This window comes from Lithobates pipiens, unplaced genomic scaffold (genome assembly GCF_037356315.1).
Source record: "Lithobates pipiens isolate NorthernLeopardFrog02 unplaced genomic scaffold, aLitPip1_a1.2 Scaffold_19, whole genome shotgun sequence".
Taxonomy (NCBI): Eukaryota; Metazoa; Chordata; class Amphibia; order Anura; family Ranidae; genus Lithobates; species Lithobates pipiens.
In genome coordinates, this window is record NW_027507764.1 from 597,436,790 (window position 1) to 597,508,878 (window position 72,089).

The window sequence follows — 72,089 nt, forward strand, 5'->3', positions numbered from 1 at the left end:
TACCACAGAGCGGACATTAGATGACAGCAGAGGACAGGAGGGGGTGATCACATTCCATATATAATAGAGGGGTGCAGTACCACAGAGCGGACATTAGATGACAGCAGAGGACAGGAGGGGTGATCACATTCCATATATAATAGAGGGGTGCAGTACCACAGAGCGGACATTAGATGACAGCAGAGGACAGGAGGGGTGATCACATTCCATTTATAATGGAGGGGATGCAGTACCACAGAGCGGACATTAGATGACAGCAGAGGACAGGAGGAGGTGATCACATTCCATATATAATAGAGGGGTGCAGTACCACAGAGCGGACATTAGATGACAACAGAGGACAGGAGGGGTGATCACATCCCATATGTAATATAGAGGGGTGCAGTACCACAGAGCGGACATTAGGTGACAGCAGAGGACAGGAGGGGTGATCACATCCCATATGTAATATAGAGGTGCAGTACCACAGAGAGGACATTAGATGACAGCAGAGGACAGGAGGGGTGATCACATCCCATATGTAATATAGAGGTGCAGTACCACAGAGCGGACATTAGATGACAGCAGAGGACAGGAGGAGGTGATCACATTCCATATATAATAGAGGGTTGCAGTACCACAGAGCGGACATTAGATGACAGCAGAGGACAGGAGGGGTGATCACATTCCATATATAATAGAGGGGTGCAGTGCCACAGAGCAGACATTAGATGGCAGCAGAGGACAGGAGGAGGTGATCACATTCCATATATAATAGAGGGGTGCAGTACCACAGAGCGGACATTAGATGACAGCAGAGGACAGGAGGGGGTGATCACATTCCATATATAATAGAGGGGTGCAGTACCACAGAGCGGACATTAGGTGACAGCAGAGGACAGGAGGGGAGATCACATTCCATATATAATAGAGGGGTGCAGTACCACAGAGCGGACATTAGATGGCAGCAGAGGACAGGAGGGGGTGATCACATTCCATATATAATAGAGGGGTGCAGTACCACAGAGCGGACATTAGGTGACAGCAGAGGACAGGAGGGGTGATCACATTCCATATATAATAAAGGGGTGCAGTACCACAGAGCGGACATTAGATGGCAGCAGAGGACAGGAGGGGGTGATCACATTCCATATATAATAGAGGGGTGCAGTACCACAGAGCGGACATTAGGTGACAGCAGAGGACAGGAGGGGTGATCACATTCCATATATAAAAGAGGGGTGCAGTACCACAGAGCGGACATTAGATGACAGCAGAGGACAGGAGGGGTGATCCCATTCCATATATAATAGAGGGGTGCAGTACCACAGAGCGGACATTAGATGACAGCAGAGGACAGGAGGGGTGATCACATTCCATATATAATAGAGGGGTGCAGTACCACAGAGCGGACACTAGAGGACAGGAGGGGTGATCACATTCCATATATAATAGAGGGGTGCAGTACCACAGAGCGGACATTAGATGACAGCAGAGGACAGGAGGGGGTGATCACATTCCATATATAATAGAGGGGTGCAGTACCACAGAGCGGACATTAGATGACAGCAGAGGACAGGAGGGGTGATCACATTCCATATATAATAGAGGGGTGCAGTACCACAGAGCGGACATTAGGTGACAGCAGAGGACAGGAAGGGTGATCACATTCCATATATAATAGAGGGGTGCAGTACCACAGAGCGGACATTAGATCACAGCAGAGGACAGGAAGGGTGATCACATTCCATATATAATAGAGGGGTGCAGTACCACAGAGCGGACATTAGGTGACAGCAGAGGACAGGAGGGGTGATCACATTCCATATATAATAGAGGGGTGCAGTACCACAGAGCGGACATTAGATGACAGCAGAGGACAGGAAGGGTGATCACATTCCATATATAATAGAGGGGTGCAGTACCACAGAGCGGACATTAGGTGACAGCAGAGGACAGGAGGGGTGATCACATTCCATATATAATAGAGGGGTGCAGTACCACAGAGCGGACATTAGATGACAGCAGAGGACAGGAGGGGGTGATCACATTCCATATATAATAGAGAGGTGCAGTACCACAGAGCGGACATTAGATGAAAGCAGAGGACAGGAGGGGTGATCACATTCCATATGTAATATAGAGGTGCAGTACCACAGAGCGGACATTAGGTGACAGCAGAGGACAGTAGGGGTGATCACATTCCATATATAATAGAGGGGTGCAGTACCACAGAGCGGACATTAGATGACAGCAGAGGACAGGAGGGGGTGATCACATTCCATATATAATAGAGGGGTGCAGTACCACAGAGCGGACATTAGATGACAGCAGAGGACAGGAAGGGTGATCACATTCCATATATAATAGAGGGGTGCAGTACCACAGAGCGGACATTAGGTGACAGCAGAGGACAGGAGGGGTGATCACATTCCATATATAATAGAGGGGTGCAGTACCACAGAGCGGACATTAGATGACAGCAGAGGACAGGAAGGGTGATCACATTCCATATATAATAGAGGGGTGCAGTACCACAGAGCGGACATTAGGTGACAGCAGAGGACAGGAGGGGTGATCACATTCCATATATAATAGAGGGGTGCAGTACCACAGAGCGGACATTAGATGACAGCAGAGGACAGGAGGGGGTGATCACATTCCATATATAATAGAGAGGTGCAGTACCACAGAGCGGACATTAGATGACAGCAGAGGACAGGAGGGGTGATCACATTCCATATGTAATATAGAGGTGCAGTACCACAGAGCGGACATTAGGTGACAGCAGAGGACAGGAGGGGTGATCACATTCCATATATAATAGAGGGGTGCAGTACCACAGAGCGGACATTAGGTGACAGCAGAGGACAGGAGGGGTGATCACATTCCATATGTAATATAGAGGTGCAGTACCACAGAGCGGACATTAGGTGACAGCAGAGGACAGGAGGGGGTGATCACATTCCATATATAATAGAGGGGTGCAGTACCACAGAGCGGACATTAAGTGACAGCAGAGGATGGGAGGAGGTGATCACATTCCATATATAATAGAGGGGTGCAGTACCACAGAGCGGACATTAGATGACAGCAGAGGACAGGAGGAGGAGGTGATCACATTCCATATATAATAGAGGGGTGCAGTACCACAGAGCGGACATTAGGTGACAGCAGAGGACAGGAGGGGTGATCACATTCCATATATAATAGAGGGGTGCAGTACCACAGAGCGGACATTAGATGACAGCAGAGGACAGGAGGGGGTGATCACATTCCATATATAATAGAGAGGTGCAGTACCACAGAGCGGACATTAGATGACAGCAGAGGACAGGAGGGGTGATCACATTCCATATGTAATATAGAGGTGCAGTACCACAGAGCGGACATTAGGTGACAGCAGAGGACAGTAGGGGTGATCACATTCCATATATAATAGAGGGGTGCAGTACCACAGAGCGGACATTAGGTGACAGCAGAGGACAGGAGGGGGTGATCACATTCCATATATAATAGAGGGGTGCAGTACCACAGAGCGGACATTAGGTGACAGCAGAGGATGGGAGGAGGTGATCACATTCCATATATAATAGAGGGGTGCAGTACCACAGAGCGGACATTAGATGACAGCAGAGGACAGGAGGAGGAGGTGATCACATTCCATATATAATGGAGGGGTGCAGTACCACAGAGCGGACATTAGATGACAGCAGAGGACAGGAAGGGGTGATCACATTCCATATATAATAGAGGGGTGCAGTACCAAAGAGCGGACATTAGATGGCAGCAGAGGACAGGAGGAGGTGATCACATTCCATATATAATAGAGGGGTGCAGTACCAAAGAGCGGACATTAGATGGCAGCAGAGGACAGGAGGAGGTGATCACATTCCATATATAATAGAGGGGTGCAGTACCACAGAGCGGACATTAGATGACAGCAGAGGACAGGAGGGGTGATCACATTCCATATATAATAGAGGGGTGCAGTACCACAGAGCGGACATTAGATGACAGCAGAGGACAGGAGGGGTGATCACATTCCATATATAATAGAGGGGTGCAGTACCACAGAGCGGACATTAGATGACAGCAGAGGACAGGAGGGGTGATCACATTCCATATATAATAGAGGGGTGCAGTACCACAGAGCGGACATTAGATGGCAGCAGAGGACAGGAACGGGTGATCGCATTCCATATATAATAGAGGGGTGCAGTACCACAGAGCGGACATTAGATGGCAGCAGAGGACAGGAACGGGTGATCACATTCCATATATAATAGAGGGGTGCAGTACCACAGAGCGGACATTAGGTGACAGCAGAGGACAGGAGGGGTGATCACATTCCATATGTAATATAGAGGTGCAGTACCACAGAGCGGACATTAGGTGACAGCAGAGGACAGGAGGGGTGATCACATTCCATATATAATAGAGGGGTGCAGTACCACAGAGCGGACATTAGATGGCAGCAGAGGACAGGAGGAGGTGATCACATTCCATATATAATGGAGGGGATGCAGTACCACAGAGCGGACATTAGGTGACAGCAGAGGACAGGAGGGGGTGATCACATTCCATATATAATAGAGGGGTGCAGTACCACAGAGCGGACATTAGGTGACAGCAGAGGACGGGAGGAGGTGATCACATTCCATATATAATAGAGGGGTGCAGTACCACAGAGCGGACATTAGATGACAGCAGAGGACAGGAGGGGTGATCACATTCCATATATAATAGAGGGGTGCAGTACCACAGAGTGGACATTAGATGGCAGCAGAGGACAGGAGGAGGTGATCACATTCCATATATAATAGAGGGGTGCAGTACCACAGAGCGGACATTAGATGACAGCAGAGGACAGGAGAGGTGATCACATTCCATATATAATAGAGGGGTGCAGTACCACAGAGCGGACATTAGGTGACAGGAGGGGTGATCACATTCCATATGTAATAGAGGTGCAGTACCACAGAGCGGACATTAGGTGACAGCAGAGGACAGGAGGGGTGATCACATTCCATATATAATAGAGAGGTGCAGTACCACAGAGCGGACATTAGATGACAGCAGAGGACAGGAGGGGGTGATCACATTCCATATATAATAGAGGGGTGCAGTACCACAGAGCGGACATTAGATGACAGCAGAGGACAGGAGGAGGTGATCACATTCCATATATAATAGAGGGGTGCAGTACCACAGAGCGGACATTAGATGACAGCAGAGGACAGGAGGGGGTGATCACATTCCATATATAATAGAGGGGTGCAGTACCACAGAGCGGACATTAGATGACAGCAGAGGACAGGAGGAGGTGATCACATTCCATATATAATAGAGGGGTGCAGTACCACAGAGCGGACATTAGATGACAGCAGAGGACAGGAGGAGGTGATCACATTCCATATATAATAGAGGGGTGCAGTACCACAGAGCGGACATTAGATGACAGCAGAGGACAGGAGGGGGTGATCACATTCCATATGTAATAGAGGGGTGCAGTACCACAGAGAGGACATTAGGTGACAGCAGAGGACAGGAGGGGTGATCACATTCCATATATAATAGAGGGGTGCAGTACCACAGAGCGGACATTAGATGGCAGCAGAGGACAGGAGGAGGTGATCACATTCCATATATAATAGAGGGGTGCAGTACCACAAAGCGGACATTAGATGGCAGCAGAGGACAGGAGGGGGTGATCACATTCCATATATAATAGAGGGGTGCAGTACCACAGAGCGGACATTAGATGACAGCAGAGGACAGGAGGAGGTGATCACATTCCATATATAATAGAGGGGTGCAGAACCACAGAGCGGACATTAGGTGACAGCAGAGGACAGGAGGGGTGATCACATTCCATATATAATAGAGGGGTGCAGTACCACAGAGCGGACATTAGATGACAGCAGAGGACAGGAGGGGGTGATCACATTCCATATATAATAGAGAGGTGCAGTACCACAGAGCGGACATTAGATGACAGCAGAGGACAGGAGGGGTGATCACATTCCATATGTAATATAGAGGTGCAGTACCACAGAGCGGACATTAGGTGACAGCAGAGGACAGTAGGGGTGATCACATTCCATATATAATAGAGGAGTGCAGTACCACAGAGCGGACATTAGATGGCAGCAGAGGACAGGAGGAGGTGATCACATTCCATATATAATAGAGGGGTGCAGTACCACAGAGCGGACATTAGATGACAGCAGAGGACAGGAGGGGTGATCACATTCCATATATAATAGAGGGGTGCAGTACCACAGAGCGGACATTAGATGACAGCAGAGGACAGGAGGGGTGATCACATTCCATATATAATAGAGGGGTGCAGTACCACAGAGCGGACATTAGATGACAGCAGAGGACAGGAGGGGTGATCACATTCCATATATAATAGAGGGGTGCAGTACCACAGAGCGGACATTAGATGGCAGCAGAGGACAGGAACGGGTGATCACATTCCATATATAATAGAGGGGTGCAGTACCACAGAGCGGACATTAGATGGCAGCAGAGGACAGGAACGGGTGATCACATTCCATATATAATAGAGGGGTGCAGTACCACAGAGCGGACATTAGATGGCAGCAGAGGACAGTAGGGGTGATCACATTCCATATATAATAGAGGGGTGCAGTACCACAGAGCGGACATTAGATGGCAGCAGAGGACAGGAGGAGGTGATCACATTCCATATATAATAGAGGGGTGCAGTACCACAGAGCGGACATTAGATGACAGCAGAGGACAGGAGGGGTGATCACATTCCATATATAATAGAGGGGTGCAGTACCACAGAGCGGACATTAGATGACAGCAGAGGACAGGAGGGGTGATCACATTCCATATATAATAGAGGGGTGCAGTACCACAGAGCGGACATTAGATGGCAGCAGAGGACAGGAACGGGTGATCACATTCCATATATAATAGAGGGGTGCAGTACCACAGAGCGGACATTAGGTGACAGCAGAGGACAGGAGGGGTGATCACATTCCATATGTAATATAGAGGTGCAGTACCACAGAGCGGACATTAGGTGACAGCAGAGGACAGTAGGGGTGATCACATTCCATATATAATAGAGGGGTGCAGTACCACAGAGCGGACATTAGATGGCAGCAGAGGACAGGAGGAGGTGATCACATTCCATATATAATGGAGGGGATGCAGTACCACAGAGCGGACATTAGGTGACAGCAGAGGACAGGAGGGGGTGATCACATTCCATATATAATAGAGGGGTGCAGTACCACAGAGCGGACATTAGGTGACAGCAGAGGACGGGAGGAGGTGATCACATTCCATATATAATAGAGGGGTGCAGTACCATAGAGCAGGCATTAGATGACAGCAGAGGACAGGAGAGGTGATCACATTCCATATATAATAGAGGGGTGCAGTACCACAGAGCGGACATTAGGTGACAGCAGAGGTCAGCAGGGGGTGATCACATTCCATATATAATAGAGGGGTGCAGTACCACAGAGCGGACATTAGGTGACAGCAGAGGACGGGAGGAGGTGATCACATTCCATATATAATAGAGGGGTGCAGTACCATAGAGCGGACATTAGATGACAGCAGAGGACAGGAGAGGTGATCACATTCCATATATAATAGAGGGGTGCAGTACCACAGAGCGGACATTAGGTGACAGCAGAGGTCAGCAGGGGGTGATCACATTCCATATATAATAGAGGGGTGCAGTACCACAGAGCGGACATTAGGTGACAGCAGAGGACAGGAGAGGTGATCACATTCCATATATAATAGAGGGGTGCAGTACCACAGAGCGGACATTAGGTGACAGCAGAGGTCAGCAGGGGGTGATCACATTCCATATATAATAGAGGGGTGCAGTACCACAGAGCGGACATTAGATGACAGCAGAGGACAGGAGGGGGTGATCACATTCCATATATAATAGAGAGGTGCAGTACCACAGAGCGGACATTAGATGACAGCAGAGGACAGGAGGGGTGATCACATTCCATATGTAATATAGAGGTGCAGTACCACAGAGCGGACATTAGGTGACAGCAGAGGACAGTAGGGGTGATCACATTCCATATATAATAGAGGGGTGCAGTACCACAGAGCGGACATTAGGTGACAGCAGAGGACAGGAGGGGTGATCACATTCCATATGTAATATAGAGGTGCAGTACCACAGAGCGGACATTAGGTGACAGCAGAGGACAGGAGGGGGTGATCACATTCCATATATAATAGAGGGGTGCAGTACCACAGAGCGGACATTAGGTGACAGCAGAGGATGGGAGGAGGTGATCACATTCCATATATAATAGAGGGGTGCAGTACCACAGAGCGGACATTAGATGACAGCAGAGGACAGGAGGAGGAGGTGATCACATTCCATATATAATAGAGGGGTGCAGTACCACAGAGCGGACATTAGATGACAGCAGAGGACAGGAGGGGTGATCACATTCCATATATAATAGAGGGGTGCAGTACCACAGAGCGGACATTAGATGACAGCAGAGGACAGGAGGGGTGATCACATTCCATATATAATAGAGGGGTGCAGTACCACAGAGCGGACATTAGATGACAGCAGAGGACAGGAGGGGTGATCACATTCCATATATAATAGAGGGGTGCAGTACCACAGAGCGGACATTAGATGACAGCAGAGGACAGGAAGGGTGATCACATTCCATATATAATAGAGGGGTGCAGTACCACAGAGCGGACATTAGATGGCAGCAGAGGACAGGAACGGGTGATCACATTCCATATATAATAGAGGGGTGCAGTACCACAGAGCGGAAATTAGATGGCAGCAGAGGACAGGAACGGGTGATCACATTCCATATATAATAGAGGGGTGCAGTACCACAGAGCGGACATTAGGTGACAGCAGAGGACAGGAGGGGTGATCACATTCCATATGTAATATAGAGGTGCAGTGCCACAGAGCGGACATTAGGTGACAGCAGAGGACAGTAGGGCTGATCACATTCCATATATAATAGAGGGGTGCAGTACCACAGAGCGGACATTAGATGGCAGCAGAGGACAGGAGGAGGTGATCACATTCCATATATAATGGAGGGGATGCAGTACCACAGAGCGGACATTAGGTGACAGCAGAGGACAGGAGGGGGTGATCACATTCCATATATAATAGAGGGGTGCAGTACCACAGAGCGGACATTAGGTGACAGCAGAGGACGGGAGGAGGTGATCACATTCCATATATAATAGAGGGGTGCAGTACCATAGAGCGGACATTAGATGACAGCAGAGGACAGGAGAGGTGATCACATTCCATATATAATAGAGGGGTGCAGTACCACAGAGCGGACATTAGGTGACAGCAGAGGTCAGCAGGGGGTGATCACATTCCATATATAATAGAGGGGTGCAGTACCACAGAGCGGACATTAGGTGACAGCAGAGGTCAGCAGGGGGTGATCACATTCCATATATAATAGAGGGGTGCAGTACCACAGAGCGGACATTAGGTGACAGCAGAGGACAGGAGGAGGAGATCACATTCCATATATAATAGAGGGGTGCAGTACCACAGAGCGGACATTAGATGACAGCAGAGGACAGGAGGAGGTGATCACATTCCATATATAATAGAGGGGTGCAGTACCACAGAGCAGACATTAGATGACAGCAGAGGACAGGAGGGGGTGATCACATTCCATATATAATAGAGGGGTGCAATACCACAGAGCGGACATTAGATGGCAGCAGAGGACAGGAGGGGGTGATCACATTCCATATATAATAGAGGGGTGCAGTACCACAGAGCGGACATTAGATGACAGCAGAGGACAGGAGGGGGTGATCACATTCCATATATAATAGAGGGGTGCAGTACCACAGAGCGGACATTAGGTGACAGCAGAGGACAGGAGGGGGTGATCACATTCCATATATAATAGAGGGGTGCAGTACCACAGAGCGGACATTAGGTGACAGCAGAGGACAGGAGGGGTGATCACATTCCATATATAATAGAGGGGTGCAGTACCACAGAGCGGACATTAGGTGACAGCAGAGGACAGGAGGAGGAGATCACATTCCATATATAATAGAGGGGTGCAGTACCACAGAGCGGACATTAGGTGACAGCAGAGGACAGGAGGGGGTGATCACATTCCATATATAATAGAGGGGTGCAGTACCACAGAGCGGACATTAGATGACAGCAGAGGACAGGAGGGGTGATCACATTCCATATATAATAGAGGGGTGCAGTACCACAGAGCGGACATTAGATGACAGCAGAGGACAGGAGGGGGTGATCACATTCCATATATAATAGAGGGGTGCAGTACCACAGAGCGGACATTAGGTGACAGCAGAGGACAGGAGGGGGTGATCACATTCCATATATAATAGAGGGGTGCAGTACCACAGAGCGGACATTAGATGACAGCAGAGGACAGGAGGAGGTGATCACATTCCATATATAATAGAGGGGTGCAGTACAACAGAGCGGACATTAGGTGACAGCAGAGGACAGGAGGAGGTGATCACATTCCATATATAATAGAGGGGTGCAGTACCACAGAGCGGACATTAGGTGACAGCAGAGGACAGGAGGGGGTGATCACATTCCATATATAATAGAGGGGTGCAGTACAACAGAGCGGACATTAGATGGCAGCAGAGGACAGGAGGGGGTGATCACATTCCATATATAATAGAGGGGTGCAGTACCACAGAGCGGACATTAGATGACAGCAGAGGACAGGAGGAGGTGATCACATTCCATATATAATAGAGGGGTGCAGTACAACAGAGCGGACATTAGATGGCAGCAGAGGACAGGAGGGGGTGATCACATTCCATATATAATAGAGGGGTGCAGTACCACAGAGCGGACATTAGATGACAGCAGAGGACAGGAGGGGGTGATCACATTCCATATATAATAGAGAGGTGCAGTACCACAGAACGGACATTAGATGGCAGCAGAGGACAGGAGGGGTGATCACATTCCATATATAATAGAGGGGTGCAGTACCACAGAGCGGACATTAGGTGACAGCAGAGGACAGGAGGGAGTGATCACATTCCATATATAATAGAGGGGTGCAGTACCACAGAGCGGACATTAGGTGACAGCAGAGGACAGGAGGGGTGATCACATTCCATATATAATAGAGGGGTGCAGTACCACAGAGCGGACATTAGATGACAGCAGAGGACAGGAGGGGGTGATCACATTCCATATATAATAGAGGGGTGCAGTACCACAGAGCGGACATTAGGTGACAGCAGAGGACAGGAGGGGGTGATCACATTCCATATATAATAGAGGGGTGCAGTACCACAGAGCGGACATTAGGTGACAGCAGAGGACAGGAGGGGTGATCACATTCCATATATAATAGAGGGGTGCAGTACCACAGAGCGGACATTAGGTGACAGCAGAGGACAGGAGGAGGAGATCACATTCCATATATAATAGAGGGGTGCAGTACCACAGAGCGGACATTAGGTGACAGCAGAGGACAGGAGGGGGTGATCACATTCCATATATAATAGAGGGGTGCAGTACCACAGAGCGGACATTAGATGACAGCAGAGGACAGGAGGGGTGATCACATTCCATATATAATAGAGGGGTGCAGTACCACAGAGCGGACATTAGATGACAGCAGAGGACAGGAGGGATGATCACATTCCATATATAATAGAGGGGTGCAGTACCACAGAGCGGACATTAGATGACAGCAGAGGACAGGAGGGGGTGATCACATTCCATATATAATAGAGGGGTGCAGTACCACAGAGCGGACATTAGATGACAGCAGAGGACAGGAGGGGGTGATCACATTCCATATATAATAGAGAGGTGCAGTACCACAGAGCGGACATTAGATGACAGCAGAGGACAGGAGGGGTGATCACATTCCATATATAATAGAGGGGTGCAGTACCACAGAGCGGACATTAGGTGACAGCAGAGGACAGGAGGAGGAGATCACATTCCATATATAATAGAGGGGTGCAGTACCACAGAGCGGACATTAGGTGACAGCAGAGGACAGGAGGGGGTGATCACATTCCATATATAATAGAGGGGTGCAGTACCACAGAGCGGACATTAGATGACAGCAGAGGACAGGAGGGGTGATCACATTCCATATATAATAGAGGGGTGCAGTACCACAGAGCGGACATTAGATGACAGCAGAGGACAGGAGGAGGTGATCACATTCCATATATAATAGAGGGGTGCAGTACCACAGAGCGGACATTAGATGACAGCAGAGGACAGGAGGAGGTGATCACATTCCATATATAATAGAGGGGTGCAGTACCACAGAGCGGACATTAGATGACAGCAGAGGACAGGAGGGGGTGATCACATTCCATATATAATAGAGGGGTGCAGTACCACAGAGCGGACATTAGATGACAGCAGAGGACAGGAGGAGGTGATCACATTCCATATATAATAGAGGGGTGCAGTACCACAGAGCGGACATTAGGTGGCAGCAGAGGACAGGAGGGGTGATCACATTCCATATATAATAGAGGGGTGCAGTACCACAGAGCGGACATTAGATGACAGCAGAGGACAGGAGGAGGTGATCACATTCCATATATAATAGAGGGGTGCAGTACAACAGAGCGGACATTAGATGGCAGCAGAGGACAGGAGAGGTGATCACATTCCATATATAATGGAGGGGTGCAGTACCACAGAGCGGACATTAGATGGCAGCAGAGGACAGGAGGAGGAGATCACATTCCATATATAATAGAGGGGTGCAGTACCACAGAGCGGACATTAGATGACAGCAGAGGACAGGAGGAGGAGATCACATTCCATATATAATAGAGGGGTGCAGTACCACAGAGCGGACATTAGATGACAGCAGAGGACAGGGGGGTGATCACATTCCATATATAATAGAGGGGTGCAGTACAACAGAGCGGACATTAGATGGCAGCAGAGGACAGGAGGGGGTGATCACATTCCATATATAATAGAGAGGTGCAGTACCACAGAGCGGACATTAGATGGCAGCAGAGGACAGGAGGAGGAGATCACATTCCATATATAATAGAGGGGTGCAGTACCACAGAGCGGACATTAGATGACAGCAGAGGACAGGAGGGGGTGATCACATTCCATATATAATAGAGGGGTGCAGTACCACAGAGCGGACATTAGATGACAGCAGAGGACAGGAGGAGGTGATCACATTCCATATATAATAGAGGGGTGCAGTACAACAGAGCGGACATTAGATGGCAGCAGAGGACAGGAGAGGTGATCACATTCCATATATAATGGAGGGGTGCAGTACCACAGAGCGGACATTAGATGACAGCAGAGGACAGGAGGGGTGATCACATTCTATATATAATAGAGGGGTGCAGTACCACAGAGCGGACATTAGATGGCAGCAGAGGACAGGAGGAGGAGATCACATTCCATATATAATAGAGGGGTGCAGTACCACAGAGCGGACATTAGATGACAGCAGAGGACAGGAGGAGGAGATCACATTCCATATATAATAGAGGGGTGCAGTACCACAGAGCGGACATTAGATGACAGCAGAGGACAGGAGGGGTGATCACATTCCATATATAATAGAGGGGTGCAGTACAACAGAGCGGACATTAGATGACAGCAGAGGACAGGAGGAGGAGATCACATTCCATATATAATAGAGGGGTGCAGTACCACAGAGCGGACATTAGGTGACAGCAGAGGACAGGAGGGAGTGATCACATTCCATATATAATAGAGAGGTGCAGTACCACAGAGCGGACATTAGATGACAGCAGAGGACAGTAGGGGTGATCACATTCCATATATAATAGAGGGGTGCAGTACCACAGAGCAGACATTAGATGACAGCAGAGGACAGTAGGGGTGATCACATTCCATATATAATAGAGGGGTGCAGTACCACAGAGCAGACATTAGATGGCAGCAGAGGACAGGAGGGGATGATCACATTCCATATATAATAGAGAGGTGCAGTACCACAGAGCGGACATTAGATGGCAGCAGAGGACAGGAGGAGGAGATCACATTCCATATATAATAGAGGGGTGCAGTACCACAGAGCGGACATTAGATGACAGCAGAGGACAGGAGGGGGTGATCACATTCCATATATAATAGAGGGGTGCAGTACCACAGAGCGGACATTAGATGGCAGCAGAGGACAGGAGGAGGAGATCACATTCCATATATAATAGAGGGGTGCAGTACCACAGAGCGGACATTAGATGGCAGCAGAGGACAGGAGGAGGTGATCACATTCCATATATAATGGAGGGGTGCAGTACCACAGAGCGGACATTAGATGGCAGCAGAGGACAGGAGGAGGAGATCACATTCCATATATAATAGAGGGGTGCAGTACCACAGAGCGGACATTAGATGACAGCAGAGGACAGGAGGAGGAGATCACATTCCATATATAATAGAGGGGTGCAGTACCACAGAGCGGACATTAGATGACAGCAGAGGACAGGAGGAGGTGATCACATTCCATATATAATAGAGGGGTGCAGTACCACAGAGCGGACATTAGATGACAGCAGAGGACAGGAGGGAGTGATCACATTCCATATATAATAGAGGGGTGCAGTACCACAGAGCGGACATTAGATGGCAGCAGAGGACAGGAGGGAGTGATCACATTCCATATATAATAGAGGGGTGCAGTACCACAGAGCGGACATTAGATGACAGCAGAGGACAGGAGGGGGTGATCACATTCCATATATAATAGAGGGGTGCAGTACCACAGAGCGGACATTAGATGACAGCAGAGGACAGGAGGGGTGATCACATTCCATATATAATAGAGGGGTGCAGTACCACAGAGCGGACATTAGATGACAGCAGAGGACAGGAGGGGATGATCACATTCCATATATAATAGAGGGGTGCAGTACCACAGAGCGGACATTAGATGACAGCAGAGGACAGGAGGAGGAGATCACATTCCATATATAATAGAGGGGTGCAGTACCACAGAGCGGACATTAGATGACAGCAGAGGACAGGAGGGGTGATCACATTCCATATATAATAGAGGGGTGCAGTACCACAGAGCGGACATTAGGTGACAGCAGAGGACAGGAGGAGGAGATCACATTCCATATATAATAGAGGGGTGCAGTACCACAGAGCGGACATTAGATGGCAGCAGAGGACAGGAGGGGGTGATCACATTCCATATATAATAGAGGGGTGCAGTACCACAGAGCGGACATTAGGTGACAGCAGAGGACAGGAGGAGGAGATCACATTCCATATATAATAGAGGGGTGCAGTACCACAGAGCGGACATTAGATGACAGCAGAGGACAGGAGGGGAGATCACATTCCATATATAATAGAGGGGTGCAGTACCACAGAGCGGACATTAGGTGACAGCAGAGGACAGGAGGGGTGATCACATTCCATATATAATAGAGGGGTGCAGTACCACAGAGCGGACATTAGATGACAGCAGAGGACAGGAGGGAGTGATCACATTCCATATATAATAGAGGGGTGCAGTACCACAGAGCGGACATTAGATGACAGCAGAGGACAGGAGGGGATGATCACATTCCATATATAATAGAGGGGTGCAGTACCACAGAGCGGACATTAGATGACAGCAGAGGACAGGAGGAGGAGATCACATTCCATATATAATAGAGGGGTGCAGTACCACAGAGCGGACATTAGATGACAGCAGAGGACAGGAGGGGTGATCACATTCCATATATAATAGAGGGGTGCAGTACCACAGAGCGGACATTAGATGAAAGCAGAGGACAGGAGGGATGATCACATTCCATATATAATAGAGGGGTGCAGTACCACAGAGCGGACATTAGATGACAGCAGAGGACAGGAGGGGTGATCACATTCCATATATAATAGAGGGGTGCAGTACCACAGAGCGGACATTAGATGACAGCAGAGGACAGGAGGGAGTGATCACATTCCATATATAATAGAGGGGTGCAGTACCACAGAGCGGACATTAGATGACAGCAGAGGACAGGAGGAGGTGATCACATTCCATATATAATAGAGGGGTGAAGTACCACAGAGCGGACATTAGATGACATCAGAGGACAGGAGGAGGTGATCACATTCCATATATAATAGAGGGGTGCAGTACCACAGAGCGGACATTAGATGAAAGCAGAGGACAGGAGGGATGATCACATTCCATATATAATAGAGGGGTGCAGTACCACAGAGCGGACATTAGATGACAGCAGATGACAGGAGGGGGTGATCACATTCCATATATAATAGAGGGGTGCAGTACCACAGAGCGGACATTAGATGACATCAGAGGACAGGAGGAGGTGATCACATTCCATATATAATAGAGGGGTGAAGTACCACAGAGCGGACATTAGATGGCAGCAGAGGAAAGGAGGGGGTGATCACATTCCATATATAATAGAGGGGTGCAGTACCACAGAGCGGACATTAGATGACATCAGAGGACAGGAGGGATGATCACATTCCATATATAATAGAGGGGTGCAGTACCACAGAGCGGACATTAGATGACAGCAGATGACAGGAGGGGGTGATCACATTCCATATATAATAGAGGGGTGCAGTACCACAGAGCGGACATTAGATGACATCAGAGGACAGGAGGAGGTGATCACATTCCATATATAATAGAGGGGTGAAGTACCACAGAGCGGACATTAGATGACATCAGAGGACAGGAGGAGGTGATCACATTCCATATATAATAGAGGGGTGCAGTACCACAGAGCAGACATTAGATGACAGCAGAGGACAGGGGGGTGATCACATTCCATATATAATAGAGGGGTGCAGTACCACAGAGCGGACATTAGATGACAGCAGAGGACAGGAGGGGGTGATCACTTTCCATATATAATAGAGGGGTGCAGTACCACAGAGCGGACATTAGATGACAGCAGAGGACAGGGGGGTGATCACATTCCATATATAATAGAGGGGTGCAGTACCACAGAGCGGACTTTAGGTGGCAGTGTAGGACTGGAAGATTTGCCAGTAAGTAATATGGCGGATGAGGGGAGTGACGTAGGCGGGGATTTCCCGGCATGCTCGGTGTGGATTGTGATCGGTGATACAGGAAGATGAGTGTGAGTGACATTCGGGGGATTCTGTGATTGGGGGAGGGGTGGAGATAGGATGGGGGGGAGGGGTGGAGATAGGATGGGGGGGGGGGGGAGGGGGGGAGATAGGATGGGAGGGGGGGGGGGGGGTGTCATAGACACTAGGAGGGGTCCTGGTGGGGGTGGGGAGACCCCATGGTATATTTTGGGTCCCTTGTTGCCCCCTCTGGGGAGGTGGGAGGCAGATATCAGTGTAGGGGGGCAACTAGCTGTGCACCCCGCCCCCTTCTCCAGACTGTGCCCCCCCATACATCCAATCACAGGCCGTCCCCCCATTAGGACCGACATTTCCTCCTCTTACCTCATTCTGCCCCCCTTCCCCTCCCCCCAGGCTCACTGGCATATGGAGGAGTTCCAGTCCTGGGGGGAGGGGAGGGAGTGATGGGATAGGGGGAGGGGTGGTGATAGGAATGGGGGAGGGGAGGGAGGGGTGATAGGAATGGGGGAGGGGTGATAGGAATTTGGGGGAGGGGTGATAGGAATGGGGGAGGGGTGATAGGAATGGGGGAGGGGTCAGGACCATCAACTGCACAGAGCAGAAACTGCTCAGCTCCACCCCCTCCAATCTAGGACCGCCCACACAGGAGAAATGGGAGGAGAGACCTAAACAGGAACACCCACAGACCAATCTCCCGCCTCTCCTCACCCACAATCCTTATTATACACCCCAAAGAACTTATCACCCCCCCCCCCGTGCCTTTGCCCTGCTAAACCATTGGTTAAATGTGACCAACAGACGGTGAGGCGGGACTTCGCGGGGCCCAGGGATAGTTTGCTGGCTGATGATTGGATGCACAGTTTGTAATGGTGACATCACTACTCCAGTCAGCCAATCAGATGGCAGGATGGGGGGACTGTGAGATGTGGTGATGGGGGGCGGGGCTCAGCACTCAAAATGATAATTAGAGAAGTGACATCACAGTGGTGATCAGGTCCCGCCCCTTCCTGGGGTAATGTGGGGGAGGGGTGCGGCTCCTCCAGTGACTCTCTTCTCTCCGCAGGGCGGCCTCCATGGCTCTCATCGAAGGTGTGGGCGATGAGGTGACGCTGCTCTTCACTCTCCTCCTCATCCTATCGGTGGTGGGCTTGGCGTGGATTTCTACTCACACTTCGGAGCGGAGCCCTCATTGGTCGCCCCCCCCGGGGGAGGAAGAAGAGGGCGGAGCCGGGCCAGATGCCCCAACTACCTCCGATGATCCTCTGTCCAATATGGAGGCCACCTCAGATAACTGCCCCTCCCCCTCCTCTGAGAGCCCCCAGGAGCCACCCCTGAAATCCGATCCCACCAACCGGGAACCACCTGAGGACGACCCGCCCACTCTGAGGAACCGAGGGCCCCGGGCCCCCTCAGACGGGCCACACACAATATCTCTGCGCCTCAAATTCCTGAACGACACGGAGAGAACCGTCCCCGTCTGTCCGTCCGACACCGTCCTCCACATCAAGAGGTAAGTTCTACCCCTCCCCCCCACCGATCTACCCCTCCCCCCCACCGATCTACCCCACCCCCACCCACCACCAACCAATCCACCCCTCCCCCACACCAACCGTCCCCGTCTGTCCGTCCGATACCGTCCTCCACATCAAGAGGTAAGTTCTACCCCTCCCCCCCACCGATCTACCCCTCCCCCCCACCGATCTACCCCTCCCCCCCACCGATCTACCCCTCCCCCCCACCCACCACCAACCAATCCACCCCTCCCCCACACCAACCAACCGTCCCCGTCTGTCCGTCCGACACCGTCCTCCACATCAAGAGGTAAGTTCTACCCCTCCCCCCCACCGATCTACCCCTCCCCCCCACCGATCTACCCCTCCCCCCCACCCACCACCAACCAATCCACCCCTCCCCCACACCAACCAACCGTCCCCGTCTGTCCGTCCGACACCGTCCTCCACATCAAGAGGTAAGTTCTACCCCTCCCCCCCACCGATCTACCCCTCCCCCACCCACCGATCTACCCCTCCCCCACCCACCACCAACCAATCCACCCCTCCCCCCCACCGATCTACCCCTCCCCCACCCACCACCAACCAATCCACCCCTCCCCCACACCAACCAACCGTCCCCGTCTGTCCGTCCGACACCGTCCTCCACATCAAGAGGTAAGATCTACCCCTCCCCCCCACCGATCTACCCCTCCCCCACCCACCGATCTACCCCACCCCCACCCACCACCAACCAATCCACCCCTCCTCCCCCACACCAACCAACCGTCCCCGTCTGTCCGTCCGACACCGTCCTCCACATCAAGAGGTAAGTTCTACCCCTCCCCCCCACCGATCTACCCCTCCCCCCCACCGATCTACCCCACCCCCACCCACCACCAACCAATCCACCCCTCCCCCACACCAACCGTCCCCGTCTGTCCGTCCGATACCGTCCTCCACATCAAGAGGTAAGTTCTACCCCTCCCCCCCCACCGATCTACCCCTCCCCCCCACCGATCTACCCCTCCCCCCCACCGATCTACCCCTCCCCCCCACCCACCACCAACCAATCCACCCCTCCCCCACACCAACCAACCGTCCCCGTCTGTCCGTCCGACACCGTCCTCCACATCAAGAGGTAAGTTCTACCCCTCCCCCCCACCGATCTACCCCTCCCCCACCCACCGATCTACCCCTCCCCCACCCACCACCAACCAATCCACCCCTCCCCCCCACCGATCTACCCCTCCCCCCCACCGATCTACCCCTCCCCCACCCACCACCAACCAATCCACCCCTCCCCCACACCAACCAACCGTCCCCGTCTGTCCGTCCGACACCGTCCTCCACATCAAGAGGTAAGTTCTACCCCTCCCCCCCACCGATCTACCCCTCCCCCACCCACCGATCTACCCCTCCCCCACCCACCACCAACCAATCCACCCCTCCCCCCCACCGATCTACCCCTCCCCCACCCACCACCAACCAATCCACCCCTCCCCCACACCAACCAACCGTCCCCGTCTGTCCGTCCGACACCGTCCTCCACATCAAGAGGTAAGATCTACCCCTCCCCCCCACCGATCTACCCCTCCCCCACCCACCGATCTACCCCACCCCCACCCACCACCAACCAATCCACCCCTCCTCCCCCACACCAACCAACCGTCCCCGTCTGTCCGTCCGACACCGTCCTCCACATCAAGAGGTAAGTTCTACCCCTCCCCCCCACCGATCTACCCCTCCCCCCCACCGATCTACCCCACCCCCACCCACCACCAACCAATCCACCCCTCCTCCCCCACACCAACCAACCGTCCCCGTCTGTCCGTCCGACACCGTCCTCCACATCAAGAGGTAAGTTCTACCCCTCCCCCCCACCGATCTACCCCTCCCCCCCACCGATCTACCCCACCCCCACCCACCACCAACCAATCCACCCCTCCCCCACACCAACCGTCCCCGTCTGTCCGTCCGATACCGTCCTCCACATCAAGAGGTAAGTTCTACCCCTCCCCCCCACCGATCTACCCCTCCCCCCCACCGATCTACCCCTCCCCCCCACCGATCTACCCCTCCCCCCCACCCACCACCAACCAATCCACCCCTCCCCCACACCAACCAACCGTCCCCGTCTGTCCGTCCGACACCGTCCTCCACATCAAGAGGTAAGTTCTACCCCTCCCCCCCACCGATCTACCCCTCCCCCCCACCGATCTACCCCTCCCCCCCACCCACCACCAACCAATCCACCCCTCCCCCACACCAACCAACCGTCCCCGTCTGTCCGTCCGACACCGTCCTCCACATCAAGAGGTAAGTTCTACCCCTCCCCCCCACCGATCTACCCCTCCCCCACCCACCGATCTACCCCTCCCCCACCCACCACCAACCAATCCACCCCTCCCCCCCACCGATCTACCCCTCCCCCCCACCGATCTACCCCTCCCCCACCCACCACCAACCAATCCACCCCTCCCCCACACCAACCAACCGTCCCCGTCTGTCCGTCCGACACCGTCCTCCACATCAAGAGGTAAGATCTACCCCTCCCCCCCACCGATCTACCCCTCCCCCACCCACCACCAACCAATCCACCCCTCCCCCCCACCGATCTACCCCTCCCCCCCACCGATCTACCCCTCCCCCACCCACCACCAACCAATCCACCCCTCCCCCCCACCGATCTACCCCTCCCCCACCCACCACCAACCAATCCACCCCTCCCCCACACCAACCAACCGTCCCCGTCTGTCCGTCCGACACCGTCCTCCACATCAAGAGGTAAGTTCTACCCCTCCCCCCCACCGATCTACCCCTCCCCCACCCACCGATCTACCCCACCCCCACCCACCACCAACCAATCCACCCCTCCTCCCCCACACCAACCAACCGTCCCCGTCTGTCCGTCCGACACCGTCCTCCACATCAAGAGGTAAGTTCTACCCCTCCCCCCCACCGATCTACCCCTCCCCCCCACCGATCTACCCCACCCCCACCCACCACCAACCAATCCACCCCTCCTCCCCCACACCAACCAACCGTCCCCGTCTGTCCGTCCGACACCGTCCTCCACATCAAGAGGTAAGTTCTACCCCTCCCCCCCACCGATCTACCCCTCCCCCCCACCGATCTACCCCACCCCCACCCACCACCAACCAATCCACCCCTCCTCCCCCACACCAACCAACCGTCCCCGTCTGTCCGTCCGACACCGTCCTCCACATCAAGAGGTAAGTTCTACCCCTCCCCCCCACCGATCTACCCCTCCCCCCCACCGATCTACCCCACCCCCACCCACCACCAACCAATCCACCCCTCCTCCCCCACACCAACCAACCGTCCCCGTCTGTCCGTCCGACACCGTCCTCCACATCAAGAGGTAAGTTCTACCCCTCCCCCCCACCGATCTACCCCTCCCCCACCCACCGATCTACCCCTCCCCCACCCACCACCAACCAATCCACCCCTCCCCCCCACCGATCTACCCCTCCCCCCCACCGATCTACCCCTCCCCCACCCACCACCAACCAATCCACCCCTCCCCCACACCAACCAACCGTCCCCGTCTGTCCGTCCGACACCGTCCTCCACATCAAGAGGTAAGTTCTACCCCTCCCCCCCACCGATCTACCCCTCCCCCACCCACCGATCTACCCCTCCCCCCCACCGATCTACCCCTCCCCACCCACCGATCTACCCCTCCCCCACCCAGCACCAACCAATCCACCCCTCCCCCCCACCGATCTACCCCTCCCCCACCCACCGATCTACCCCTCCCCCCCACCGATCTACCCCTCCCCCACCCACCGATCTACCCCTCCCCCACCCAGCACCAACCAATCCACCCCTCCCCCCCACCGATCTACCCCTCCCCCACCCACCACCAACCAATCCACCCCTCCCCCACACCAACCAACCGTCCCCGTCTGTCCGTCCGACACCGTCCTCCACATCAAGAGGTAAGATCTACCCCTCCCCCCCACCGATCTACCCCTCCCCCACCCACCGATCTACCCCACCCCCACCCACCACCAACCAATCCACCCCTCCTCCCCCACACCAACCAACCGTCCCCGTCTGTCCGTCCGACACCGTCCTCCACATCAAGAGGTAAGTTCTACCCCTCCCCCCCACCGATCTACCCCTCCCCCCCACCGATCTACCCCACCCCCACCCACCACCAACCAATCCACCCCTCCTCCCCCACACCAACCAACCGTCCCCGTCTGTCCGTCCGACACCGTCCTCCACATCAAGAGGTAAGTTCTACCCCTCCCCCCCACCGATCTACCCCTCCCCCCCACCGATCTACCCCACCCCCACCCACCACCAACCAATCCACCCCTCCTCCCCCACACCAACCAACCGTCCCCGTCTGTCCGTCCGACACCGTCCTCCACATCAAGAGGTAAGATCTACCCCTCCCCCCCCACCGATCTACCCCTCCCCCCCACCGATCTACCCCTCCCCCACCGATCTACCCCACCCACCACCGATCTACCCCTCCCCCACCCACCACCAACCAATCCACCCCTCCCCCACACCAACCAACCGTCCCCGTCTGTCCGTCCGACACCGTCCTCCACATCAAGAGGTAAGATCTACCCCTCCCCCCCACCGATCTACCCCTCCCCCACCGATCTACCCCTCCCCCACCCACCACCAACCAATCCACCCCTCCCCCACACCAACCAACCGTCCCCCTCTGTCCGTCCGACACCGTCCTCCACATCAAGAGGTAAGTTCTACCCCTCCCCCCCACCGATCTACCCCTCCCCCCCACCGATCTACCCCACCCCCACCCACCACCAACCAATCCACCCCTCCCCCACACCAACCAACCGTCCCCGTCTGTCCGTCCGACACCGTCCTCCACATCAAGAGGTAAGATCTACCCCTCCCCCCCACCGATCTACCCCTCCCCCACCGATCTACCCCTCCCCCACCCACCACCAACCAATCCACCCCTCCCCCACACCAACCAACCGTCCCCGTCTGTCCGTCCGACACCGTCCTCCACATCAAGAGGTAAGTTCTACCCCTCCCCCCCACCGATCTACCCCTCCCCCACCGATCTACCCCACCCCCACCCACCACCAACCAATCCACCCCTCCCCCACACCAACCAACCGTCCCCGTCTGTCCGTCCGACACCGTCCTCCACATCAAGAGGTAAGATCTACCCCTCCCCCACCGATCTACCCCTCCCCCCCACCGATCTACCCCTCCCCCCCACCGATCTACCCCTCCCCCCCACCGATCTACCCCTCCCCCACCGATCTACCCCTCCCCCACCCACCACCAACCAATCCACCCCTCCCCCACACCAACCAACCGTCCCCCTCTGTCCATCCAACACCGTCCTCCACATCAAGAGGTAAGATCTACCCCTCCCCCCCCCACCGATCTACCCCTCCCCCCCACCGATCTACCCCTCCCCCACCCACCCACCACCAACCAATCCACCCCTCCCCCACACCAACCAACCGTCCCCCTCTGTCCGTCCGACACCGTCCTCTACATCAAGAGGTAAGATCTACCCCTCCCCCACCGATCTACCCCTCCCCCCCACCGATCTACCCCTCCCCCCCACCGATCTACCCCTCCCCCACCGATCTACCCCTCCCCCACCCACCACCAACCAATCCACCCCTCCCCCACACCAACCAACCGTCCCCCTCTGTCCATCCAACACCGTCCTCCACATCAAGAGGTAAGATCTACCCCTCCCCCCCCCACCGATCTACCCCTCCCCCACCCACCACCAACCAATCCACCCCTCCCCCACACCAACCAACCGTCCCCGTCTGTCCGTCCGACACCGTCCTCCACATCAAGAGGTAAGATCTACCCCTCCCCCCCACCGATCTACCCCTCCCCCACCCACCGATCTACCCCTCCCCCACCCACCGATCTACCCCTCCCCCCCACCGATCTACCCCTCCCCCCCACCGATCTACCCCTCCCCCCCACCGATCTACCCCTCCCCCCCACCGATCTACCCCTCCCCCCCACCGATCTACCCCTCCCTCCCATCGATCCACCCCTCCCCCACACCAACCAACCGTCCCCGTCTGTCCGTCCGACACCGTCCTCCACATCAAGAGGTAAGATCTACCCCTCCCCCCCACCGATCTACCCCTCCCCCACCCACCGATCTACCCCTCCCCCACCCACCGATCTACCCCTCCCCCCCACCGATCTACCCCTCCCCCCCACCGATCTACCCCTCCCCCCCACCGATCTACCCCTCCCCCCCACCGATCTACCCCTCCCCCCCACCGATCTACCCCTCCCTCCCATCGATCCACCCCTCCCCCACACCAACCAACCGTCCCCGTCTGTCCGTCCGACACCGTCCTCCACATCAAGAGGTAAGATCTACCCCTCCCCCCCACCGATCTACCCCTCCCCCCCCCACCGATCTACCCCTCCCCCCCACCGATCTACCCCTCCCCCCCCACCGATCTACCCCTCCCCCCCACCAATCTACCCCTCCCCCACCAATCTACCCCTCCCCCACCCACCCACCACCAACCAATCCACCCCTCCCCCACACCAACCAACCGTCCCCGTCTGTCCGTCCGACACCGTCCTCCACATCAAGAGGTAAGATCTACCCCTCCCCCCCCACCGATCTACCCCTCCCCCCCCACCGATCTACCCCTCCCCCACCGATCTACCCCACCCACCACCGATCTACCCCTCCCCCACCCACCACCAACCAATCCACCCCTCCCCCACACCAACCAACCGTCCCCGTCTGTCCGTCCGACACCGTCCTCCACATCAAGAGGTAAGATCTACCCCTCCCCCCCACCGATCTACCCCTCCCCCACCGATCTACCCCTCCCCCACCCACCACCAACCAATCCACCCCTCCCCCACACCAACCAACCGTCCCCCTCTGTCCGTCCGACACCGTCCTCCACATCAAGAGGTAAGTTCTACCCCTCCCCCCCACCGATCTACCCCTCCCCCCCACCGATCTACCCCACCCCCACCCACCACCAACCAATCCACCCCTCCCCCACACCAACCAACCGTCCCCGTCTGTCCGTCCGACACCGTCCTCCACATCAAGAGGTAAGTTCTACCCCTCCCCCCCACCGATCTACCCCTCCCCCACCGATCTACCCCTCCCCCCCCACCGATCTACCCCCTCCCCCCCACCGATCTACCCCTCCCCCCCACCGATCTACCCCTCCCCCACCGATCTACCCCTCCCCCACCCACCACCAACCAATCCACCCCTCCCCCACACCAACCAACCGTCCCCGTCTGTCCGTCCGACACCGTCCTCCACATCAAGAGGTAAGATCTACCCCTCCCCCCCACCGATCTACCCCTCCCCCCCCCACCGATCTACCCCTCCCCCCACCGATCTACCCCACCCCTCCCCCACCCACCGATCTACCCCTCCCCCACCCACCGATCTACCCCTCCCCCCCACCGATCTACCCCTCCCCCCCACCGATCTACCCCTCCCCCCCACCGATCTACCCCTCCCCCACCGATCTACCCCTCCCCCCACCGATCTACCCCCCCCCCACCCACCACCAACCAATCCACCCCTCCCCCACACCAACCAACCGTCCCCCTCTGTCCGTCCGACACCGTCCTCCACATCAAGAGGTAAGTTCTACCCCTCCCCCACCGATCTACCCCTCCCCCACCGATCTACCCCTCCCCCACCCACCACCAACCAATCCACCCCTCCCCCACACCAACCAACCGTCCCCGTCTGTCCGTCCGACACCGTCCTCTACATCAAGAGGTAAGATCTACCCCTCCCCCACCCACCGATCTACCCCTCCCCCACCCACCGATCTACCCCTCCCCCCCACCGATCTACCCCTCCCCCACACCGATCTACCCCTCCCTCTCACCGATCTACCCCTCCCCCCCACCGATCTACCCCTCCCCCACCCACCGATCTACCCCTCCCTCTCACCGATCTACCCCTCCCCCCCACCGATCTACCCCTCCCCCACCCACCGATCTACCCCTCCCTCTCACCGATCTACCCCTCCCCCCCACCGATCTACCCCTCCCCCACCCACCGATCTACCCCTCCCCCCCACCGATCTACCCCTCCCTCCCACCGATCTACCCCTCCCACCCACCGATCTACCCCTCCCCCCCACCGATCTACCCCTCCCTCCCACCGATCTACCCCTCCCTCCCACCGATCTACCCCTCCCTCCCACCGATCTACCCCTCTCTCCCACCGATCTACCCCTCCCCCACACCGATCTACGCCTCCCTCCCACCGATCTACCCCTCCCCCACCGATCTACCCCTCCCCCACCCACCACCAACCAATCCACCCCTCCCCCACACCAACCAACCGTCCCCGTCTGTCCGTCCGACACCGTCCTCCACATCAAGAGGTAACATCTACCCCTCCCCCCCACCGATCTACCCCACCCCTCCCCCACCCACCGATCTACCCCTCCCCCACCCACCGATCTACCCCACCCACCGATCTACCCCTCCCCCCCACCGATCTACCCCTCCCTCCCACCGATCTACCCCTCCCCCACCCACCGATCTACCCCTCCCCCACCCACCGATCTACCCCTCCCCCACACCGATCTACCCCTCCCTCTCACCGATCTACCCCTCCCCCCCACCGATCTACCCCTCCCCCCCACCGATCTACCCCACCCCCACCCACCACCAACCAATCCACCCCTCCCCCACACCAACCGCCCCCGTCTGTCCGTCCGACACCGTCCTCTACATCAAGAGGTAAGATCTACCCCTCCCCCCCACCGATCTACCCCTCCCCCCCCACCGATCTACCCCTCCCCCACCGATCTACCCCTCCCCCACCCACCGATCTACCCCCCCACCTATCCACCCCTCCCCCACCCACCGATCTACCCCACCCCTCCCCCACCCACCGATCTACCCCTCCCCCCCACGATCTACCCCTCCCACCCACCGATCTACCCCTCCCCCACACCGATCTACCCCTCCCTCTCACCGATCTACCCCTCCCCCCCACCGATCTACCCCTCCCCCCCACCGATCTACCCCACCCCCACCCACCACCAACCAATCCACCCCTCCCCCACACCAACCGCCCCCGTCTGTCCGTCCGACACCGTCCTCCACATCAAGAGGTAAGTTCTACCCCTCCCCCCCACCGATCTACCCCTCCCCCCCACCGATCTACCCCACCCCCACCCACCACCAACCAATCCACCCCTCCCCCACACCAACCGCCCCCGTCTGTCCGTCCGACACCGTCCTCTACATCAAGAGGTAAGTTCTACCCCTCCCCCACACCGATCTACCCCTCCCCCACACCGATCTACCCCTCCCCCACACCGATCTACCCCTCCCCCACCCACCAATCTACCCCTCCTCCAACCGATCTACCCCTCCCCCACCCACCAATCTACCCCTCCCCCACCCACCAATCTACCCCTCCTCCAACCGATCTACCCCTCCCCCACCCACCAATCTACCCCACCCACCGATCTACCTCTCCTCCAACCGATCTACCCCTCCCCCACCCACCAATCTACCCCACCCACCGATCTACCCCTCCCCCACCCACCACCAACCAATCCACCCCTCCCCCACACCAACCAACCGTCCCCGTCTGTCCGTCCGACACCGTCCTCCACATCAAGAGGTAAGATCTACCCCTCCCCCCCACCGATCTACCCCTCCCCCACCCACCGATCTACCCCTCCCCCACCCACCGATCTACCCCTCCCCCACACCGATCTACCCCTCCCCCACCCACCGATCTACCCCTCCCCCACCCACCGATCTACCCCTCCCCCACACCGATCTACCCCTCCCTCTCACCGATCTACCCCTCCCCCCCACCGATCTACCCCTCCCCCACCCACCGATCTACCCCTCCCACCGATCTACCCCTCCCCCACCCACCGATCTACCCCTCCCCCACCCACCGATCCACCCCTCCCCCACCCACCGATCTACCCCTCCCACCGATCTACCCCTCCCCCACCCACCGATCTACCCCTCCCCCACCCACCGATCCACCCCTCCCCCACCCACCGATCTACCCCTCCCCCACCCACCGATCTACCCCTCCCCCACCCACCGATCTACCCCTCCCACCGATCTACCCCTCCCCCACCCACCGATCTACCCCTCCCCCACCCACCGATCCACCCCTCCCCCACCCACCGATCTACCCCTCCCCCACCCACCAATCTACCCCTCCCCCACCCACCAATCTACCCCCCCCCACCGATCTACCCCTCCCCCACCAATCTACCCCTCCCCCACCCACCACCAACCAATCCACCCCTCCCCCACACCAACCAACCGTCCCCATCTGTCCGTCCGACACCGTCCTCCACATCAAGAGGTAAGTTCTACCCCTCCCCCCCACCGATCTACCCCTCCCCCCCACCGATCTACCCCTCCCCCCCACCGATCTACCCCTCCCCCCCACCGATCTACCCCTCCCTCCCATCGATCCACCCCTCCCCCACACCAACCAACCGTCCCCGTCTGTCCGTCCGACACCGTCCTCCACATCAAGAGGTAAGATCTACCCCTCCCCCCCACCGATCTACCCTCCCCCCCCCACCGATCTACCCCTCCCCCCCACCGATCTACCCCTCCCCCACCGATCTACCCCTCCCCCACCCACCCACCACCAACCAATCCACCCCTCCCCCACACCAACCAACCGTCCCCATCTGTCCGTCCCGACACCGTCCTCTACATCAAGGAGGTAAGATCTACCCCTCCCCCCCACCGATCTACCCCTCCCCCACCGATCTACCCCTCCCCCACCCACCACCACCAATCCACCCCTCCCCCACCGATCTACCCCTCCCCCCCACCGATCTACCCCCTCCCCACCCACCACCAACCAATCCACCCCTCCCCCACACCAACCAACCGTCCCCATCTGTCGTCCGACCCCGTCCTCCACATCAAGAGGTAAGATCTACCCCTCCCCCCCACCGATCTACCCCTCCCCCCACCGATCTACCCCCCTCCCCCCCACCGATCTACCCTCCCCCCCACCGATCTACCCCTCCCCCACCCACCACCAACCAATCCACCCCTCCCCCACCGATCTACCCCTCCCCCCCCCACCGATCTACCCTCCCCCACCCACCACCAACCAATCCACCCCTCCCCCACACCAACCAACCGTCCCCGTCTGTCCGTCCGACACCGTCCTCCACATCAAGAGGTAAGATCTACCCTCCCCACCCACCGATCTACCCTCCCCCACCCACCGATCTACCCCTCCCCCCCACCGATCTACCCCTCCCCCACACCGATCTACCCCTCCCCCACACCGATCTACCCCTCCCTCTCACCGATCTACCCCTCCCCCCCACCGATCTACCCCTCCCCCACCCACCGATCTACCCCTCCCTCTCACCGATCTACCCTCCCCCCACCGATCTACCCCTCCCCCACCCACCACCAACCAATCCACCCCTCCCCCACCGATCTACCCCTCCCCCCCCCACCGATCTACCCCTCCCTCCCATCGATCTACCCCTCCCTCCCACCGATCTACCCCTCCCCCACCCACCGATCTACCCCCCACCGATCTACCCCTCCCTCCCATCGATCCACCCCTCCCCACCCATCAATCCACCCCTCCCCCACACCAACCAACCGTCCCCGTCTGTCCGTCCGACACCGTCCTCCACATCAAGAGGTAAGATCTACCCCTCCCCCCACCGATCTACCCCTCCCCCACCCACCGATCTACCCCTCCCCCACCCACCGATCTACCCCTCCCCCCACCGATCTACCCCTCCCTCCCACCGATCTACCCCTCCCACCCACCGATCTACCCCTCCCCCCCACCGATCTACCCCTCCCCCACCCACCGATCTACCCTCCCCCACCCACCGATCTACCCCTCCCCCCCACCGATCTACCCCTCCCTCCCACCGATCCACCCCTCCCTCCCACCGATCTACCCCTCTCTCCCACCGATCTACCCCTCCCCCACACCGATCTACGCCTCCCTCCCACCGATCTACCCCTCCCCCCCACCGATCTACCCCTCCCCCACCCACCACCAACCAATCCACCCCTCCCCCACACCAACCAACCGTCCCCGTCTGTCCGTCCGACACCGTCCTCCACATCAAGAGGTAAGATCTACCCCTCCCCCCCACCGATCTACCCCTCCCCCCCCCACCGATCTACCCCTCCCCCCCACCGATCTACCCCACCCCTCCCCCCACCCACCGATCTACCCCTCCCCCCCACCGATCTACCCCTCCCCCACACCGATCTACCCCTCCCCACCACCGATCTACCCCTCCCCCACCCACCGATCTACCCCTCCCCCACCCACCGATCTACCCCTCCCCCACCCACCGATCTACCCCACCCCTCCCCCACCCACCGATCTACCCCTCCCCCCCACCGATCTACCCCTCCCCCACCCACCGATCTACCCCTCCCTCCCCCACCCACCGATCTACCCTCCCCCACCCACCACCAACCAATCCACCCCTCCCCCACACCAACCAACCGTCCCCATCTGTCCGTCCGACACCGTCCTCCACATCAAGAGGTAACATCTACCCCTCCCCCCCACCGATCTACCCCACCCCTCCCCACCCACCGATCTACCCCTCCCCACCCACCGGTCTACCCCACCCACCGATCTACCCCACCCACCGATCTACCCCTCCCCCCACCGATCTACCCCCCTCCCACCGATCTACCCCTCCCCCACCCACCGATCTACCCCTCCCCCACCCACCGATCTACCCCTCCCCCACCCACCGATCTACCCCTCCCCCCACCGATCTACCCCTCCCCCACACCGATCTACCCCTCCCCCACACCGATCTACCCCTCCCTCTCACCGATCTACCCCTCCCCCCCACCGATCTACCCCTCCCCCCACCCACCGATCTACCCCTCCCTCTCACCGATCTACCCCTCCCCCCCACCGATCTACCCCTCCCCCACCCACCACCAACCAATCCACCCCTCCCCCACCGATCTACCCCTCCCCCCCCCACCCGATCTACCCCTCCCTCCCATCGATCTACCCCTCCCTCCCACCGATCTACCCCTCCCCCACCCACCGATCTACCCCCCCACCGATCTACCCCTCCCTCCCATCGATCCACCCCTCCCCCACCCATCAATCCACCCCTCCCCCACACCAACCAACCGTCCCCGTCTGTCCGTCCGACACCGTCCTCCACATCAAGAGGTAAGATCTACCCCTCCCCCCCACCGATCTACCCCTCCCCCCCCACCGATCTACCCCTCCCCCACCCACCGATCTACCCCTCCCCCCCACCGATCTACCCCTCCCTCCCACCGATCTACCCTCCCACCACCGATCCCCCTCCCCCCCACCGATCTACCCCTCCCCCACCCACCGATCTACCCCTCCCCCACCCACCGATCTACCCTTCCCCCCCCACCGATCTACCCCTCCCTCCCACCGATCTACCCCTCCCTCCCACCGATCTACCCCTCCCTCCCACCGATCTACCCCTCTCTCCCACCGATCTACCCCTCCCCCACACCGATCTACGCCTCCCTCCCACCGATCTACCCCTCCCCCCCACCGATCTACCCCTCCCCCACCCACCACCAACCAATCCACCCCTCCCCCACACCAACCAACCGTCCCCGTCTGTCCGTCCGACACCGTCCTCCACATCAAGAGGTAAGATCTACCCCTCCCCCCACCGATCTACCCCTCCCCCCCCACCGATCTACCCCTCCCCCCCACCGATCTACCCACCCCTCCCCCACCCACCGATCTACCCCCTCCCCCCCACCGATCTACCCCTCCCTCCCACCGATCTACCCCTCCCACCCACCGATCTACCCCTCCCCCCACCGATCTACCCCTCCCCCACCCACCGATCTACCCCTCCCCCACCCACCGATCTACCCCTCCCCCCCCCACCGATCTACCCCTCCCTCCCACCGATCTACCCCTCCCTCCCACCGATCTACCCCTCCCTCCCACCGATCTACCCCTCTCTCCCACCGATCTACCCCTCCCCACACCGATCTACGCCTCCCTCCCACCGATCTACCCCTCCCCCCACCGATCTACCCCTCCCACCACCCACCACCAACCAATCCACCCCTCCCCCACACCCAACCAACCGTCCCCGTCTGTCCGTCCGACACCGTCCTCCACATCAAGAGGTAAGATCTACCCCTCCCCCCCACCGATCTACCCCTCCCCCCCCACCGATCTACCCCTCCCCCACCCACCGATCTACCCCTCCCCCCCACCGATCTACCCCTCCCTCCCACCGATCTACCCCTCCCACCCACCGATCTACCCCTCCCCCCCACCGATCTACCCCTCCCCCACCCACCGATCTACCCCTCCCCCACACCGATCTACCCCTCCCCCCCACCGATCTACCCCTCCCTCCCACCGATCTACCCCTCCCTCCCACCGATCTACCCCTCCCTCCCACCGATCTACCCTCTCTCCCACCGATCTACCCCTCCCCACACCGATCTACGCCTCCCTCCCACCGATCTACCCCTCCCCCCCACCGATCTACCCCTCCCCCACCCACCACCAACCAATCCACCCCTCCCCCACACCAACCAACCGTCCCCGTCTGTCCGTCCGACACCGTCCTCCACATCAAGAGGTAAGATCTACCCCTCCCCCCCACCGATCTACCCCTCCCCCCCCCACCGATCTACCCCTCCCCCCCACCGATCTACCCCACCCCTCCCCCACCCACCGATCTACCCCTCCCCCACCCACCGGTCTACCCCACCCACCGATCTACCCCACCCACCGATCTACCCCTCCCCCCCACCGATCTACCCCTCCCTCCCACCGATCTACCCCTCCCCCACCCACCGATCTACCCCCTCCCCCACCCACCGATCTACCCTCCCCCACCCACCGATCTACCCCTCCCCCCCACCGATCTACCCCTCCCCCACACCGATCTACCCCTCCCCCACACCGATCTACCCCTCCCTCTCACCGATCTACCCCTCCCCCCCACCGATCTACCCCTCCCCCACCCACCGATCTACCCCTCCCTCTCACCGATCTACCCTCCCCCCCACCGATCTACCCCTCCCCCACCCACCACCAACCAATCCACCCCTCCCCCACCGATCTACCCCTCCCCCCCCCACCGATCTACCCCTCCCTCCCATCGATCTACCCCTCCCTCCCACCGATCTACCCCTCCCCCACCCACCGATCTACCCCCCCACCGATCTACCCCTCCCTCCCATCGATCCACCCCTCCCCCACCCATCAATCCACCCCTCCCCCACACCAACCAACCGTCCCCGTCTGTCCGTCCGACACCGTCCTCCACATCAAGAGGTAAGATCTACCCCTCCCCCCCCACCGATCTACCCCTCCCCCCCACCGATCTACCCCTCCCCCACCCACCGATCTACCCCTCCCCCCCCACCGATCTACCCCTCCCTCCCACCGATCTACCCCTCCCACCACCGATCTACCCCTCCCCCACCGATCTACCCCTCCCCCACCCACCGATCTACCCCTCCCCCACCCACCGATCTACCCCTCCCCCCCACCGATCTACCCCTCCCTCCCACCGATCTACCCCTCCCTCCCACCGATCTACCCCTCCCTCCCACCGATCTACCCCTCTCTCCCACCGATCTACCCCCCTCCCCCACACCGATCTACGCCTCCCTCCCACCGATCTACCCCTCCCCCCCACCGATCTACCCCTCCCCCACCCACCACCAACCAATCCACCCTCCCCCACACCAACCAACCGTCCCCGTCTGTCCGTCCGACACCGTCCTCCACATCAAGAGGTAAGATCTACCCCTCCCCCCACGAACCCTCCCCCCCGTTCTCCCCTCCCCCCCTACCCACCCCGATCTACCCCTCCCCCCCACCGATCTACCCCACCCCTCCCCCACCCACCGATCTACCCCCTCCCCCCCACCGATCTACCCCTCCCTCCCACCGATCTACCCTCCCACCCACCGATCTACCCCTCCCCCCACCGATCTACCCCTCCCCCACCCACCGATCTACCCCTCCCCCACCCACCGATCTACCCCTCCCCCCCACCGATCTACCCCTCCCTCCCACCGATCTACCCCTCCCTCCCACCGATCTACCCCTCCCTCCCACCGATCTACCCCTCTCTCCCACCGATCTACCCCTCCCCCACACCGATCTACGCCTCCTCCCACGATCTACCCCTCCCCCCCACCGATCTACCCCTCCCCACCCACCACCAACCAATCCACCCCTCCCCCACACCAACCAACCGTCCCCGTCTGTCCGTCCGACACCGTCCTCCACATCAAGAGGTAAGATCTACCCCTCCCCCCCACCGATCTACCCTCCCCCCCACCGATCTACCCCTCCCCCACCCACCGATCTACCCCTCCCCCCACCGATCTACCCCTCCCTCCCACCGATCTACCCCTCCCACCCACCGATCTACCCCTCCCCCCCACCGATCTACCCCTCCCCCACCCACCGATCTACCCCTCCCCCACCCACCGATCTACCCCTCCCCCCCACCGATCTACCCCTCCCTCCCACCGATCTACCCCTCCCTCCCACCGATCTACCCCTCCCTCCCCACCGATCTACCCCTCTCTCCCACCGATCTACCCCTCCCCCACACCGATCTACGCCTCCCTCCCACCGATCTACCCTCCCCCCCACCGATCTACCCCTCCCCCACCCACCACCAACCAATCCACCCCTCCCCCACACCAACCACCGTCCCCGTCTGTCCGTCCGACACCGTCCTCCACATCAAGAGGTAAGATCTACCCTCCCCCCACCGATCTACCCCTCCCCCCCCCACCGATCTACCCCTCCCCCCCCACCGATCTACCCCACCCCTCCCCCACCCACCGATCTACCCCTCCCCCCCACCGATCTACCCCTCCCCACACCGATCTACCCCTCCCCCACCCACCGATCTACCCCTCCCCCACCCACCGATCTACCCCTCCCCCACCCACCGATCTACCCCTCCCCCACCCACCGATCTACCCCACCCCTCCCCCACCCACCGATCTACCCCTCCCCCCCACCGATCTACCCCTCCCCACCCACCGATCTACCCCTCCCCTCCCCCACCCACCGATCTACCCCTCCCCCACCCACCACCAACCAATCCACCCCTCCCCCACACCAACCAACCGTCCCCATCTGTCCGTCCGACACCGTCCTCCACATCAAGAGGTAACATCTACCCCTCCCCCCCACCGATCTACCCCACCCCTCCCCCACCCACCGATCTACCCCTCCCCCACCCACCGTCTACCCCACCCACCGATCTACCCCACCCACCGATCTACCCCTCCCCCCCACCGATCTACCCCTCCCTCCCACCGATCTACCCCTCCCCCACCCACCGATCTACCCCTCCCCCACCCACCGATCTACCCCTCCCCCACACCGATCTACCCCTCCCTCTCACCGATCTACCCCTCCCCCCCCACCGATCTACCCCTCCCCCCCACCGATCTACCCCACCCCCACCCACCACCAACCAATCCACCCCTCCCCCACACCAACCGCCCCGTCTGTCCGTCCGACACCGTCCTCCACATCAAGAGGTAAGATCTACCCCTCCCCCACCCACCGATCTACCCCTCCCCCCCACCGATCTACCCCCCCCCCACCGATCTACCCCTCCCCCACCGATCTACCCCCCCCCCCCACCTATCTACCCCTCCCCCCCACCGATCTACCCCCCCCCCCACCCACCGATCTACCCCTCCCCCACCCACCGATCTACCCCTCCCCCCCACCGATCTACCCCTCCCCCACCCACCGATCTACCCCTCCCCCCCACGATCTACCCCTCCCCCACCCACCTATCCACCCCTCCCCCACCCACCGATCTACCCCACCCCTCCCCCACCCACCGATCTACCCCTCCCCCCCACCGATCTACCCCTCCCCCCACCCACCGATCTACCCTCCCCCACCCACCGATCCACCCCTCCCCCACCCACCACCAACCAATCCACCCCTCCCCCACACCAACCAACCGTCCCCGTCTGTCCGTCCGACACCGTCCTCCACATCAAGAGGTAAGATCTACCCCTCCCCCCCACCGATCTACCCTTCCCCCCCCACCGATCTACCCCTCCCCCACCGATCTACCCCTCCCCCACCCACCGATCTACCCCTCCCCCACCCACCGATCTACCCCTCCCCCCCACCGATCTACCCCTCCCCCCCACCGATCTACCCCTCCCCCACCGATCTACCCCTCCCCCACCCACCACCAACCAATCCACCCTCCCCACACCAACCAACCGTCCCCCTCTGTCCATCCAACACCGTCCTCCACATCAAGAGGTAAGATCTACCCCTCCCCCCCCCCCACCGATCTACCCCTCCCCCACCCACCACCAACCAATCCACCCCTCCCCCACACCAACCAACCGTCCCCGTCTGTCCGTCCGACACCGTCCTCCACATCAAGAGGTAAGATCTACCCCTCCCCCCCACCGATCTACCCCTCCCCCACCCACCGATCTACCCCTCCCCCCCACCGATCTACCCCTCCCCCCCACCGATCTACCCCTCCCTCCCATCGATCCACCCCTCCCCCACACCAACCAACCGTCCCCGTCTGTCCGTCCGACACCGTCCTCCACATCAAGAGGTAAGATCTACCCCTCCCCCCCACCGATCTACCCCTCCCCCCCCACCGATCTACCCCTCCCCCCACCGATCTACCCCTCCCCCCCACCGATCTACCCCTCCCCCACCGATCTACCCCTCCCCCACCCACCCACCACCAACCAATCCACCCCTCCCCCACACCAACCAACCGTCCCCGTCTGTCCGTCCGACACCGTCCTCCACATCAAGTGGTAAGATCTACCCCTCCCCCCCACCGATCTACCCCTCCCCCCCCCACCGATCTACCCCTCCCCCCACCGATCTACCCCACCCCTCCCCCACCCACCGATCTACCCCTCCCCCACCCACCGATCTACCCCTCCCCCCACCGATCTACCCCTCCCCCCACCGATCTACCCCTCCCCCCCACCGATCTACCCCTCCCCCACCGATCTACCCCTCCCCCCACCGATCTACCCCCCCCCCACCCACCACCAACCAATCCACCCCTCCCCACACCAACCAACCGTCCCCCTCTGTCCGTCCGACACCGTCCTCCACATCAAGAGGTAAGTTCTACCCCTCCCCCCACCGATCTACCCCTCCCCCACCGATCTACCCCTCCCCCACCGATCTACCCCTCCCCCACCCACCACCAACCAATCCACCCCTCCCCCACACCAACCAACCGTCCCCGTCTGTCCGTCCGACACCGTCCTCTACATCAAGAGGTAAGATCTACCCCTCCCCCACCCACCGATCTACCCCTCCCCCACCCACCGATCTACCCCTCCCCCCACCGATCTACCCCTCCCCCACACCGATCTACCCCTCCCTCTCACCGATCTACCCCTCCCCCCCACCGATCTACCCCTCCCCCACCCACCGATCTACCCCTCCCTCTCACCGATCTACCCCTCCCCCCCACCGATCTACCCCTCCCCCACCCACCGATCTACCCCACCCACCGATCTACCCCTCCCCCACCCACCGATCTACCCTCCCCCCCACCGATCTACCCCTCCCTCCCACCGATCTACCCCTCCCACCCACCGATCTACCCCTCCCCCCCACCGATCTACCCCTCCCTCCCACCGATCTACCCCTCCCTCCCACCGATCTACCCCTCTCTCCCACCGATCTACCCCTCCCCCACACCGATCTACGCCTCCCTCCCACCGATCTACCCCTCCCCCCCACCGATCTACCCCTCCCCCACCCACCACCAACCAATCCACCCCTCCCCCACACCAACCAACCGTCCCCATCTGTCCGTCCGACACCGTCCTCCACATCAAGAGGTAACATCTACCCCTCCCCCCCACCGATCTACCCCACCCCTCCCCCACCCACCGATCTACCCCTCCCCCACCCACCGATCTACCCCACCCACCGATCTACCCCTCCCCCCACCGATCTACCCCTCCCTCCCACCGATCTACCCCTCCCCCACCCACCGATCTACCCCTCCCCCACCCACCGATCTACCCCTCCCCCCCACCGATCTACCCCTCCCTCCCACCGATCTACCCCTCCCACCCACCGATCTACCCCTCCCCCCCACCGATCTACCCCTCCCCCACCCACCGATCTACCCCTCCCCCACCCACCGATCTACCCCTCCCCCCCACCGATCTACCCCTCCCTCCCACCGATCTACCCCTCCCTCCCACCGATCTACCCCTCCCTCCCACCGATCTACCCCTCCCCCACACCGATCTACCCCTCCCCCCCACCGATCTACCCCTCCCCCCCACCGATCTACCCCTCCCCCACACCGATCTACGCCTCCCTCCCACCGATCTACCCCTCCCCCCACCGATCTACCCCTCCCCCACACCGATCTACGCCTCCCTCCCACCGATCTACCCCTCCCCCCCACCGATCTACCCCTCCCCCACCCACCACCAACCAATCCACCCCTCCCCCACACCAACCAACCGTCCCCGTCTGTCCGTCCGACACCGTCCTCCACATCAAGAGGTAAGATCTACCCCTCCCCCCCACCGATCTACCCCTCCCCCCCACCGATCTACCCCTCCCCCCCACCGATCTACCCCTCCCTCCCACCGATCTACCCCTCCCTCCCACCGATCTACCCCTCCCTCCCACCGATCTACCCCTCTCTCCCACCGATCTACCCCTCCCCCACACCGATCTACGCCTCCCTCCCACCGATCTACCCCTCCCCCCCACCGATCTACCCCTCCCCCACCCACCACCAACCAATCCACCCCTCCCCCACACCAACCAACCGTCCCCGTCTGTCCGTCCGACACCGTCCTCCACATCAAGAGGTAAGATCTACCCCTCCCCCCCACCGATCTACCCCTCCCCCCCCCACCGATCTACCCCTCCCCCCCACCGATCTACCCCACCCCTCCCCCACCCACCGATCTACCCCTCCCCCACACCGATCTACCCCTCCCCCACCCACCGATCTACCCCTCCCCCACCCACCGATCTACCCCTCCCCCACCCACCGATCTACCCCTCCCCCACCCACCGATCTACCCCACCCCTCCCCCACCCACCGATCTACCCCTCCCCCCCACCGATCTACCCCTCCCCCACCCACCGATCTACCCCTCCCCTCCCCCACCCACCGATCTACCCCTCCCCCACCCACCACCAACCAATCCACCCCTCCCCCACACCAACCAACCGTCCCCGTCTGTCCGTCCGACACCGTCCTCCACATCAAGAGGTAACATCTACCCCTCCCCCCCACCGATCTACCCCACCCCTCCCCCACCCACCGATCTACCCCTCCCCCACCCACCGGTCTACCCCACCCACCGATCTACCCCACCCACCGATCTACCCCTCCCCCCCACCGATCTACCCCTCCCTCCCACCGATCTACCCCTCCCCCACCCACCGATCTACCCCTCCCCCACCCACCGATCTACCCCTCCCCCACCCACCGATCTACCCCTCCCCCACACCGATCTACCCCTCCCTCTCACCGATCTACCCCTCCCCCCCCACCGATCTACCCCTCCCCCCCACCGATCTACCCCACCCCCACCCACCACCAACCAATCCACCCCTCCCCCACACCAACCGCCCCCGTCTGTCCGTCCGACACCGTCCTCCACATCAAGAGGTAAGATCTACCCCTCCCCCCCACCGATCTACCCCTCCCCCCCACCGATCTACCCCCCCCCCCCCGATCTACCCCTCCCCCACCGATCTACCCCCCCCCCCCCACCTATCTACCCCTCCCCCCCCCACCGATCTACCCCCCCCCCACCCACCGATCTACCCCTCCCCCACCCACCGATCTACCCCTCCCCCCCACCGATCTACCCCTCCCCCACCCACCGATCTACCCCTCCCCCCCACGATCTACCCCTCCCCCACCCACCTATCCACCCCTCCCCCACCCACCGATCTACCCCACCCCTCCCCCACCCACCGATCTACCCCTCCCCCCCACCGATCTACCCCTCCCCCACCCACCGATCTACCCCTCCCCCACCCACCGATCCACCCCTCCCCCACCCACCACCAACCAATCCACCCCTCCCCCACACCAACCAACCGTCCCCGTCTGTCCGTCCGACACCGTCCTCTACATCAAGAGGTAAGATCTACCCCTCCCCCCCACCGATCTACCCCTCCCCCCCCACCGATCTACCCCTCCCCCACCGATCTACCCCTCCCCCACCCACCGATCTACCCCTCCCCCACCCACCGATCTACCCCCCCACCTATCCACCCCTCCCCCACCCACCGATCTACCCCACCCCTCCCCCACCCACCGATCTACCCCTCCCCCCCACGATCTACCCCTCCCTCCCACCGATCTACCCCTCCCCCACACCAACCAACCGTCCCCGTCTGTCCGTCCGACACCGTCCTCTACATCAAGAGGTAAGTTCTACCCCTCCCCCACACCGATCTACCCCTCCCCCACCCACCAATCTACCCCTCCTCCAACCGATCTACCCCTCCCCCACCCACCAATCTACCCCTCCCCCACCCACCAATCTACCCCTCCTCCAACCGATCTACCCCTCCCCCACCCACCAATCTACCCCACCCACCGATCTACCTCTCCTCCAACCGATCTACCCCTCCCCCACCCACCAATCTACCCCACCCACCGATCTACCCCTCCCCCACCCACCACCAACCAATCCACCCCTCCCCCACACCAACCAACCGTCCCCGTCTGTCCGTCCGACACCGTCCTCCACATCAAGAGGTAAGATCTACCCCTCCCCCACCCACCGATCTACCCCTCCCCCACCCACCGATCTACCCCTCCCACCGATCTACCCCTCCCCCACCCACCGATCTACCCCTCCCCCACCCACCGATCCACCCCTCCCCCACCCACCGATCTACCCCTCCCCCACCCACCGATCTACCCCTCCCCCACCAATCTACCCCTCCCCCACCCACCAATCTACCCCACCCACCGATCTACCCCTCCCCCACCCACCAATCTACCCCACCCACCGATCTACCCCTCCCCCACCCACCGATCTACCCCTCCCCCACCAATCTACCCCTCCCCCACCCACCGATCTACCCCACCCACCGATCCTCCCCCCCCCCCCACCAATCTACCCCTCCCCCACCCACCACCAACCGTCCCCGTCTGTCCGTCCGACACCGTCCTCCACATCAAGAGGTAAGATCTACCCCTCCCCCCCACCGATCTACCCCTCCCCCCCACCGATCCACCCCTCCCCCACCAATCTACCCCTCCCCCACCAATCTACCCCTCCCCCACCCACCGATCCACCCCTCCCCCACCCACCACCAACCGTCCCCCTCTGTCCGTCCAACACCGTCCTCCACATCAAGAGGTAAGATCTACCCCTCCCCCACCCACCGATCTACCCCACCCACCGATCCACCCCTCCCCCCCCACCAATCTACCCCTCCCCCACCCACCACCAACCGTCCCCGTCTGTCCGTCCGACACCGTCCTCCACATCAAGAGGTAAGATCTACCCCTCCCCCCCACCGATCTACCCCTCCCCCACCAATCTACCCCTCCCCCACCAATCTACCCCTCCCCCACCCACCGATCTACCCCTCCCCCACCCACCGATCTACCCCTCCCCCCCACCGATCTACCCCTCCCTCCCACCGATCTACCCCTCCCTCCCACCGATCTACCCCTCCCTCCCACCGATCTACCCCTCCCCCACCCACCGATCTACCCCTCCCCCACCCACCACCAACCAATCCACCCCTCCCCCACCCACCACCAACCATCCCCGTCTGTCCGTCCAACACCGTCCTCCACATCAAGAGGTAAGATCTACCCCTCCCCCCCCGATCTACCCCTCCCCCACCCACCGATCTACCCCTCCCCCACCCACCGATCTACCCCTCCCCCACCCACCGATCCACCCCTCCCCCACACCAACCAACCGTCCCCGTCTGTCCGTCCGACACCTTCCTCCACATCAAGAGGTAAGATCTACCCCTCCCCCCCCCCACCGATCTACCCCTCCCCCCCACCGATCCACCCCTCCCCCACACCAACCAACCGTCCCCGTCTGTCCGTCCGACACCATCCTCCACATCAAGAGGTAAGATCTACCCCTCCCCCCCACCGATCTACCCCTCCCTCCCACCGATCTACCCCTCCCCCACCCACCACCAACCGTCCCCGTCTGTCCGTCCGACACCTTCCTCCACATCAAGAGGTAAGATCTACCTCTCCCCCCACCGATCTACCCCTCCCCCACCCACCAATCTACCCCTCCCCCACCGATCTACCCCTCCCCCACCCACCACCAACCAATCCACCCCTCCCCCACACCAACCAACCGTCCCCGTCTGTCCGTCCGACACCGTCCTCCACATCAAGAGGTAAGATCTACCCCTCCCCCCCACCGATCTACCCCTCCCCCACCCACCTACCCCTCCCCCACACCAACCAACCGTCCCCGTCTGTCCGTCCGACACCGTCCTCCACATCAAGAGGTAAGATCTACCCCTCCCCCACCCACCGATCTACCCCTCCCCCACCCACCAATCTACCCCACCCACCGATCTACCCCTCCCCCACCCACCAATCTACCCCTCCCCCACCCACCAATCTACCCCTCCCCCACCCACCAATCTACCCCTCCTCCAACCGATCTACCCCTCTCCCACCCACCGATCCACCCCTCCCCCACCCACCGATCTACCTCTCCTCCAACCGATCTACCCCTCCCCCACCCACCAATCTACCCCACCCACCGATCTACCTCTCCTCCAACCGATCTACCCCTCCCCCACCCACCAATCTACCCCACCCACCGATCTACCCCTCTCCCACCCACCAATCTACCCCACCCACCGATCTACCCCTCTCCCACCCACCAATCTACCCCACCCACCGATCTACCCCTCTCCCACCCACCGATCTACCCCACCCTCCAATCTACCCCTCTCCCACCCACCGATCTACCCCACCCTCCAATCTACCCCTCTCCCACCCACCGATCTACCTCTCCTCCAACCGATCTACCCCTCCCCCACCCACCAATCTACCCCACCCACCGATCTACCCCACCCTCCAATCTACCCCTCTCCCACCCACCGATCTACCTCTCCTCCAACCAATCTACCCCTCTCCCACCCACCAATCTACCTCTCCTCCAACCAATCTACCCCTCCGCCACCCACAAATCGACCCCCTCTGCCCTATTGCCCCCCGGTGGTTGTCCTGTGACCCCCTCTGGGTGTAATATGGGTTCTCCCCCCCTCGGGGTGGGTAAGGCACCACCATATTCCGGAGTCGGGTATGTGGAGTTGTACTCAGCGGTAATGGTTCAATCCCTTCTCTCCATGTGGGGGAACCCCGGAGGCGCAGATCACCCCCCCCCCCCCCCCCCCATAAGGAGAAGTCATTGGCTGTTACAGGAGATCAGATAACCGTCCAATAACCATCAGCCCCGCCCCCTGAACCCGACCAATCCTTCCACCAACTCCAATATTCCAAATGGGGGGAGGGGACCGGCGTTCTATAGTCTGTCCTACATGACCGGCACAGCCGTGCGTTGTCTGCTCCTCCCCCATACACTGTGTCATGTTTGGGGGGTGGAGTCTGGAGTATATATATATATAGCAAAAATCTTAGGCAGGTGTGATGCTGTAAATGAAGAAGTCATTCAGACATTGAAGTGTTAATAGTAAGTGAATGAAGAGAAATCCAGAATGCAGAATACATTTGGGGGGGGCCAGTAGATGGGGGGGTACCTGGGTCCCACTGGTTTCCTCCGGACTTCTCTAGACAGTAGATGGGGTACCTGGGTCCCACTGGTTTCCTCCGGACTTCTCTAGACAGTAGATGGGGTACCTGGGTCCCACTGGTTTCCTCCGGACTTCTCTAGACAGTAGATGGGGGTACCTGGGTCCCACTGGTTACCTCCGGACTTCTCTGGACAGTAGATGGGGGTACCTGGGTCCCACTGGTTACCTCCGGACTTCTCTGGACAGTAGATGGGGTACCGGGGTCCCACTGGTTTCCTCCGGACTTCTCTGGACAGTAGATGGGGGGGTACCTGGGTTCCACTGGTTACCTCCGGACTTCTCTGGACAGTAGATGGGGGTACCTGGGTCCCACTGGTTACCTCCGGACTTCTCTGGACAGTAGATGGGGTACCGGGGTCCCACTGGTTTCCTCCGGACTTCTCTGGACAGTAGATGGGGGGGTACCTGGGTTCCACTGGTTACCTCCGGACTTCTCTGGACAGTAGATGGGGGTACCTGGGTCCCACTGGTTTCCTCCGGACTTCTCTGGACAGTAGATGGGGGTACCTGGGTCCCACTGGTTACCTCCGGACTTCTCTGGACAGTAGATGGGGTACCGGGGTCCCACTGGTTTCCTCCGGACTTCTCTGGACAGTAGATGGGGGGGTACCTGGGTCCCACTGGTTTCCTCCGGACTTCTCTAGACAGTAGATGGGGGTACCTGGGTCCCACTGGTTTCCTCCGGACTTCTCTAGACAGTAGATGGGGGTACCTGGGTCCCACTGGTTTCCTCCGGACTTCTCTAGACAGTAGATGGGGGTACCTGGGTCCCACTGGTTTTCTCTGGACTTCTCTGGACAGTAGATGGGTGTACCTGGGTCCCACTGGTTTCCTCCGGACTTCTCTGGACAGTAGATGGGGGTACCTGGGTCCCACTGGTTTCCTCCGGACTTCTCTAGACAGTAGATGGGGGTACCTGGGTCCCACTGGTTTCCTCCGGACTTCTCTGGACAGTAGATGGGGGTACCTGGGTCCCACTGGTTTCCTCTGGACTTCTCTGGACAGTAGATGGGGGTACCTGGGTCCCACTGGTTTCCTCCGGACTTCTCTGGACAGTAGATGGGGGGGTACCTGGGTCCCACTGGTTTCCTCTGGACTTCTCTGGACAGTAGATGGGGGTACCTGGGTCCCACTGGTTACCTCCGGACTTCTCTGGACAGTAGATGGGGTACCGGGGTCCCACTGGTTTCCTCCGGACTTCTCTGGACAGTAGATGGGGGGGTACCTGGGTTCCACTGGTTACCTCCGGACTTCTCTGGACAGTAGATGGGGGGGGGGGGTACCTGGGTCCCACTGGTTTCCTCCGGACTTCTCTAGACAGTAGATGGGGGTACCTGGGTCCCACTGGTTTTCTCTGGACTTCTCTGGACAGTAGATGGGGGTACCTGGGTCCCACTGGTTTCCTCCGGACTTCTCTGGACAGTAGATGGGGGTACCTGGGTCCCACTGGTTTTCTCTGGACTTCTCTGGACAGTAGATGGGGGTATCTGGGTCCCACTGGTTTCCTCTGGACTTCTCTGGACAGTAGATGGGGGTACCTGGGTCCCACTGGTTTCCTCCGGACTTCTCTGGACAGTAGATGGGGGTACCTGGGTCCCACTGGTTTCCTCTGGACTTCTCTGGACAGTAGATGGGGGTACCTGGGTCCCACTGGTTTCCTCCGGACTTCTCTGGACAGTAGATGGGGGTACCTGGGTCCCACTGGTTTTCTCTGGACTTCTCTGGACAGTAGATGGGGGGGTACCTGGGTTCCACTGGTTACCTCCGGACTTCTCTGGACAGTAGATGGGGGGGTATCTGGGTCCCACTGGTTTCCTCCGGACTTCTCTGGACAGTAGATGGGAGTACCTGGGTCCCGCTGGTTTCCTCCGGACTTCTCTGGACAGTAGATGGGGGGGTATCTGGGTCCCACTGGTTTCCTTCGGACTTCTCTGGACAGTAGATGGGTGTTCCTGGGTCCCACTGGTTTCCTCCGGACTTCTCTGGACAGTAGATGGGGGTACCTGGGTCCCACTGGTTTCCTCCGGACTTCTCTGGACAGTAGATGGGGGTACCTGGGTCCCACTGGTTTCCTCTGGACTTCTCTGGACAGTAGATGGGGGGGTATCTGGGTCCCACTGGTTTCCTCCGGACTTCTCTGGACAGTAGATGGGAGTACCTGGGTCCCGCTGGTTTCCTCCGGACTTCTCTGGACAGTAGATGGGGGGGTACCTGGGTTCCACTGGTTACCTCCGGACTTCTCTGGACAGTAGATGGGGGGGGGGGGGGGTACCTGGGTCCCACTGGTTTCCTCCGGACTTCTCTAGACAGTAGATGGGGGTACCTGGGTCCCACTGGTTTTCTCTGGACTTCTCTGGACAGTAGATGGGGGTACCTGGGTCCCACTGGTTTCCTCCGGACTTCTCTGGACAGTAGATGGGGGTACCTGGGTCCCACTGGTTTTCTCTGGACTTCTCTGGACAGTAGATGGGGGTATCTGGGTCCCACTGGTTTCCTCTGGACTTCTCTGGACAGTAGATGGGGGTACCTGGGTCCCACTGGTTTCCTCCGGACTTCTCTGGACAGTAGATGGGGGTACCTGGGTCCCACTGGTTTCCTCTGGACTTCTCTGGACAGTAGATGGGGGTACCTGGGTCCCACTGGTTTCCTCCGGACTTCTCTGGACAGTAGATGGGGGTACCTGGGTCCCACTGGTTTCCTCCGGACTTCTCTGGACAGTAGATGGGGGTACCTGGGTCCCACTGGTTTCCTCTGGACTTCTCTGGACAGTAGATGGGGGGGTATCTGGGTCCCACTGGTTTCCTCCGGACTTCTCTGGACAGTAGATGGGAGTACCTGGGTCCCGCTGGTTTCCTCCGGACTTCTCTGGACAGTAGATGGGGGGGTATCTGGGTCCCACTGGTTTCCTCCGGACTTCTCTGGACAGTAGATGGGGGTACCTGGGTCCCACTGGTTTCCTCTGGACTTCTCTAGACAGTAGATGGGGGGGTATCTGGGTCCCACTGGTTTCCTCTGGACTTCTCTGGACAGTAGATGGGGGGGGTATCTGGGTCCCACTGGTTTCCTCTGGACTTCTCTGGACAGTAGATGGGGGGGGGGTATCTGGGTCCCACTGGTTTCCTCTGGACTTCTCTGGACAGTAGATGGGGGGTATCTGGGTCCCACTGGTGTTTCATCCTACCTATGAAATTGATCAGTAGCACCTGCTTGGTATAATTGGGTAATCATACACCTGACGTTATACATGTGTAAGAACTGCTGCTGGTTTGAAGGCCAAAGTGGGGTGGGGGGTCGTCACCCCAAATATTGATTGGATTTGATATTTTCTATTCACTTGCTTTTAATTTTTAGTAGAATTCTTATAAAATTTCTTCACACCTGCCTAAAACGTTTGCGTTTTGTACCCCGGGAATCATTGGGGTGATTAATGGTCCACGTTGGGTATTGGAGGGGGTATTACGTTGTGTACCCCGGAATCATTGGGGTGATGGTCCACGTTGGGTATTGGAGGGGTGTATTACGTTGTGTACCCCGGGAATCATTGGGGTGATGGTCCACATTGGGTATTGGAGGGGGTATTACGTTGTGTACCCCGGGAATTATTGGGGTGATGGTCCACATTGGGTATTGGAGGGGGTATTACGTTGTGTACCCCGGGAATCATTGGGGTGATGGTCCACATTGGGTATTGGAGGGGGTATTACGTTGTGTACCCCGGGAATCATTGGGGTGATTGTCCACATTGGGTATTGGAGGGGGTATTACGTTGTGTACCCCGGGAATCATTGGGGTGATGGTCCACATTGGGTATTGGAGGGGGTATTACGTTGTGTACCCCGGGAATCATTGGGGTGATGGTCCACATTGGGTATTGGAGGGGTGTATTACGTTGTGTACCCCGGGAATCATTGGGGTGATGGTCCACATTGGGTATTGGAGGGGTGTATTACGTTGTGTACCCCGGGAATCATTGGGGTGATGGTCCACGTTGGGTATTGGAGGGGGGTATTACGTTGTGTACCCCGGGAATCATTGGGGTGATGGTCCACATTGGGTATTGGAGGGGTGTATTACGTTGTGTACCCCGGGAATCATTGGGGTGATTGTCCACATTGGGTATTGGAGGGGGGTATTACGTTGTGTACCCCGGGAATCATTGGGGTGATGGTCCACATTGGGTATTGGAGGGGGGTATTACGTTGTGTACCCCGGGAATCATTGGGGTGATGGTCCACATTGGGTATTGGAGGGGGGTATTACGTTGTGTACCCCGGGAATCATTGGGGTGATGGTCCACATTGGGTATTGGAGGGGTGTATTACGTTGTGTACCCCGGGAATCATTGGGGTGATTGTCCACATTGGGTATTGGAGGGGGGTATTACGTTGTGTACCCCGGGAATCATTGGGGTGATGGTCCACATTGGGTATTGGAGGGGGGTATTACGTTGTGTACCCCGGGAATCATTGGGGTGATGGTCCACATTGGGTATTGGAGGGGGGTATTACGTTGTGTACCCCGGGAATCATTGGGGTGATGGTCCACATTGGGTATTGGAGGGGGGTATTACGTTGTGTACCCGGGAATCATTGGGGTGATGGTCCACATTGGGTATTGGAGGGGTGTATTACGTTGTGTACCCCGGGAATCATTGGGGTGATGGTCCACATTGGGTATTGGAGGGGGGTATTACGTTGTCTACCCCGGGAATCATTGGGGTGATGGTCCACATTGGGTATTGGAGGGGGGTATTACGTTGTGTACCCCGGGAATCATTGGGGTGATGGTCCACATTGGGTATTGGAGGGGGTATTACGTTGTGTACCCCGGGAATCATTGGGGTGATGGTCCACATTGGGTATTGGAGGGGGGTATTACGTTGTGTACCCCGGGAATCATTGGGGTGATGGTCCACATTGGGTATTGGAGGGGTGTATTACGTTGTGTACCCCGGGAATCATTGGGGTGATGGTCCACATTGGGTATTGGAGGGGGCTATTACGTTGTGTACCCCGGGAATCATTGGGGTGATGGTCCACATTGGGTATTGGAGGGGTGTATTACGTTGTGTACCCCGGGAATCATTGGGGTGATGGTCCACATTGGGTATTGGAGGGGTGTATTACGTTATGTACCCCGGGAATCATTGGGGTGATGGTCCACATTGGGTATTGGAGGGGGGTATTACGTTGTGTACCCCGGGAATCATTGGGGTGATGGTCCACATTGGGTATTGGAGGGGTGTATTACGTTATGTACCCCGGGAATCATTGGGGTGATGGTCCACATTGGGTATTGGAGGGGGGTATTACGTTGTGTACCCCGGGAATCATTGGGGTGATGGTCCACATTGGGTATTGGAGGGGGGTATTACGTTGTGTACCCCGGGAATCATTGGGGTGATTGTCCACGTTGGGTATTGGAGGGGGGTATTACGATGTGTACCCCGGGAATCATTGGGGTGATGGTCCACGTTGGGTATTGGAGGGGTGTATTACGTTGCGTACCCCGGGAATCATTGGGGTGATGGTCCACATTGGGTATTGGAGGGGGGTATTACGATGTGTACCCCGGGAATCATTGGGGTGATGGTCCACATTGGGTATTGGAGGGGTGTATTACGTTGCGTACCCCGGGAATCATTGGGGTGATGGTCCACATTGGGTATTGGAGGGGGGTATTACGATGTGTACCCCGGGAATCATTGGGGTGATGGTCCACATTGGGTATTGGAGGGGGGTATTACGTTGTGTACCCGGGAATCATTGGGGTGATTAATGGTCCACATTGGGTATTGGAGGGGTGTATTACGTTGTGTACCCCGGGAATCATTGGGGTGATGGTCCACGTTGGGTATTGGAGGGGTGTATTACGTTGTGTACCCCGGGAATCATTGGGGTGATGGTCCACATTGGGTATTGGAGGGGGGTATTACGATGTGTACCCCGGGAATCATTGGGGTGATGGTCCACATTGGGTATTGGAGGGGGGTATTACGATGTGTACCCCGGGAATCATTGGGGTGATGGTCCACATTGGGTATTGGAGGGGGGTATTACGTTGTGTACCCGGGAATCATTGGGGTGATGGTCCACATTGGGTATTGGAGGGGTGTATTACGATGTGTACCCCGGCATTTTGTGGGTGATGGTCCACATTGGGTATTGGAGGGGTGTATTACGATGTGTACCCCGGCATTTTGTGGGTGATGGTCCACATTGGGTATTGGAGGGGGGGGTATTACGATGTGTACCCCGGGAATCATTGGGGTGATGGTCCACATTGGGTATTGGAGGGGTGTATTACGTTGTGTACCCCGGGAATCATTGGGGTGATGGTCCACATTGGGTATTGGAGGGGGGTATTACGTTGTGTACCCCGGGAATCGTTGGGGTGATGGTCCACATTGGGTATTGGAGGGGTGTATTACGTTTTGTACCCCGGGAATCATTGGGGTGATGGTCCACATTGGGTATTGGAGGGGGGTATTACGTTGTGTACCCCGGGAATCGTTGGGGTGATGGTCCACATTGGGTATTGGAGGGGTGTATTACGATGTGTACCCCGGCATTTTGTGGGTGATGGTCCACATTGGGTATTGGAGGGGGGGGTATTACGATGTGTACCCCGGGAATCATTGGGGTGATGGTCCACATTGGGTATTGGAGGGGTGTATTACGTTGTGTACCCCGGGAATCATTGGGGTGATGGTCCACATTGGGTATTGGAGGGGGGTATTACGTTGTGTACCCCAGGATTTTGTGGGTGACTGATCATATGCTCCTCTTCTTCTTCCAGGACACATTTTCCCGGCCAGGAGGGTCACATCCGTCTCATCTATCAGGGGCAGCTTCTTCGGGATGATTCCCGGACTGTGGCATCTCTTCAGCTGACGGACGGCTGTGTGGTGCATTGTCACATCTCCCAGCATGCAGCATCCCCCGGACAGAGCAGCAGCGACCTTTCTGAGGTTCCTCTGAACATTGGCACTCTCCTGGTTCCTCTATTAGTCCTTGTTTTAGCCTTATTGTGGTACTGCCAGTTCCAGTACCCTCATATATTCACTGCCACCGCCACTGTGTGCCTGGGAGCCATCACTCTGCTCGTCATCGTCATAACGTTTGCCACGTACAGAGGATAGGAGATCCATCACCAGCAATGACTGAAGCAACCTTCATTCTCACGTGTGCCATACGTGTCCTTCCACGGGATTAGACTTACCTTTGCTGCGGTGATGGTCAGACTGCTGGGGGAAGCTCTGCTGTCTCCTGAGATCTGGTGGCTTCTTCACCTCAATAAAACATCTTTCAGTTCCTGAGCCACTGTGATGAGTTGACTCTAAAACCTCTTATGTCCGGTCTATGGAGGCTGACCATGTATGTGTGTCATGTCTCTTCAATGCTGCCATATTAGATCACCAATTCTCTAAACATGCAATATTTGGCCTAAAATGTGCTGCATCTGTGTTTTGTAACCCCAGAGGCATACGCAGACCATCCAGATCCTCTGACCCAGGGTTCCCCTGAGACTATCCAGATCCACTGACCCAGGGTTCCCCTGAGACTATCCAGATCCACTGACCCAGGGTTCTCCTGAGACTATCCAGATCCACTGACCCAGGGTTCTCCTGAGACTATCCAGATCCACTGACCCAGGGTTCTCCTGAGACTATCCAGATCCACTGACCCGGGGTTCCCCTGAGACTATCCAGATCCACTGACCCAGGGTTCCCCTGAGACTATCCAGATCCACTGACCCAGGGTTCTCCTGAGACCATCCAGATCCACTGACCCAGGGTTCTCCTGAGACTATCCAGATCCACTGACCCAGGGTTCCCCTGAGACCATCCAGATCCACTGACCCAGGGTTCCCCTGAGACTATCCAGATCCACTGACCCAGGGTTCTCCTGAGACCATCCAGATCCACTGACCCAGGGTTCCCCTGAGACCATCCAGATCCACTGACCCAGGGTTCCCCTGAGACTATCCAGATCCACTGACCCAGGGTTCCCCTGAGACTATCCAGATCCACTGACCCAGGGTTCCCCTGAGACTATCCAGATCCACTGACCCAGGGTTCCCCTGAGACCATCCAGATCCACTGACCCGGGGTTCCCCTGAAACTCTCCAGATCCACTGACCCGGGGTTCCCCTGAGACTATCCAGATCCACTGACCCAGGGTTCCCCTGAAACTATCCAGATCCACTGACCCAGGGTTCCCCTGAATCTATCCAGATCCTCTGACCCAGGGTTCCCCTGAGACTATCCAGATCCACTGACCCAGGGTTCCCCTGAGACTATCCAGATCCACTGACCCAGGGTTCCCCTGAGACTATCCAGATCCACTGACCCAGGGTTCCCCTGAGACCATCCAGATCCACTGACCCGGGGTTCCCCTGAGACTATCCAGATCCACTGACCCAGGGTTCCCCTGAGACCATCCAGATCCACTGACCCAGGGTTCCCCTGAGACTATCCAGATCCACTGACCCAGGGTTCTCCTGAGACCATCCAGATCCACTGACCCAGGGTTCCCCTGAGACCATCCAGATCCACTGACCCAGGGTTCCCCTGAGACTATCCAGATCCACTGACCCAGGGTTCCCCTGAGACTATCCAGATCCACTGACCCAGGGTTCCCCTGAGACTATCCAGATCCACTGACCCAGGGTTCCCCTGAGACCATCCAGATCCACTGACCCGGGGTTCCCCTGAAACTATCCAGATCCACTGACCCGGGGTTCCCCTGAGACTATCCAGATCCACTGACCCAGGGTTCCCCTGAAACTATCCAGATCCACTGACCCAGGGTTCCCCTGAATCTATCCAGATCCTCTGACCCAGGGTTCCCCTGAGACTATCCAGATCCACTGACCCAGGGTTCCCCTGAGACTATCCAGATCCACTGACCCAGGGTTCCCCTGAGACTATCCAGATCCACTGACCCAGGGTTCCCCTGAGACCATCCAGATCCACTGACCCGGGGTTCCCCTGAGACTATCCAGAGCCACTGACCCGGGGTTCCCCTGAGACTATCCAGATCCACTGACCCGGGGTTCCCCTGAGACTATCCAGATCCACTGACCCAGGGTTCCCCTGAGACTATCCAGATCCACTGACCCAGGGTTCCCCTGAGACTATCCAGATCCACTGACCCAGGGTTCCCCTGAGACTATCCAGATCCACTGACCCAGGGTTCCCCTGAGACTATCCAGATCCACTGACCCAGGGATCCCCTGAGACTATCCAGATCCACTGACCCAGGGTTCCTCTGAGACTATCCAGATCCACTGACCCGGGGTTCCCCTGAGACTATCCAGATCCACTGACCCGGGGTTCCCCTGAGACTATCCAGATCCACTGACCCGGGGTTCCCCTGAGACTATCCAGATCCACTGACCCAGGGTTCCCCTGAGACTATCCAGATCCTTTGACCAAGGGTTCCCCTGAGACTATCCAGATCCACTGACCCAGGGTTCCCCTGAGACTATCCAGATCCACTGACCCAGGGTTCCCCTGAGACTATCCAGATCCACTGACCCAGGGTTCCCCTGAGACCATCCAGATCCACTGACCCGGGGTTCCTCTGAGACTATCCAGATCCACTGACCCGGGGTTCCCCTGAGACTATCCAGATCCACTGACCCGGGGTTCCCCTGAGACTATCCAGATCCACTGACCCAGGGTTCCCCTGAATCTATCCAGATCCTCTGACCCAGGGTTCCCCTGAGACTATCCAGATCCACTGACCCAGGGTTCCCCTGAGACTATCCAGATCCACTGACCCAGGGTTCCCCTGAGACCATCCAGATCCACTGACCCAGGGTTCCCCTGAGACTATCCAGATCCACTGACCCAGGGTTCCTCTGAGACTATCCAGATCCACTGACCCAGGGTTCCCCTGAGACTATCCAGATCCACTGACCCAGGGTTCCTCTGAGACTATGCAGATCCACTGACCTAGGGTTCCCCTGAGACTATCCAGATCCACTGACCCAGGGTTCTCCTGAGACTATGCAGATCCACTGACCTAGGGTTCCCCTGAGACCAACCAGATCCACTGACCCAATGTCTACTAGAAACCAGTCAAATCCAAAGCTCAGTGACAAACCAGATCCACTTGCCCAGTGTCTCTGAGAAACCACTCCAGTCCAATGGGCCAATGTCCAACCAAATCCATTGACCCAGCGTACTCTGGAGACTATCAGGATCTACTTGCCCAATGTCACCCATAAACCCTTCATATTTACATATTTCCAGCGGCCAAGATATTCCTCCCAATGTCGGGGAGGTGGAGTTATGTGTCACATAAGGTGGAGCTGTGCAGCAGATTGAAACCCCCAAACAGCTCGAGAGAGAGAGGTGTAGTGAGGGCTGCACTGTGTGGGGGAAGGTAGATCAAAGCTACAGTTACTGAGCTCAGCCTATGCGGAAACTTCCTGACCGTTCCGATGTCCGACCTCCTCCCCCGAGTGTTCCGATGTCTGACCTCCTCCCCCGAGTGTTCCGATGTCTGACCTCCTCCCCGAGCGTTCCGATGTCTGACCTCCTCCCCCGAGCGTTCCGATCTCTGACCTCCTCCCCCGAGCGTTCCGATGTCTGACCTCCTCCCCCAAGCGTTCCCGTGTCTGACCTCCTCCTCCCCCGAGCGTTCCGATGTCTGACCTCCTCCCCCGAGCGTTCCGAGGTCTGACCTCCTCCCCCGAGCGTTCCGAGGTCTGACCTCCTCCCCCGAGCGTTCCGATGTCTGACCTCCTCCCCCGAGCGTTCCGATGTCTGACCTCCTCCCCCGAGCGTTCCGATGTCTGACCTCCTCCCCCGAGCGTTCCGATGTCTGACCTCCTCCCCCGAGCGTTCCGATGTCTGACCCCCTCCCCCGAGCATTCCGATGTCTGACCTCCTCCCCCGAGCGTTCCGATGTCTGACCTCCTCCCCCGAGCGTTCCGATGTCTGACCTCCTCCCCCGAGCGTTCCGATGTCGGACCTCCTCCCCGAGCGTTCCGATGTCTGACCTCCTCCCCGAGCGTTCCGATGTCTGGCCTCCTCCCCCGAGCGTTCCGATGTCTGGCCTCCTCCCCCGAGCGTTCCGATGTCTGGCCTCCTCCCCCGAGCGTTCCGATGTCTGACCTCCTCCCCCGAGCGTTCCGATGTCTGACCTCCTCCCCCGAGCGTTCCGATGTCTGACCTCCGCCCCCGAGCGTTCCGATGTCTGACCTCCTCCCCGAGCGTTCCGATGTCTGACCTCCTCCCCCGAGCGTTCCGATGTCTGACCTCCTCCCCCGAGCGTTCCGATGTCTGACCTCCTCCCCCGAGCGTTCCGATGTCTGACCTCCTCCCTGAGCGTTCCGATGTCTGACCTCCTCCCCGAGCGTTCCGATGTCTGACCTCCTCCCCGAGCGTTCCGATGTCTGACCTCCTCCCCCGAGCGTTCCGATGTCTGACCTCCTCCCCCGAGCGTTCCGATGTCTGACCTCCTCCCCGAGCGTTCCGATGTCTGACCTCCTCCCCCGAGGGTTCCGATGTCTGACCTCCTCCCCCGAGCGTTCCGATGTCTGACCTCCTCCCCGAGCGTTCCGATGTCTGACCTCCTCTCTGAGCGTTCCGATATCTGGCCTCCTCCCTGAGCGTTCCCAGCTTCCCTGGTTGGTGTAGGGCGGGTTGTGTACAGATGGGGGGGGGGGGTTTATATTTTTAATGTTTCACTTTAAGCTTTATTAAAATCTTGGCTCTCTGCCAACTAGACATCACACTTGAGGTGGCCTCCTCTATGAGGCCGGGTATAGAGAAGACATCACACTTGAGGTGGCCTCTATGACATCACACTGAGGTGGCCTCCCCTATGAGGCCGGGTATAGAGATGACATCGCACTTGAGGTGGCCTCCTCTATGACATCACACTGAGGTGGCCTCCACTATGAGGCCGGGTATAGAGAAGACGTCACACTGAGGTATGAGGCCAAATAATAAGAGTTTTATTCTTCCCATACATTCCTTTTCTCTGTGTCCATTGAGGGAATGGGTGAATTCAGAATCATCCAGGTTCCATAGAACCACCTACAGGAACTATAAAAAAACAACCTATAAGCCCGTCCCGAATAATTCCTCCAAATACCCCTAGTCTGCCTCCATCTTGTGAAATGCAATAGCAGGGCAAGTAATAGCACAGAGGGGGTTGGGACATTTGTCCAAGTGAGGATTGGGCGACAGAGGCTGGGGGCGGTCTGCAACTTAGGACTACCAGAAGGAGCAACACCCAAATTTGAGCCAGATGAGAAGTCCTCTGCAGGATAAGGGAGGCTGCCAATGGAGGCCACAGAAGAATAGCCTGACCAGGAGAAAATAGAATACTGCAATGACTCCACCAAAAGGAAGACTGACCATCAGGAAGCCGCAAAAACGAAAAAATCCACCAAAACAGGCGGAACGTAACTACCGGATAAGGAAGTACATGAGATGGTCACCAGAAGGGAAGACTGGAATGAGCTGCTAGGAGAAAGGTCCACCAAGGGTAACCTTGGGCAGAAAACAGGAAAAGACAGCTGGTCTGCTAGTGAAGGGCAAGCCTCAGGGTACCGGGAAGAAAGGTCCTGTGATAAGGAGATATCCAAAGAATGTGAGAATCATCACAGTGTAATGTCTCGTGTGGACAGCCAAGTGCCCCGAGACTGGAGGAGAACTACAAGGAACCAACCATGAAGAAGGGGCTCTAGAGGACCCTTAGAAAGGTAATCGGTGTTGTCAGGTAGAATATAACCCCAGACTGGTACAAGGAACACGAGGCAAATGGATGGACAAGACCACCTATAGCAACACCCTAAAGTGTCCCTGGGGTCTGACATAGGAACATGTAGGAGATGAGCAGCGCTCAATCACACAAGACTCTACAACCAGTGCGGCGACCATCAACCGAGGCCAATGCATGGTCTCTGAGGAAGACTCCCCAACGTCATTCAGTGTAGTGACCCAACCCCTTGTCCTGCCATGGCAAGGACTCCCAAACCTTCCCACAGGTGAAGCTCCTGTAACAGCTAGGTCAGGGATCCCCAAGCTTTCTAAATAAAGGGCCAGTTTACTGTTCTTCAGACTTTAGGGGGGGTCAGACTGTGGTCATCGGGAGTAGAAAATGTCCCGGCATCAGTTGGAGGGTCTATGCCCCATCATTGTCTTTGGTAGGAATTTTGCACCAGCATTGGTGTCATTGAGCCCCATCGTTTGTGTCATTGGGGCGAATTTTTCCTCAATTGTTGGTGTCATTGGGAGGAATTATGCCCCAACATTGGTGTCATTGAGCCCCATCGTTTGTGTCATTGGGGCGAATTTTTCCTCAATTGTTGGTGTCATTGGGAGGAATTATGCCCCAACATTGGTGTCATTGAGCCCCATCGTTTGTGTCATTGGGATGAATTTTTCCTCAATTGTTGGTGTCATTGGGAGGAATTGTGCCCCAACATTGGTGTCATTGGAAGGAATAGTGCCCCATTGTTGGTAGTATTGGGAAGAATTGTGCCCCTTTGTTGGTGTCAATGAATGAAATAGTGCCCCAAGGGCTGGATAAAAGCGAGCAAAGGGCTGCATCTGGCCCCTGGGTCACAGGCTGACATCTCCTATATCAGTGGTCTCCAAACTGTTGAAGATGACCCCATACAATTAGGGGTTCTAGATTGCAGCCATTAGATCCTTCTGGGGATACCCAGTGAACACACATGGAACCGCTAGGGACATATGGACTGAGGTGGGACTTTCCTCTGGGTGTCTTAGTCAGGAGACGTTGCTTTGGCACAGCTGTAATACAAGTTCCATATGAAGCCAGGCCTCGGGTACTCACAGCTGGTGCCAATGAATGTTTCGGTTGGGTAGAGGTGAAGGGGTCCCTGTAGGCAGGTGGTGGGAATAGACTGGAGACCCATGTGTAGCCTCAGGAGCAGGTTGATGTTTTCTCCCAGTAGGTAGTGTTGGGCCCTCAGCCATTACCCCTCGTCCAGTAAAACCAGAGATGGTGGGTAATTTGGAGAGGGACCCAGCAGTGAAGACACAGAGGTGACTCCCGGTGTTCAGCCCGATCAGTCACTCCACAGAGCGAGTCCTCGGGGGGGGGGGGGGGAGAGGGTCACCCCTGACCTAGTGCCACAGCTCTGGACCCCCAAAGCTCTCTGCGGTCTGTAAGGCACCACAATTCAAAGACCCATGCCCAGAGGTCCAGGCTAACCCTTCACATCCCGGCCAGGAGGGTCCAGAGCTGAACAACAAGACCGTACAACCTTCCGGGACACCAGCAAAAAAACCCGAGGCCGGCTGGTAAGAGGAGGAGGAGTTATATGGGGGCCGGCTGGTTAGAGGAGGAGGAGTTATATGGGGGCCGGCTGGTTAGAGGAGGAGGAGTTATATGGGGGCCGGCTGGTTAGAGGAGGAGGAGTTATATGGGGGCCGGCTGGTTAGAGGAGGAGGAGTTATATGGGGGCCGGCTGGTTAGAGGAGGAGGAGTTATATGGGGCCGGCTGGTTAGAGGAGGAGGAGCTATATGGGGGCCTGCTGGTTAGAAGAGGAGGAGTTATATGGGGGCCTGCTGGTTAGAGGAGGAGGAGTTATATGGGGGCCGGCTGGTTAGAGGAGGAGGAGCTATATGGGGGCGGCTGGTTAGAGGAGGAGGAGTTATATGGGGGCGGCTGGTTAGAGGAGGAGGAGTTATATGGGGGCCAGCTGGTTAGAGGAGGAGGAGTTATATGGGGCCGGCTGGTTAGAGGAGGAGGAGTTATATGGGGGCCGGCTGGTTAGAGGAGGAGGAGTTATATGGGGGCCGGCTGGTTAGAGGAGGAGGAGTTATATGGGGGTAGCTGGTTAGAGGAGGAGGAGTTATATGGGGGCCGGCTGGTTAGAGGAGGAGGAGTTATATGGGGGCCGGCTGGTTAGAGGAGGAGGAGTTATATGGGGGCCGGCTGGTTAGAGGAGGAGGAGTTATATGGGGGTAGCTGGTTAGAGGAGGAGGAGTTATATGGGGGCCGGCTGGTTAGAGGAGGAGGAGTTATATGGGGGCCCGCTGGTTAGAAGAGGAGGAGTTATATGGGGGCGGCTGGTTAGAGGAGGAGGAGTTATATGGGGGCCGGCTGGTAAGAGGAGGAGGAGTTATATGGGGGCCGGCTGGTTAGAGGAGGAGGAGTTATATGGGGGCCAGCTGGTTAGAGGAGGAGGAGTTATATGGGGGCCGGCTGGTTAGAGGAGGAGGAGTTATATGGGGGCCAGCTGGTGAGAGGAGGAGGAGTTATATGGGGGCTGGCTGGTTAGAGGAGGAGGAGTTATATGGGGGCCAGCTGGTTAGAGGAGGAGGAGTTATATGGGGGCCGGCTGGTTAGAGGAGGAGGAGTTATATGGGGGCGGCTGGTTAGAGGAGGAGGAGTTATATGGGGGCCAGCTGGTGAGAGGAGGAGGAGTTATATGGGGGCCGGCTGGTTAGAGGAGGAGGAGTTATATGGGGGCCGGCTGGTTAGAGGAGGAGGAGTTATATGGGGGCCGGCTGGTTAGAGGAGGAGGAGTTATATGGGGGCCGGCTGGTTAGAGGGGGAGGAGTTATATGGGGGCCGGCTGGTTAGAGGGGGAGGAGTTATATGGGGGCCGGCTGCTTGTCAGTGACCTCCATTTCCTGTAGGCACCAATATAACCCTATAATATATATATCTGAATTCTTGTGTCCCTTAATAGTAAATACCAGTTGATGGCAGAAATCTTGTGAGCCAATCACTTCCTTTGTTCTCGGCATGTGCCGACTGTTATCAGTCACATTGTTGTCAGCTCTTCCTGTGAACTATAGAGGACCTCCCCCTACATTAGGGAGCAGAGGGGGAGGTGTTCTGTAGTCCTAACCCTAGGGTGACAACACTGATCCTCCATAGATACAGTACAGTGGGCGTTGCCACCCGAGGACAGGAAGTGTGTTATTACTGTCAGGATCACCACCCTGACCCCCCGTAGATACAGTGCGGTGAGCATTCTAATATATAATGAGTATTAGTGGGATTATAAGGTGCTCTGCCGATTCACCAAACATAACCGTTCCCATTCTGTGATATTTATTACAAATCATTTTTAAAATCCATAGAAAAGTTCCACAAGTCCGCTGTACCTTTTCTTCTACAGGTTTCACTGTATGGCTTCTTCAGGACGTGTGCATACAGGATACCAAATATAGTCCTCTATGCATTTTCTTCTACAGGTTTCACTGTATGGCTTCTTCAGGACATGTGTATACAGGATACCACATACAGTCCTCTATACATTTTCTTCTACAGGTTTCTCCATATGGCTTCTTCAGGAAGTCTGCATACAAGATAACACATACAGACCATCCTCTCCACATCCAGATCCACACCAAGGGGGCGTCAAAGAGGTGGAAGAGGCTTCACCATGAGCCATTGGGGAATATGGGATACCTTGAATGTATATATACACAGAGAGTCCTTAGTAAAATGGCCTTTTCTGCCTTATGACACTTTGGCTCTCCCTACTGGACCGCTTCATTTATGACCTTTGATTGTGGATGCTCTGTATGTGGTATCCTGTATTAATACTTCCTGAAGAAGCCATACACCGACACCTATAGAGGAAAATGCATAGAGGACTGTATGTGGTATTCTGTATGCACACCTCCTGAAGAAGCCAATGGCGAAATCTGTAGAAGAAAATGCATAGAGGACCATGAGAGTACACTTCCAGAACTTTTCTGTGGAATTTAAAAATGTATCACAGAACTGTTATGTTTGGTCAATTGGTATAGCACCTTTAAAATCCCACCAATACTAACCTGCAGGATCACCACCCTGTTCCTCCATAGATACAGTGGAGGAGTGAGCGTTGTCACCCGAGGACAGGAAGTGTGTTGCTGGCAGGATCACCACCCTGTTCCTCCATTGATATAGTGAAGGAGTGAGCGTTGTCACCCGAGGACAGGAAGTGTAATACTGACAGGATCACCACCCTGTTCCTCCATAAATACAGTGGAGGAGTGAACGTTGTCACCTGAGGACAGGAAGTGTTCTACTGGCAGGATCACCACCCTGTTCCTCCATGGATACAGTGGAGAAGCGAGCGCTGTCACCCGAGGACAGGAAGTGTAATACTGGCAGGATCACCACCCTGTTCCTCCATGGATACAGTGGAGGAGTGAGCGTTGTCACCCGAGGACAGGAAGTGTAATACTGGCAGGATCACCACCCTGTTCCTCCATGGATACAGTGAAGGAGTGAGTGTTGTCACCCAAGGACAGGAAGTGTGTTACTGGCATGATCACCACCCTGTTCCTCCATGGATACAGTGGAGCAGTGAGCGTTGCCACCCAAGGACAGGAAGTGTGTTACTGGCAGGATCACCACCCTGTTCCTCCATAAATACAGTGGAGGAGTGAACGTTGTCACCTGAGGACAGGAAGTGTTCTGCTGGCAGGATCACCACCCTGTTCCTCCATGGATACAGTGGAGGAGTGAGCGTTGTCACCCGAGGACAGGAAGTGTGTTACTGGCAGGATCACCACCCTTTTCCTCCATGGATACAGTGGAGCAGTGAGCGTTGCCACCCAAGACCAGGAAGTGTGTTACTGGCAGGATCACCACCCTGTTCCTCCATAAATACAGTGCTGGAGTAAGCTTTGTCACCCGAGGACAGGAAGTGTGTTACTGGCAGGATCACCACCCTGTTCCTCCATAGATACAGTGGAGCAGTGAGCGTTGTCACCCGAGGACAGGAAGTGTGTTACTGGCAGGATCACCACCCTGTTCCTCCATAGATACAGTGGAGCAGTGAGCGTTGTCACCCGAGGACAGGAAGTGTGTTACTGGCAGGATCACCACCCTGTTCCTCCATAGATACAGTGGAGCAGTGAGCGTTGTCACCCGAGGACAGGAAGTGTTATACTGGCAGGATCACCACCCTGTTCCTCCATGGATATAGTGAAGGAGTGAGCGTTGTCACCCGAGGAAAGGAAGTGTTATACTGGCAGGATCACCACCCTGTTCCTCCATGGATACAGTGGAGGAGTGAGTGTTGTCACTCGAGGACAGGAAGTGTGTTACTGGCAGGATCACCACCCTGTTCCTCCATAGATACAGTGGAGCAGTGAGCATTGTCACCTGAGGACAGGAAGTGTAATACTGGCAGGATCACCACCCTGTTCCTCCATAGATACAGTGGAGGAGTGAGCGTTGTCACCCGAGGACAGGAAGTGTGTTACTGGCAGGATCACCACCCTGTTCCTCCATAAAAACAGTGCAGGAGCGAGCGTTGTCACCCAAGGACAGGAAGTGTGTTACTGGGAGGATCACCACCCTGTTCCTCCATGGATACAGTGGAGGAGTGAGCGTTGTCACCCGAGGACAGGAAGTGTGTTACTGGCAGGATCACCACCCTGTTCCTCCATGGATACAGTGGAGGAGTGAGCATTGTCATCCGAGGACAGGAAGTGTAATACTGGCAGGATCACCACCCTGTTCCTCCATGGATACAGTGGAGGAGTGAGCGTTGTCACCCGAGGACAGGAAGTGTGTTACTGGCAGGATCACCACCCTGTTCCTCCATGGATACAGTGGAGGAGTGAGCATTGTCATCCGAGGACAGGAAGTGTGTTACTGGCAGGATCACCACCCTTTTCCTCCATAGATACAGTGGAGGAGTGAGCGTTGTCACCCGAGGACAGGAAGTGTGTTACTGACAGGATCACCACCCTGTTCCTCCATGGATACAGTGGAAGAGTGAGCGTTGTCACCCAAGGTTCCTCCATGGATACAGTGGAGCGGTGAGCGTTGTCACCCGAGGACAGGAAGTGTAATACTGGCAGGATCACCACCCTGTTCCTCCATGGATACAGTGGAAGAGTGAGCGTTGTCACCGGAGGACAGGAAGTGTAATACTGGCAGGATCACCACCCTGTTCCTCCTTAGATACAGTGGAGGAGTGAGCGTTGTCACCCAAGAACAGGAAGTGTGTTAATGGCAGGATCACCACCCTGTTCCTCCATAAATACAGTGGAGGAGTGAGCATTGTCACCGGAGGACAGGAAGTGTATTACTGGCAGGATCACCACCCTGTTCCTCCATAGATACAGTGGAGGAGTGATTGTTGTCACCCGAGGACAGGAAGTGTGTTACTGGCAGGATCACCACCCTGTTCCTCCATAAAAACAGTGCAGGAGTGAGCGTTGTCACCCGAGGACAGGAAGTGTGTTACTGGCAGGATCACCACCCTGTTCCTCCATGGATACAGTGGAGGAGTGAGCGTTGTCACCCGAGGACAGGAAGTGTGTTACTGGCAGGATCACCACCCTGTTCCTGCATGGATACAGTGGAAGAGTGAGCGTTGTCACCCGAGGACAGGAAGTGTGTTACTGGCAGGATCACAACCCTGTTCCTCCATGGATACAGTGGAAGAGTGAGCGTTGTCACCTGACGACAGGAAGTGTGTTACTGGCAGGATCACCACCCTGTTCCTCCATACAGTGGAGGAGTGAGCGTTGTCACCCGAGGACAGGAAGTGTAATACTGGCAGGATCACCACCCTGTTCCTCCATAGATACAGTGGAGCAGTGAGCGTTGTCACCCGAGGACAGGAAGTGTGTTACTGGCAGGATCACCACCCTGTTCCTCCATAGATACAGTGGAGGAGTGAGCGTTGTCACCCGAGGACAGGAAGTGTAATACTGGCAGGATCACCACCCTGTTCCTCCATGATTACAGTGGAGCAGTGAGCGTTGTCACCCGAGGACAGGAGGTGTGTTATTGGCAGGATCACCACCCTGTTCCTCCATAGATACAGTGGAGGAGTGAGCGTTGCCACCCAAGAACAGGAAGTGTGTTACTGGCAGGATCACCACCCTGTTCCTCCATGGATACAGTGGAGCAGTGAGCATTGTCACCCGAGGACAGGAAGTGTAATACTGGCAGGATCACCACCCTGTTCCTCCATGATTACAGTGGAGCAGTGAGCATTGTCACCCGAGGACAGGAGGTGTGTTATTGGCAGGATCACCACCCTGTTCCTCCATAGATACAGTGGAGGAGTGAGCGTTGCCACCCAAGAACAGGAAGTGTGTTACTGGCAGGATCACCACCCTGTTCCTCCATGATTACAGTGGAGGAGTGAGCGTTGCCACCCAAGGACAGGAAGTGTGTTACTGGCAGGATCACCACCCTGTTCCTCCATAGATACAGTGGAGGAGTGATTGTTGTCACCCGAGGAAAGGAAGTGTTATACTGGCAGGATCCCCACCCTGTTCCTCCATAAATAAAGTGGAGGAGTGAACGTTGTCACCTGAGGACAGGAAGTGTTCTACTGGCAGGATCACCACCCTGTTCCTCCATGGATACAGTGGAGGAGTGAGCGTTGTCACCCGAGGACAGGAAGTGTAATACTGGCAGGATCACCACCCTGTTCCTCCATGGATACAGTGGAGGAGTGAGCGTTGTCACCCGAGGACAGGAAGTGTGTTACTGGCAGGATCACCACCCTGTTCCTCCATGTATACAGTGGAGAAGCGAGCGCTGTCACCCGAGGACAGGAAGTGTAATACTGGCAGGATCACCACCCTGTTCCTCCATGGATACAGTGGAGGAGTGAGCGTTGTCACCCGAGGACAGGAAGTGTGTTACTGGCAGGATCACCACCCTGTTCCTCCATGTATACAGTGGAGAAGCGAGCGCTGTCACCCGAGGACAGGAAGTGTAATACTGGCAGGATCACCACCCTGTTCCTCCATGGATACAGTGGAGAAGCGAGCGCTGTCACCCGAGGACAGGAAGTGTAATACTGGCAGGATCACCACCCTGTTCCTCCATGGATACAGTGGAGCAGTGAGCGTTGCCACCCAAGACCAGGAAGTGTGTTACTGGCAGGATCACCACCCTGTTCCTCCATAAATACAGTGCTGGAGTAAGCTTTGTCACCCGAGGACAGGAAGTGTGTTACTGGCAGGATCACCACCCTGTTCCTCCATAGATACAGTGGAGCAGTGAGCGTTGTCACCCGAGGACAGGAAGTGTAATACTGGCAGGATCGCCATCCTGTTCCTCCATGGATACAGTGGAGGAGTGAGCATTTTCATCTGAGGAAAGGAAGTGTTATACTGGCAGGATCACCACCCTGTTCCTCCATGGATACAGTGGAGGAGTGAGTGTTGTCACCCGAGGACAGGAAGTGTGTTACTGGCAGGATCACCACCCTGTTCCTCCATAGATACAGTGGAGCAGTGAGCATTGTCACCTGAGGACAGGAAGTGTAATACTGGCAGGATCACCACCCTGTTCCTCCATAGATACAGTGGAGGAGTGATTGTTGTCACCCGAGGACAGGAAGTGTGTTACTGGCAGGATCACCACCCTGTTCCTCCATAGATACAGTGGAGCAGTGAGCGTTGTCACCCGAGGACAGGAAGTGTGTTACTGGCAGGATCACCACCCTGTTCCTCCATAGATACAGTGGAGCAGTGAGCGTTGCCACCCGAGGACAGGAAGTGTTATACTGGCAGGGTCACCACCCTGTTCCTCCATGGATACAGTGGAGCAGTGAGTGTTGTCACTCGAGGACAGGAAGTGTGTTACTGGCAGGATCACCACCCTGTTCCTCCATAGATACAGTGGAGCAGTGAGCGTTGTCACCTGAGGACAGGAAGTGTGTTACTGGCAGGATCACCACCCTGTTCCTCCATGGATACAGTGGAGGAGTGAGTGTTGTCACTCGAGGACAGGAAGTGTGTTACTGGCAGGATCACCACCCTGTTCCTCCATAGATACAGTGGAGGAGTGAGCCTTGTCACCTGAGGACAGGAAGTGTAATACTGGCAGGATCACCACCCTGTTCCTCCATAGATACAGTGGAGGAGTGAGCGTTGTCACCCGAGGACAGGAAGTGTGTTACTGGCAGGATCACCACCCTGTTCCTCCATGGATATAGTGAAGGAGTGAGTGTTGTCACTCGAGGACAGGAAGTGTGTTACTGGCAGGATCACCACCCTGTTCCTCCATAGATACAGTGGAGCAGTGAGCGTTGTCACCCGAGGACAGGAAGTGTGTTACTGGCAGGATCACCACCCTGTTCCTCCATGGATACAGTGGAGGAGTGAGCATTGTCATCCGAGGACAGGAAGTGTAATACTGGCAGGATCACCACCCTGTTCCTCCATAAAAACAGTGGAGGAGTGTACGTTGTCATCCAAGGACAGGAAGTGTGTTACTGGCAGGATCACCCCCCTTTTCCTCCATAGATACAGTGGAGGAGTGAGCGTTGTCACCGGAGGACAGGAAGTGTGTTACTGGCAGGATCACCACCCTATTCCTCCATGGATACAGTGGACGAGTGAGCGTTGTCACCCAAGGTTCCTCCATGGATACAGTGGAGCAGTGAGCGTTGTCACCCGAGGACAGGAAGTGTAATACTGGCAGGATCACCACCCTGTTCCTCCTTAGATACAGTGGAGCAGTGAGCGTTGCCACCCAAGGACAGGAAGTGTGTTACTGGCAGGATCACCACCCTGTTCCTCCATAAAAACAGTGCAGGAGTGAGCGTTGTCACCCGAGGACAGGAAGTGTGTTACTGGCAGGATCACCACCCTGTTCCTCCATGGATACAGTGGAAGAGTAAGCCTTGTCACCCGAGGACAGGAAGTGTGTTACTGGCAGGATCACCACCCTGTTCCTCCATGGATACAGTGGAAGAGTGAGCGTTGTCACCTGACGACAGGAAGTGTGTTACTGGCAGGATCACCTCCCTGTTCCTCCATGGATACAGTGGACGAGTGAGCGTTGTCACCCAAGGTTCCTCCTTAGATACAGTGGAGCAGTGAGCGTTGTCACCCGAGGACAGGAAGTGTAATACTGGCAGGATCACCACCCTGTTCCTCCTTAGATACAGTGGAGCAGTGAGCGTTGCCACCCAAGGACAGGAAGTGTGTTACTGGCAGGATCACCACCCTGTTCCTCCATAAAAACAGTGCAGGAGTGAGCGTTGTCACCCGAGGACAGGAAGTGTGTTACTGGCAGGATCACCACCCTGTTCCTCCATGGATACAGTGGAAGAGTAAGCCTTGTCACCCGAGGACAGGAAGTGTGTTACTGGCAGGATCACCACCCTGTTCCTCCATGGATACAGTGGAAGAGTGAGCGTTGTCACCTGACGACAGGAAGTGTGTTACTGGCAGGATCACCTCCCTGTTCCTCCATGGATACAGTGGAGGAGTGAGCATTGTCACCCAAGAACAGGAAGTGTGTTACTGGCAGGATCACCACCCTGTTCCTCCATGGATACAGTGGAGGAGTGAGCATTTTCATCTGAGGAAAGGAAGTGTTATACTGGCAGGATCACCACCCTGTTCCTCCATGGATACAGTGGAGGAGTGAGTGTTGTCACCCGAGGACAGGAAGTGTGTTACTGGCAGGATCACCACCCTGTTCCTCCATGGATACAGTGGAGGAGTGAGTGTTGTCACCGGAGGACAGGAAGTGTATTACTGGCAGGATCACCACCCTGTTCCTCCATAGATACAGTGGAGGAGTGATTGTTGTCACCCGAGGACAGGAAGTGTGTTACTGGCAGGATCACCACCCTGTTCCTCCATAAATACAGTGGAGGAGTGAACGTTGTCACCTGAGGACAGGAAGTGTTCTACTGGCAGGATCACCACCCTGTTCCTCCATGGATACAGTGGAGAAGCGAGCGTTGTCACCCGAGGACAGGAAGTGTGTTACTGGCAGGATCACCACCCTTTTCCTCCATGGATACAGTGGAGCAGTGAGCGTTGCCACCCAAGACCAGGAAGTGTGTTACTGGCAGGATCACCACCCTGTTCCTCCATAAATACAGTGCTGGAGTAAGCTTTGTCACCCGAGGACAGGAAGTGTGTTACTGGCAGGATCACCACCCTGTTCCTCCATAGATACAGTGGAGGAGTGAGCGTTGTCACCTGAGGACAGGAAGTGTAATACTGGCAGGATCACCACCCTGTTCCTCCATAGATACAGTGGAGGAGTGAGCGTTGTCACCCGAGGACAGGAAGTGTGTTACTGGCAGGATCACCACCCTGTTCCTCCATGGATACAGTGGAAGAGTGAGCGTTGTCACCTGACGACAGGAAGTGTGTTACTGGCAGGATCACCTCCCTGTTCCTCCATGGATACAGTGGAGGAGTGAGCATTGTCACCCAAGAACAGGAAGTGTGTTACTGGCAGGATCACCACCCTGTTTCTCCATACAGTGGAGGAGTGAGCGTTGTCACCCGAGGACAGGAAGTGTAATCCTGGCAGGATCACCACCCTGTTCCTCCATACAGTGGAGGAGTGAGCGTTGTCACCCGAGGACAGGAAGTGTAATCCTGGCAGGATCACCACCCTGTTCCTCCATACAGTGGAGCAGTGAGCGTTGTCACCCGAGGACAGGAAGTGTGTTACTGTCAGGATCACCACCCTGTTCCTCCATGATTACAGTGGAGGAGTGAGCGTTGTTACCCGAGGACAGGAAGTGTGTTACTGGCAGGATCACCACCCTGTTCCTCCATGGATACAGTGGAGGAGTGAGCGTTGCCACCCAAGAACAGGAAGTGTGTTACTGGCAGGATCACCACCCTGTTCCTCCATGGATACAGTGGAGCAGTGAGCATTGTCACCCGAGGACAGGAAGTGTAATACTGGCAGGATCACCACCCTGTTCCTCCATAGATACAGTGGAGGAGTGAGCGTTGCCACCCAAGAACAGGAAGTGTGTTACTGGCAGGATCACCACCCTGTTCCTCCATGGATACAGTGGAGCAGTGAGCATTGTCACCCGAGGACAGGAAGTGTGTTACTGGGAGGATCACCACCCTGTTCCTCCATAAATACAGTGGAGGAATGAGCGTTGCCACCCAAGAACAGGAAGTGTGTTACTGGCAGGATCGCCACCCTGTTCCTCCATAGATACAGTGGAGGAGTAAGCTTTGTCACCCAAGGACAGGAAGTGTGTTACTGGGAGGATCACCACCCTGTTCCTCCATAAATACAGTGGAGGAATGAGCGTTGCCACCCAAGAACAGGAAGTGTGTTACTGGCAGGATCACCACCCTGTTCCTCCATAAATACTGTGGAGGAGTGAGCGTTGTCACCTGAGGACAGGAAGTGTAATACTGGCAGGATCACCACCCTGTTCCTCCATGATTACAGTGGAGGAGTGAGCGTTGTCACCTGAGGACAGGAAGTGTAATACTGGCAGGATCACCACCCTGTTCCTCCATAGATACAGTGGAGGAGTGAGCGTTGTCACCTGAGGACAGGAAGTGTAATACTGGCAGGATCACCACCCTGTTCCTCCATGATTACAGTGGAGGAGTGAGCGTTGTCACCTGAGGACAGGAAGTGTAATACTGTCAGGATCACCACCCTGTTCCTCCATAGATACAGTGGAGGAGTAAGCGTTGTCACCCAAGGACAGGAAGTGTGTTACTGGCAGGATCACCACCCTGTTCCTCCATGGATACAGTGGAGCAGTGAGCGTTGTCACCCGAGGACAGGAAGTGTAATACTGGCAGGATCACCACCCTGTTCCTCCATAGATACAGTGGAGGAGTGAGCGTTGCCACCCAAGAACAGGAAGTGTGTTACTGGCGGGATCACCACCCTGTTCCTCCATAGATACAGTGGAGGAGTGAGCGTTGTCACCCGAGGACAGGAAGTGTAATACTGGCAGGATCACCACCCTGTTCCTCCATGATTACAGTGGAGGAGTGAGCGTTGTCACCTGAGGACAGGAAGTGTAATACTGGCAGGATCACCACCCTGTTCCTCCATGATTACAGTGGAGGAGTGAGCGTTGTCACCTGAGGACAGGAAGTGTAATACTGGCAGGATCGCCACCCTGTTCCTCCATAGATACAGTGGAGGAGTGAGCGTTGTCACCCGAGGACAGGAAGTGTAATACTGGCAGGATCACCACCCTGTTCCTCCATAAATACAGTGGAGGAGTGAGTGTTGTCACCCGAGGACAGGAAGTGTGTTACTGGCAGGATCACCACTCTGTTCCTCCATGGATACAGTGGAGCAGTGAGCGTTGTCACCCGAGGACAGGAAGTGTAATACTGGCAGGATCACCACCCTGTTCCTCCATAAATACAGTGGAGGAGTGAGTGTTGTTACCCGAGGACAGGAAGTGTGTTACTGGCAGGATCACCACTCTGTTCCTCCATGGATACAGTGGAGCAGTGAGCGTTGTCACCCGAGGACAGGAAGTGTAATACTGGCAGGATCACCACCCTGTTCCTCCATAAGTACAGTGGAGGAGTGAGCGTTGTCACCCGAGGACAGGAAGTGTGTTACTGGCAGGATCACCACCCTGTTCCTCCACGGATACAGTGGAGGAGTGAGCGTTGTCACCCAAGAACAGGAAGTGTGTTACTGGCGGGATCACCACCCTGTTCCTCCATAGATACAGTGGAGGAGTGAGTGTTGTCACCCGAGGACAGGAAGTGTAATACTGGCAGGATCACCACCCTGTTCCTCCATGGATACAGTGGAGGAGTGAGCATTGTCACCCGAGGACAGGAAGTGTAATACTGGCACATCCCCACCCTGTTCCTCCATGGATACAGTGGAGCAGTGAGCGTTGTCACCCGACGACAGGAAGTGTGTTACTGGCAGGATCACCACCCTGTTCCTCCATGGATACAGTGGAGCAGTGAGCGTTGTCACCCGACGACAGGAAGTGTGTTACTGGCAGGATCACCACCCTGTTCCTCCATAAATACAGTGGAGCAGTGAGCATTGTCACCTGAGGACAGGAAGTTTAATACTGGCAGGATCACCGCCCTGTTCCTCCATAGATACAGTGGAGGAGTGATTGTTGTCACCCGAGGACAGGAAGTGTGTTACTGGCAGGATCACCACCCTGTTCCTCCATGGATACAGTGGAGCAGTGAGCGTTGCCACCCAAGAACAGGAAGTGTGTTACTGGCAGGATCACCACCCTGTTCCTCCATAAAAACAGTGCAGGAGTGAGCGTTGTCACCCGAGGACAGGAAGTGTGTTACTGGCAGGATCACCACCCTGTTCCTCCATGGATACAGTGGAGGAGTGAGCGTTTTCACCCAAGGACAGGAAGTGTGTTACTGGCAGGATCACCACCCTGTTCCTCCATGGATACAGTGGAGCAGTGAGCATTGTCACCCGAGGACAGGAAGTGTAATCCTGGCAGGATCACCTCCCTGTACCTCCATGGATACAGTGGAGCAGTGAGCATTGTCACCCGAGGACAGGAAGTGTAATCCTGGCAGGATCACCACCCTGTTCCTCCATACAGTGGAGGAGTGAGCGTTGTCACCCGAGGACAGGAAGTGTAATACTGGCAGGATCACCACCCTGTTCCTCCATGGATACAGTGGAGGAGTGAGCGTTGTCACCCGAGGACAGGAAGTGTAATACTGGCAGGATCACCACCCTGTTCCTCCATAGATACAGTGGAGCAGTGAGCGTTGTCACCCGAGGACAGGAAGTGTGTTACTGGCAGGATCACCACCCTGTTCCTCCATAGATACAGTGGAGGAGTGAGCTTTGTCACCCGAGGACAGGAAGTGTAATACTGTCAGGATCACCACCCTGTTCCTCCATAAATACAGTGGAGGAGTGAGCG

The 72,089-nt window shown here is 57.2% G+C and overlaps 1 protein-coding gene across 1 annotated transcript; it reads left to right on the forward strand.

The window, feature by feature from the left end:
- Positions 1–17,054: 17,054 nt before the first annotated feature.
- Positions 17,055–51,921, forward strand: TMUB1 (transmembrane and ubiquitin like domain containing 1). Its single transcript, XM_077493682.1, has 3 exons — positions 17,055–17,133; positions 18,168–18,614; positions 51,269–51,921. The coding sequence occupies exons 2-3, from the start codon at positions 18,178–18,180 to the stop codon at positions 51,609–51,611; spliced, it is 780 nt and encodes a 259-aa protein (XP_077349808.1). The 5' UTR covers positions 17,055–17,133; positions 18,168–18,177; the 3' UTR covers positions 51,612–51,921.
- The last annotated feature ends 20,168 nt before the right edge of the window (positions 51,922–72,089 follow it).

Bases quoted from the DNA above. Each gene is read 5' to 3' on its own strand.
- TMUB1 (XM_077493682.1), top strand. From the start codon at position 18,178: ATGGCTCTCATCGAAGGTGTGGGCGATGAGGTGACGCTGCTCTTCACT. The intron at 18,615-51,268 runs GTAAGTTCTACC...TTCTTCTTCCAG, and splicing joins ACCGTCCTCCACATCAAGAG to GACACATTTTCCCGGCCAGG.